This window comes from Benincasa hispida, chromosome 12 (genome assembly GCF_027475165.1).
Source record: "Benincasa hispida cultivar pf3 chromosome 12, pf3_genome.v1.1, whole genome shotgun sequence".
In the NCBI taxonomy this organism is placed as follows: Eukaryota; Viridiplantae; Streptophyta; class Magnoliopsida; order Cucurbitales; family Cucurbitaceae; genus Benincasa; species Benincasa hispida.
This window is the reverse complement of record NC_143489.1, coordinates 65,336,756-65,408,844: the sequence shown is the minus strand read 5'-3', so window position 1 is coordinate 65,408,844 and position 72,089 is coordinate 65,336,756. Positions and strand designations below refer to the sequence as shown.

The window sequence follows — 72,089 nt, the reverse complement described above, 5'->3', positions numbered from 1 at the left end:
GTTCAAAGATCGAGATGCCTGTTTCAATCCATAAATGGACCGATTCAGTTTGCAAACTTTTTGCTCTTGACCTTGGACTATGAATCCCCTCGGGCTGCACCATATAAATGGTCTCCTCAAGATTTCCATTCAGAAAGGCCATCTTGACGTCCATTTGTCAGATCTCATAACTATAATAAGTTGCAATGGACAGGAGAATGCGGATCAACTTTAACATGGCAACAGGTAAGAAAGTCACCTCATAGTCGACTCCCTCTACTTGGGTATAACCCTTTGCCACAAGTCGAGCCTTGAAGGTCTATACTTTCCAATCAGCACCCCGTTTATGCTTGTAGATCCATTTACAATCTATAGGGAAAACCCCATCAGGCTGATCTACAAGATCCCATACTAAGTTGAAGTACTTCGACTCCATCTCAAGATCCATGGCCTTGACCCATTCATCCCGTTTAACATCCTCCATTGCCTTCTTATAAGACAACGGATCCTCAACGTCGCCATTTGCTACCATAGCAAGAATTTCTGTGAAACTCAGATAGCGAAGGGTGGGTTCGCAACCCTCCCACTACGTCGAGGTTCCCTCAACTCTTGGGGTGGAATCGACCTATTGGATGAACTCCCATCAACAACTTTTGTTGATGTAGCAGGGTCTTCAACAACTCTTGTTGAAGTTTCAGTAGTTTCATTGGAAAGCTCACGTAACATGACTTTGCTTCGTGGACTGTGCTCCCTTATATGATCCTCTTCCAGGAAAGTAGCGTTTGTTGAAACAAACACCCTATTTTCAGTTGGATCATAAAAATAACCCCTCATATACCTTTAGGGTAGCCTACAAAAAGGCACAATCTCGACCGTGGTTTCAACTTCTTGGGATTAGCTTCAAGCACATGTGCAAGGCAACCCCAAATGCAGAAGTGATGTAAACCAACTTTACGCTCGTTCCACAACTCAAGAGGTTTTCTCACAACACTCTTGGAGGGAACACAGTTGAGTATGTACACTGCAGTCTGATAATAGGCAGAAATGCACGTTATCATAGTGCTAAGTTCTTAAACAATGTTAGATTGCGTTGATAAAATACGTTGATTTACGTCCATTAAGCATCAATTTCATAATATTGCAGTTGCATGTGTTCATCGCATAAGAACAGTTGAATTTTGAATTTTTGTGCAGAATATGCGTTGACGCAATGCAAGAATTGCAATCATCGGAAATCATCTGTCGAGTGCAACTTTACCGCAAGGCTTTACGATGATTGTGCTCACAAACATTCGCCCCAGAAGGATTGCCGCAACCTGGTCAGCGCAACTTGGTGGGCGCATTTAGGTGAAAGGCTAATTAATTGCAATGGGACAAAAAAGCTAATAACAGTCGAATCTGAATTAAGTGGACAGTCGATAATGATCACAAAGTACATTCAGCTTTTCGGTGACAAATATTCGGCGCATCAGTCAGGAATTAAAGTCGTCCCATCTGTACAGTCAAGAGAGAGAAGCCGTCGTTCACCTTGGATGCCTATAAATACCAGAGGCAGCCTTCAAATAAGGGGTTCACGAGTTGCGCAGTTAGAGATTTCATACTTCAATTCGCTTTTCTTTTTGCATAGTTTTGCTTTCGTTTTAAGGAGGAGCAAGAGAAGAGTGGTGACGCCGGAGATCACTCAGGGCAACTCGAGAGAGAACCTTGAGGCGAAGAAGAAGAGAACGAGCCAACTCTCGCGAGAGCGAGATTATCTTTTGACCACGAGTAGAAATCAATGTAAAAGCCTAGGCAGCAAGAGATTGCTTCCAGGCCCTTTATTCTATATTTGCATTGTTATTTTGTACTTCATCTTCATATTTATACAATGGAAGTTGTATTTTTACATCTGTTCACTCTCTTAGCACGCTTGAGTAGCTAAACTTGTCGATGGGTTGAGGAAAACTAAGCTAACATGACCTAGGCAGTTCATTGCTTGCGATTGTCTTGTTTTATGTTATGCCAAATACCCTTTAGAGCTACTCGAGAGAGAGTCTAAAGAAAAAACCTAATCACTCAAGAGAGCTAGGTTAGAATCTGGACTCGAGAAAGCTAGATTAGAACTGCATAAACAAGAGATAAGGACTTAGAGATAATCTATTTTTGTCAACCTGCATCACATGTATCTTAGAGATGGGAATGATATTATGTGGTTGCCTTATTTATGTGTGTGTCATTTCTTCATTGCATAAATAAGGATAGAGGCTTATGTGTAGGTCCTATAGACTTAGCGCATATATCGCATGCATTCTTGCCTTAGAAGCCGTGACATTCGCACTGAGAGGTGGTTTAATTTTGTATGCATGTTGCATGATCGCATCCTAGGAAGTGTTAGTCAAAACTTTTCTCAACCCGTTCACCGCATACTCATCGCATTTCCCATTTATCAACTCTTTTCGAAGTCCGCCGCATTTTCTTATTTTTCATCAACGGAAACAAAAATCCTAACACTTTATTTATTTATCCGGTTACTGCAAAGTCTTTATAAAAATTACCAACGCAACCTGTTTTCACAAGTCTCTGAGTTCAACCTTGGACTCACCAGGAAACTCAGTGGAATTTACACTTGGATTCCGCTGAGGAAACTTAAATGCACAACGCAATTTTATAAACGCATATCATCCACATTTCCACTTCAGTAAAAATAAGCATCAAGTTTTTGGCGCCGTTGCCGGGGAATTCGGCAAAATAGACTGCTAACGGTAATTTTTCTGATTTCTTTGGGAACTCTCAATTTCTGGTGAATTACAACCCGGAGATTGAGAGGATATTTAGAAGGAGACTGAGAGACCGCCAACAGCAACCACAATTAGATAAAGAGGAGATGGCGGAGTAGCCTGGAAACGGAGCAACAAATGATAACAACGTCATGGCGAATCTAGTTCTGTTGGCAAACGATCGCAATAGACCCATCAAGGACTATGCATCGCCAAACCTCTATGATTTCTCTCCAAGAATCACGAGGCTTGCCCTCGACGGAAGCAGATTCAGAATGAAGCTGGTGATGCTGCAGATGATCCAGACTGCAGGACAGTTTGGAAGAAAGCGTGGCGAGGACCTACACGCCCAGCTCCGAAGCTTTATTGAAATCTACAATACTTTTGTGTTCCCAAACATCTCTACCAAGGATTTTCGACTAACTCTATTTCCATTTTCTTTGTGTGACAAGGCAAGGAAATGGACATATTCTCTCGAACTGGGAGAGATAACTTCGTGGGAACAGATGGTGGAAAAGTTTATGAAGAAGTATTTCCCACCAACTGAGAACGCTAGGCAAAGGAAATTAATAAAAATTTTGAACAAGAAGATGACGAATCGCTCAACGATGCTTGGGCGAGGTTTAAGCGGCTGGTAAGAGACTATCCACACAATGGCTTACCAGACTGCCTGCAAATGAAGATTTTCTACCAAAGATTGAATCCCTCTTTGCAGACCGCTACCAATGAGGCAACCGCTGGTGGTCTGCTCGACAAAATATATGAGGAGGCAAAGAATATACTTGATCGCATTTCCAAAAATCATGAGGATTGGAGGGAAAGCGATTAGAGATTAAGAATCAAAGAAAATGATGTAAACAACGAGGCCATCGCATCCCTACAAAATCAAATGACTGCGATGATGAGTCTGATACAAGGCATTGCAATTAATAATACGGGAGTGAAGAAAGGGCAGGTCAACGCAATTAGTCCAACGACCGCAAGATGTGTCTTTTGTGGAGATGCTCACCCGATGAAGGAATGCCTAACAAACCCGCAGTCGGTATGCTTCATGAGAGATAATCTTTATTCCAATACATATAACCTCGGGTGGCGAAACCACCCAAATTTTGCGTAGAAAAATCAACAACAAAGCTTTCAACCTGTGGCACAAAAAAAAGGTCCACCTAGATTTTTCCCGCAAAACAACAATCCAGCAAATAGCCAAACTAACAGTTCACAATCACCGCAATCTTCATGCTTAGAGAGCTTGTTGAAGCAATACATTGAGAAAAACGAATCAGTGCTTCAGAATCAAGCTACATCCATTAGAAATCTCGAAATCCAAACAGGACAAATTGGGGGCGAGCTGAAAAACAGACAGCAATGAGCGTTTCCGAGCTCAACTGAGCTTCCTCACAATGCCAGGGGTAACGGGAAGAAACAATGCTTAGCAATCTCCTTGCTAAGCGACAACATGACTACTGAAGTAGGGGAGAAGCCCATCGCAACAAACTTAAATGTGGTGACAACCGAAGACCCGTTGACCTATAGTTTGGAGAAGCCCGAGAAAATAGACCCTGAAGTTGCGTCCAACTTTAAGCCTCTAGATTTTAAATTAAAAGAAGTCCAACCACCAGCAACTGTACAAAGACTGAAAGAAAAACAAAATGAGGAAGGAAAGATCGCAATAGTGGCTACAGAGCAAAATTCTATGATCCCACCTAAAATGGGCGACCAAGGAATCTTCACGATCACATGCTCTATCAGAGGGACCGACAATGGCCAAGCACTATGCGATCTTGGGGCAAGTATAAACATAATGGCACTATCAATCTTCAAACAATTGAATGCCGACACACTTACGCCCACAAAGGAAACTCTCTAGCTCGCTGACAGATCCCGAATACACCCTAAATGAGAGTTGAAAATGCCGTAATTTCAATCTATAAATTCATCTTGCCAGAAAACTTCCTCATTTTAGATTATAAAGCAGACGAAGATGCGCCCATCATATTGAAACGACCATTCCTTTCAACCGGTCACGCTCAAATCGATGTGCGCAAGGGGGAAATTGTAATGAGCATTCATGGGGAAAAACTCAAAATTAAGGCAGTAATGATCCCAGAGGACAAAGAAAAGAGAGAAAAGCCACCATGGACGTCAACAAACCAGCCTGGAATAAGTGGTCCCTGAGTATTATATGATTCAACCTCATCAGAGACACAATCCTTTTGAATATCCTTTTTTTCGCATCAAATACTTCATGAACTTTTATCTTACTCGTTATTATCTATTATCGCAATTACTTTGTTTTACTAACTATCTATCCACACTGTTCTTATTTTTTTATTATTAAAAAAAAAAATTAAAAAACCTTGTTGTTTTGTTTTAAATCATTTGACCCTCTCTTTGTTTGTTTACAACGATTAAGGCACGGGATTGTGGAGATGCTACATGAAGCAGCAAATTATCTCCCTCCATCGCCCAATCCAAAGAAGAGAGATCGCCGCAAAGATGGATGCGTCAATACACAATGCGGTCGACAGTGCAAATTTTGGGGTCCACTCTTCCTTATCATTATTTCGAATTTCGCGCAATCACATCACATGTTAGTTTTAAAAGTCTTATCACCGCATCCTCTCTAATTACCGCAATCATTTGACATTGATAAATTTAGTAGGTTACCGCATAATGTTTCTTTGCCAAGTATTATTTCAATGATGAAAAATATGCTTCTATTTCTTTCGTATATACTAGAGTCAATTTAAACTTAAGATAGTCATCTCATAAAATATTTCTAGAAGTTAGGGGTTTGCTAGCTTCTTTCAAACTCTCTTTACGAAGCTTTCTAAGAACATCGCATGACTTATCTCAATCTTTTGGCAATGAAGACATTGTCGCATTTTAAATTTGGGGTGAGATATTTATTTTCGATCTTGCTATTTTCATAAAAAAAAAAAAAAAAAATTGAGAATAACAACTCCACAGTCAACGCAATGGGAAACCCATTTTGATAAGAGTTAAGTTGTGAAAGGCACTTACCCGTAGTTGGATGTCCGCATGACACACGTGGGGGCAAGCCAAAACGAAAGTAAGTCACTAGGATCAATGCATAAATAAGTGACCGCAACTCCACTGCCAAATAGGTATGAGTTTAGTCTAAGAAAGAGTGCATTGCTCGTAGTTGGATGTCCCCATGACACCCGTGGGGGCATGCCAAAACGAAGGCAAAGCACTTGGATCAGCGCAAGGTCAGAAAAAATAATAATGTCGCGAAATATGCAAGGATAAAATCATTTGACACCTCGGTGGAAAATTTTTCTTTTTGAAATAAATCATGCGATGTTCTAGAAATTAGTAAAATAATTTTGAAGGTTAAGCTTGCAGTCTCTAGGTCTTAGAAATATTTTAAGAAGAGACTTGAATAAGACTTAAGGAAATTTTGGTATATAGGATTTGAACGAAGCATCCTTGAGAAATCTAGGAAAAGAACATTGCGGTTGATTTGCTAAAGGAATCTTTAGCTTATGCTTGAGTATAAGCATTGTTTAAATTTGGGGGTGTGATAACGGGCAAAAATGAACGTTATCAAAATGTTAAGTTCTTAAACAATGTTGGATTGCGTTGATGAAATATGTTAATTTGCGTCTATTAAGCATCAATTTCATAATATTGCGGTCGCATGCGTTCATCGCATTAAAACAGTTGAATTTTTTTTTTTTGTGCAAAAGATGCATTAACGCAATGAAGAATTGCGATCATAGAAAATCATCAGTCAAGCGCAACTTCACCGCAAGGCTTTGCAATGATATTGCTCGCAAACATTCGCCCGAGAAAGATCGCCGCAACCTGGTCAGCGCAACTTGGTGGGCACATCTGGGTGAAAGGCTAATTAATCGCGATGGGACAAAAAAGCTGATGACAGTCGAATCTGAATTAAGTTGACAGTCGATAACAATCACAAAGTACATTCAACTTTTTGGTGAAAAAAATTCGGTGCATCAGTCAGGAATTAAAGTCGTCCCATCTGTACAGTCAAGAGAGAGATGTCGCCGTTCATCTTGGTTGTCTATAAATATCAGAGGCAGCCTTCAGAGAAGGGGTTCACGAGTTCAGCGGTTAGAGATTTCATACTTCAGTTCGCCTGTCTTTGTGCATAGTTTTCCTTTCGTTTTAAGGCGGAGCAAGAAAAGAGTGGTGACACCGGAGATCGCTCAGGGCAACTCGAGAGAGAAACTTGAGGTAAAGAAGCAAAGAGCGGGTCGACTCTCGCGAGAGCGAGATTATCTTCTGAGCACGAGTAGAAATCAGTGTAAAAGCCTGGGTAGCAAAAGATTGCTTCGAGGCCCTTTCTTCTATACTTGCATTGTTATTTTGTACTTCATCTTCATATTTATACAATAAAAGTTCTATTTCTACATCTGTTCACTCTCTTAGCACGCATGAGTAGCTAAAATAGTCGAATGAGTTGAGGAAAACTAAGCTAACATGACCTAGGAAGTTCATTACTTGCGATTGTCTTGTTTTATGTTGTGCCAAATACCCGTTAGAGCTACTCGAGAGAGAGTCTAAAGAAAGAACCTAATGACTCGAGAAAGCTAGGTTAGAATCTGGACTCGAGAGAGAAGGATTAGAACTGCATAAACAAGAGATAGGGACATAGAGATAAGCTCTGTTTGTCAACCTGCATTGCATGCATCCTAGAGATGGGAATGATATTATGTGGTCACCTTATTTGTGTGTGTGTCATTTCGTCATCGTATAAATAAGAATAGAGGCTTATGTGTAGGTCCTATAGACTTAGCGCATATATCACATGTGTTCTAGCCTTAGAAGTCGAGGCATTCGCACCGAGAGGTGGTTTACTGTTGTATGCATGTTGCATGATCGCCTAGGAAGTGTTAGCCGAAACTTTTCTCAACCCGTTCACCGCATACTCATCACATTTCCCATTTATCAACTTTTTTCGAACTCCGCTGCATTTGTTTATTTTTCATTAACGCAAACAACAATCCCAACACTTTATTTATTTATCCGGTTATCACAAAGTCTTCATAAAAATTACCAACGCAACCTGTTTTCACTAGTCCTTGAGTTCGACCCTGGACTTACCAGGAAACTCAATGGAATTTACACTTGCACAACACAATTTCATCAATGTATATTATCCATATTTCTACTTCAACAAAAATAAGCATCACAGCCTCCACTAAAAAACCCCAGAACGAGTTCGGTAAGGAAGCGTAACTCATCACCGAACGAACCATGTCTAACAAGGTCCTATTTCTCCTCTCAGCTACACCATTCTACTGAGGTGTACCAGGCGCTGAGAGTTAGGAAACGATTCCATGTTCTATGAAATAGTCCTGGAATGCAGAGTTCAAAAACTCTCCACCTTGATTCGATCGTAGTTTTTAATCCATCTATCCAATGCATTTTCAACTTCAACCTTGAACTCTTTGAACTTTTCAATGGATTCAGACTTCCGTTGCAAAAGATAAAAATACCCGTACCTGGAGTAATCATCAGTAAAAATGATAAAATAATCATAGTCACCTCGGGCACGCACATTTATAGGACCACAATGGTCAGAATGTATTAACTCAAGAGACTCCTTGGCTCTAGAACCTTTTCCAGTAAAAGGTCGTTTAGTCATCCTACCCTCAAGGCAAGATTCGCACACTGGCAAAGAATTTTCTTCTAACTATTTTAGAAGTCTATTCTTCATCAATCTCTCAATCCTATTGAGATTGATGTACCCTAACGTAGATGCCAAAGTTGGCATTTTCTTTTGGAGAAATCTGTTGACGTTTCGATTGAGGGCAGTTCTGAACATTTCAGTATTATGGAGGGATTTAATGGCTAACAACCTTTGCACATATAAACTCGATTCCAGATTTGCTGTGCAGATAAAAACACCATCTTTATGAATAAACGCTTTATTCAAATTATAAGAAACTGTGTATTTACATTGCAATAAACACTTTACAGAAATTAGGTTCCTTTCAAGTTCAGGAACAATATATACATCACTTAAAATTAGAAACCTATTCTGTAAAGCTAACTGGAGTCCTCCCACTGTCACAACTGAGACGACGTGCCCGGGGCCTACTCACATCGTCATCTCACCAGCCTCCAACTGTCGCCAAGATCTAATCCCCTGAAAAGAAGACCAAACATGGTTAGTGGCGCTTGAATCAATTTCCAGGCAGAATCATCATTCTCCACTAAACAAGTTTCGAGCACAAGTAAATCACATTTACCTTTAGCTGCATTGGCTGCTTTCTTCTCCTTCAGATACCGAGGACAGTTCTTCTTCCTGTGTCCATCTTGGTTACAATGGAAACACTTTCCCTTTAGTAACTGGTGGACGCCTTTTCGGGGCGACAGGCGGTGGGTTAGTAGGTGCCTTCCCTTTTCCCTTTTCCCTTACCACCCTTCTTCTTCTTCCCTTTTGCAGAGTTAGAAGTATAAGGTACAGACTTCGTTCCTGAGGTCGAACCTCTATGGAACATCCTTGAGGATGAAGCAACATTTGCCTCACCCTTCTGCCTCTCCTTACTTTTCAGTAAAGATTGGTATGTCTGCAACTCGTTGTGGAGAGTTGTAAGGTTATACTTCACTTTGTTAAGAATTACATTGCTAACAAAGTGTAGGAAGCTCTCCGGCAAAGAATACAAGATTATGCTAACCTGGTTGCCCTCATCAATGGTAGACCTACTCAACTCCGCCACATTGAAGTGGACCATCATGTTTAGCACATGTTCACGAACAAAGGTGCCTTCTTGCATTTCAGAGTTGAATATATATTTAAGAGCCTCATGCATAAGCTGTTCAGACGGTTGTCTAAGCATCCCCCGCAGGAACTTCATGATCTCACGGGCTGAGACCATAGGCTCATGCTTCTTGGCCAAGATGCAAGAAAGACTTGAGAAGATATAGGCTCGAGCCTTATTATTCGCACTTGTCCATAGCTCGTATGCCTCCCGAACATTTCGAGCGACATTTGGAGCTGGAATAGGAGAACAAGTCTCTGTTAGAGCGAACATGAGATCCTCGATGATTAGGATCATCGTGATCATGTGTTTCCATGTTGAAAAATTATCGCCAGTTAATTTTTTGGTGCTTAACAACGATAAGGTGGTTGTAGCCATTTGAAAAGTTGCTGAAAAATATGAACAAAAATTTATTAGATTTTGCTAAACCACTTTTAAATCAATTTGTTTTTGCAAAACAGTTTCAAATACCCTAAGTTATAGACTTCTATTTTGCAATGATGCCCCAGTGAGTTAGGACAAACGCGACCGGTGGGGTGATCATTACCCCTTCACTGGGATGAGATATTCTCAACCATTAGGCAGAACCAACTCTTGGAACTGAACCTAACAGCCACCATTTTTCGGTCCAAAATCATTAACCTTTAACTATTTTGTGTAAGTGTAACCCCTCATTTTCGGTGCCAGAGTCCCGCCCTAATGCACTTATTATAAGGAAAAGACAAATTAGGATAAGAGACTAAGTTACCTTATCCTCTTATAAGAGATCAAATAAAGAAACACGCAAAACTGCCATCCTTTAACGGGACATTCCTAGGGTGTCTCGAGGCGATGTGCAATAACTTTATCCAACCTAACGAGAGAGACCGAGGGATATGTTGTTGCACTTCCTGCTCCCACTTACTATGAACATTCTCTCCATCCATCTTGATATTGACCTACCCAAACACCATTCGTTGGGAGGACATGCCAAAGCTGCCGCGAGGCCGAGGATAGATCTCACGATGTGGACTTTAGGAGAAAAGTGAAAGGTTTAAGTGAAGCATCTTATGCCCCAAGTACCTCCCATTGAATGTTCTACCTAGGGATTCATTAACCTAGACAATCTGACTACTGATTTTAGACTAAGTGGTCTTTTTAAAGTCTGCTCATCAACAACGTTTGTTTATGAAATATAAACAAGTTCAAGTAGTCATATTTAAACATTTTAATGGGTTGTCCTTAACTTGCATGCATGCATCAATTCTATCTAATTCACCTTTCCAGCTAAGATCCCAGGTAGGGGTGTTACGTTTTCGTCAACTTAAATACCCCAGCCTAGACAGAACCCGCCTTAGACAAAAGGTTCCTTATAGATAGATTTGCTACACTTTAACCTTTTATTAGCCAATTTAACCCTATTAAACTGATTAAAAGATTAAAGCCTTAGGGTTGCTAATCATATTAGAACCGTGATCTTAGGTATATGTGATCCAAGTTTTAAATATTTTAAAACCATGAATTAAACCTAAGTGAGCATGCATGTCTTTCTTATTTCTTTTAGTTCTAATTTCTCTTTAACTCTTAAAAAGAAACAACTAAAAAACATTGCGCATAACGAGGCATTTATAACATTTATAAAGTAACCTATGGGTCATGCTTCATGCAATGTCCGGTCATTACTATCTAACTTTTATATTACACGTAATAACCAAACAAACATGTTATCATTCACCCTTATACTATAATAATTATAATATAAAGATGATGCACGTCGAGGCTTTTTATGCATGCATAAATATAACTTTTATATTATATGATGCATAAGCATGCTCTTACATAATTAAAATCATGCTTCTCTAAATTATAACAATTACAATAAAGAGATTATGCATGATCATTGAATAACCTAAGGTGGGATTTACTATATGTGCATACCATATGACATATAAAACATACATCGCATGTATTAAACAAAGGATTAATGTACCGGGATGAGCCTTTTAACCAAAAAAACCGAAATGAAAAACTCTATCTATTACATTTTTCATCGAGCAAACCGGTTCAAAGGCGAACCAGATCTTGAACCGCTAGGAGGTCTTCATCGTGCAGCAAACTCCAGCAGGTAGACAATCCTTCAGCGCGCACTAGACGATAAGAGCATAAGTAAACGATCGCATAGACGATGACGAGGCTACGAAGCCTGATCGTCCATGTGATCGTGTAGTTCGACGATAGGTAAACGATTTACCTTGAGTTACTAAGCGATCATTTAGTCAGTTACTGAGCGATAAAGCCTGTTGACCTAAACGATCGTCTAGGGCGCTTTAAACGATACGTGAGCGTTTCATCGTCTAACCGATGCGTGCAACTTGGTAAACGATTTACCTTACGATGCTAAACGATCGTTTCGTCAGTTACTAAGCGTTGAAGCTTGCTGACCTAAACAATTGTCTCGTGCGCGCGCACATTAAACGATACTCAGCGATCGCGTGCCCGATCGTCAACCTGATAGGACCAACTCTTGATCACATACCCCATCGTTTAAGCGATGCGATCAACCACGATCGTATACTCCTTCATCTTCATAATGCGATGGACAACAATCGCGTAGAACTTCTTCTGCACGATGCGATCAACCCTAGATCACCTTCTTCTTCGAAGAGCCACAACCTTTGCCGAGAACTTCAACGAATGACTCAATACTTCAAACACTTTGAATACAGACTCGATTACGATTATTTATGCCCAAAAACGCAGGGGCCTTTACAAAACAACCGCAAATGTAAAAGGAATTAAACAAACCGAGGCCATTCATCCCAAAAATATCCATTAATCTGGCACACCCACATCAGATTTAACATTTAAAACAGCGTAGAAATTCACCCACCATGAATGTATATGTTATTTCGATGCAACAGATGAAATCGGAGTATCAGTAATCTGGCTTTAATACCAATTGAAGGATCTCATATCGAGAGTTCCATGAGCGTATTCAGATCGTTCCGATTTCACAGTGACCGAAACACAAACGACATACATTCAACACATACAGTTATGCATATAAACCTAATTATCAGCATGCTCAGAATACAATAATTAACAAGGAAAGGGTTCATACCTGATGAAGACACTTTTCGAATATCTGAACCCTAAGCAGCAGAAAACCTCCAACAGATCTACCAGCACCCGATGAGTATGTCGACTTCAACAGCACGATCAAAACGTACACGAACACTACAGCACGAATTAAGTGTTATTTAATTCTGGCATTTACTCATATCCAATAAACAAAGCTCCTTGGTTATCTTATATGAACTTAAGCTTGTATATGTGATATACAAGTGGATCATGCCTTAAGTGATAACCTAAATAGGTTTGTAGTATAAGGATTAAGGTGGAATACCTGATCCTGGTGACACTACGGATACGACCCGCTTTGTAGAGGTTTGCAAGTATTGTAAACTACTACAAATGGTAGATCTTGACCATCCGTGTGGAGACATGGAGCGGGGGTGTCCTATACAAAGAGTTTGTATAAGACCTGAACCACGAGATGACTAGACTCTGTATATAACGCTATTGATACTAGAGACTTGCATCTCACCTTAACGACCATAGGTGACACGACCTCAATCCTTAGTGTTTTGTGAACTCCTGCCTTTAAGGGCGGTCCTTTGATTAGTATGGGTGAGAGTGGCTAGATTGCCAACTCAACATGCCTACCTTTTTTAGGATTTGTCAGATCTGGGAGCTGGGAACTCAATCCACAATATGGAATTCACTTCTTTCCCGAAACAGGGATAAGTAGAGAGATTGCTCCCTTAAGGGCTAGTTCCGAAGCTTGAACATAGTGGTCACAGCTTCTCTTTGGAAGAGAAGACTTAGTCGTAGTAGGACTATAAATTATGTTCATTAGAGGGATCAATTGTACTTAAGGAGACAGATGTAACTATAGGGGCATAACGGTTATTGGCCCAGTTGTACTTACGAGCGATCTATGAAGGGTTGTCGCACTATTGATTGCTTAAGATGGACACATAATATATCTGTAGTGAGGAGAGTTCAGCTATCCGTCTTTAATGGAGTGTCTGGCAGTTAACGAATGGTCGATCCCATGACTAAAGAGTTTAGTCAGTTATCCACGTACTGTTGGAGCTTCGGATCTACAGGTCCATGAGGTCCCCTTGGTAGCTTGGATTCTGTTGAGGATTAGTTTTTAGTGTTGATTTGAAATGTTCAAATTGACAAAAGATATTTTGATTATATACGATATAATGGGTATAATGTATAAGATACATCTAGTGGAGGATTGATGTAAATAAGATTTACATTAAGTACCATGGAATAGAAAAAGAACTATGGTTTATATGTTTCATGAGATGAAATATTAAAACTATAGGTTATAAATATCATATGATAAGTTGGTTATCATTTATATTTATAATAATATTAATTATTGGATTATTAATACTTTTTCTTTTAAATAACCAAAGTAGTGGGGGGTTATTGGATCATGGTAACCGTGATTTTAAAAGGAAAGTACTTTCCTATTTTGAAAAGAGGTTTTTTACAAAAGTTTGAAAAGGAATTTGAGTTTTCTCTCAAACCAAAAGAAACTCACGGAAGTCGTCAAGTAAATACAGATTTAAAAAATGACGGCTGAGCGAGCTAAACGATCCCGCAGGTGCAAGCTAAACGATCGTGCAGTGTTTACTAAACTATCACATAGCTTTGTTAGACGATCGTTAACTCAAGGTAAAGGATCGTGTAGAGTCTGTAGACGACAGACCGAGCTAAACGCACATAGCTTTTGCTAGACGATCGCATAGTTTTATCTAAACGATTGGACATCGACCTATATGATAGGTCTTCGACTTCTCCCACTTGCCCAGTCGTGTACGCGATCGTTGTTTCCTCCGTTCGTCTGCCTCATACCAAGTCCGAACAGAGCCCACCCTCTAGATTCTCAAACCGAGAATACCAAGGTCTTCTTGTTGGTGGTGTCAGACTCAACTCGACACCGTCGACATTTTCTGGGGGCCGTTCATGGTGCTGTGAAGGTCGTTCATGTCGCGAAGGACGAGCGCAATGTTCGTTCGCTGTTAAGGAGTTCGTGACCGAGGAAATCATTGAAGACGAGTGCGAAGTGTTCATGCTGTGTTCATGCAGTATTGCAGTCGTGTAGACCGAGCGCTCGTGGTTACTGTTGTTCGATCAGAGTTGCGCATCAGAGCGTAGAGACGCTTCTGCCGATGTTCGTATAGAGTTTGATCTCTGTTCTTCTGTACTGTTCATGATGTAATTTCTCTGTATAATTGTATAACCATTTCTTTTTTATGACGACTGTAAATGTATTATTGATTCATGATTGTAATTTGGAATAGTCTTGCTTCCGCTGCTCACGAAAATCTCGTTTCTGATTTCCTTCACAATCATGTATGAACAAATCATTTACAGTCGACTTGAATACCAACGGTTATATAATTACAATACAGAAATTACAGCATGAACAACTCAAATGAACAATGAGAAAAACTATACAAGCATATGCAGCAGCATCTCGACGCTCCGTTGCGCGACCGCTCGAACAATAGCGACCACGAACACTCAATCTACACGATCGCAACACCGCACGAAACTTCGCGCTCGTCCTCAATGATCTCCTCGGTCACGAACTCCTCCACAACAGGAACGGCATCCACAGCACCACGAACAGCCTTCAGAGTACCTCAATGGTGTCGACTTGAGTCTGACACCACCAAAAAGGAGACCTTGCTATTCTCGATGTGAGAATCCAGAGGGTGGGCTCTATTCAGACTTGGTATGAGGCAGACAAAGGAGGAAAACACCGATCACGTACACGACTGGGCAAGTGGGAGAAGGCAGAGACCGATCGTATAGTTCAATGCCCATCGTTTAGATAAAGCTAAGCGATCATCTATCAAAAGCTATGTGATCGTTTAGTCTATCGTTTAGCTCGGTCTGTCGTGTACAGACTCTACACGATCGTTTACCTTGGGCCAATGATCATCTAGCAAAACTATGTGATCGTTTAGTAAATACCACACAATTCTTTAGCTCGCGCCTACACGATCGTTTAGCTCGCCCAGCCGTCATTTAGTAAATCTGTATTTACTTGACGACTTCCATGAGTTTCTTTTTCGCGAGAGAAAACTCAAAAACCTTTTATAATGTTTGTAAAAACTTCTTTTCAAAATAGGAAACCACTTTCCTTTTAAACTCACGGTTACCATGATTCAATAACCACCCACTACTTTAGTTATTTAAAAGAAAAAGAATTAATTATCCAATAATTAATATTATTATAATTATAAATGATAACCAACTTATCATACTATATTTATAACCTATAGTTTTAATATTTCATCTCATGAAATATATAAACCATAGTTCTTTTTCCATTCCATGGTACTTAATGTAAATCTCATTTACATCAATCCTCCACTAGATGTATCTTATACATCATACCGATTATATCATATATAATCAAAATACCTCTTATCAATTTGAACATTTCAAATCAACACCAAGAACTAATCCTCAACAGAATCCAAGCTACCAAAGGGACCTCATAGACTTGTAGCTCCAAAGCTCCAATGGTACGTGAATAACTGACTAAACTCTTTAGTCACGGGATCCACTATCCGTTAACACCAGGCACTCCACTAAAGACCGACAGCTGAACTCTCCTCACTACAGATATATTATATGTCCATCTTAACCAATCAGCAGTGCGACAACTCTTTACAGATTGCTCGTAAGTACAGTTGGGCCAATAACCGTTATGCCCTTGTAGTTACATCTGTCTCCTTAAGTACCATTGATCCCTCTAATGAACATAAATCATAGTCCTACTATGACTGAGTCTTCTCTTCCAAAGAGAAGTTGTGGCCACTACGTTTAAGCCCTGGAATCAGCCCTTAAGGGAGCAATCTCTCTACTTATCCCTGTTTCGGGAAAGGAGTGAATTCCATCTTGTGGATTGAGTTCCTAGCTCCCAGATCACAAATCCCCAAAAAGGAAGGCATGTTGAGTTAGCAATCTGGCCACTCTCACCCACACTAATCAAAGGACCGCCCTCAAAGGCAAGAGTTCTCAAAACACTCAGGATTGAGGTCGTGTCACCTATGGTCGTTTAAGTGAGATGCAAGTCTCTAGTATCAACGGCATTATATACGGAGTTTAGTCATCTCGTGGTCTAGGTCTTATACAAACTCTTTGTATAGGACACCCCTGCTCCACGTCTCCACATGAATGGTCAGGATCTACCATCTGTAGTAGTTTACAACACTTGCAAACCTCTACAAAGTGGGCCGTATCCGTAGTGTCACCAGGATCAGGTATCTCACCTTAATCCTTATACTACATACCTATTTAAGTTATCACTTAAGGCATGATCCACTTATATATCACATATACATGCTTAAGTTCACATAAGATAACCAAGGAGCTTTGTTTATTGGATATGAGTAAATGCCAGAATTAAATAATACTTATTTTATTCATTGAACAATGTGTATCTTTAAAAAACAACGAGACTCTAGGAGAATTAGGACACTAATCCCAACAGTGTCGACTTCGAGTTCAAAGGATTCTTAAAGATCTATCTTCAAAGGTAAGGTTTCTAAAACCTAATTTTAATAGCATGTTGTAATTTATGTAAATGTATATATTGTTCTTAATTTACTATAAAACTTACATTCAATGAAAAATGGAAATTTGGATGATCTTTCTTCCACTCAAGGTTCTCTTTTTTCAGAGATCCTTCAACCCCAATGGTGGAGAATGAGTGAATTTCTTTTTGTGTAGTTATGTTCCCAGCTTCCAATCAGACGAATCCCCAAAATGGTAGGCTTATTTAGTCGGCGATTTGGCCACTCTCACCCATACAAATCAATGGATAGCCTTCATTGGTAGGAGTTCACAACAAACTCAGATTTAGATCATGTCACCCATGGTCATCCTGGTAAAATGTAAGTCTCTATTATGAACAGCATTATATCATCAGACCAGTCATTTTGTGGTCTGGTCTTATGCAAACTCCTTTATATATAATACCCCTGCTCACATGCCACCACATGAATGATCAGTATCAGATCATTTGTAGCACTTTTCAACAATTGTAACATCTACAAAGTGGGTCGTACTCGTAGTTTCACTAGGATAAGGTGTCCAGTCTTATCCATCTACTACAGACCATTTAGGTTATCACTTAACATGATCCACTCGTATGTCTCTACATACATGTTTAAGCTACAACATAACATTAGATGTTAGTTTATCGGTTTGTGGATTAATGCAACTAAATGTCAAATAAAACATCACATATTTTATTAGATAAATAAGATGTTTGTACAATACAATTACAAACTATAGAACCCTACGAGATTTAGGGCATCAACCTCAACAATCTCCCACTTGACCTAAAGTTAAAGGAGTGTACAATATAAAAGTCAAACTAATAAATATAAAGTACACAAACAATAAACTAGGGCATAACAAGCCAAGTACAAATCTTCCACTTACTCTAGTCTAAACGTGGCCTTTCCCATAGACCCATACTCTATAGGTGACCCTCAAACACCTTAGCCATGAGGGCCTTTGTAAACAGATCAGCAACGTTGTGCTCCGAAGCTGTCTACGTGACAATCACGTCCCCTTGATGCACAATCTCTCGGATGAGATGATACTTTCGCTCTATGTGCTTCCCGCGCTTGTAACTCCTAAGCTCTCTAGAATTAACCACAACACCACTGTTATCACAATAAAGTGTGATGGGTTTTAACATGTTTGGAACGACTTCCAAATTTGTCAAGAATTTTCGGAGTCAAACATCTTCCTTAACAGCTTCACAAGCCGCTATGTACTCAGCCTCCATGGTGGAGTCAGTAATGCACCCCTATTTGGGGCTCCTCCAGACTACTGCCCCTCTGTTAAGAGTGAACACTGATCTTGATGTGGATTTCTTAGAGTCTTTATCAGTCTTGAAATCAGAGTTTGTGTATCCTGTAAGGATCAAATCCTTAGAACCATACACAAGCATGTAGTGCCTCGTTCTCCATAGATACTTGAGGATCTTCTAAACGGTAGTCCAATGATCATATCCTAGATTAGACTGATATCTACAAACTATCCACACCGCATAGCTGATATCAAGTCTAGTACATAACATCGCATACATTAAGCTGCCAACCCAATGCATAGGGGATCCATCTCATTTCCTCAACCTCTTGAGGTGTCTTAGGACACTATTCCTAGGACAATATAACTTCTTGCCTGAAAGGTAGTAAATCTCTCTTAAAATTCTGCATCGAATACCTGACAAGCATTTTCTTTATGTACGATGCTTGAAACGGAGCTAGCATTTTGTTCTCTCGATCTCTAAAGATCTGAATTACTAGAACAAACTTAGCCTCTCTCAAATCTTTCATTTGGAATTGGTTCGCTAGCCAGTTCTTAACTTCAGTCAGTAGACCTACATCATTCCAATAAGTAGTATATCATCTACATACAACAATAGAAAAGCTACTGAACTGTTGATAATCCTCTTGTATACAGAAGGTGAAGGAACTCGTATTGAGGAGATCCTTGAGTTGAACCAGATCATCCAAATTCCATTAATTATCAAATACATAATTTACAGTAAACATACAAAATATGCATTCAAAATAAATTACAGCATGTTTTTACAAGAAAAAAGGTTCAAGATACATTACCTTTGAAGACCCTTCTTTTTCACGTATCCCTTGAACAATCACAAATTCAGCTACTTCTTGAAGACCTTCTTCAAGATTTTCTTCGAACAAAAAACCAGACACTACCGCAAAGAGTCCTTAGTATTCTCGGGATGAAAACCCAGGAGTGGTGGGCTCTGACTATTTTGGTTAGGAGGGATAAGTTTAAGTGGAGAAGGTAGATTGAGGATCTTCTCACAAGAAAACACAGAACTTTTCTATAAATCTCTCGATCGTTCAACAAATCATCAATTGTAGAGGAAGAAGAAGAAAACCACTTTTCTTTTATTCCTCTTGCCATAAAATTAATAACCACCCACTAGGGTAGTTAGAGAGAGAAGGTGGGAAAGTTACTATACAAATAATAATAAAATATAAATAAATTGAATAACTAACTTATTATATTATATTTATATTAAATTATATGTTATACCAAATATAACATATAACCTATAGTTTTAATATTGTATCACATACAATATAAACTATAGTTTCTTTTCTCTATTTTTTGGAATTTAATATAAATTATATTTATTGTTTGGTTGTATATCCTAAAACTTGCAGTTTGTAAAGTTAAACATATTCTATTATCAATAAAGATGTTATTCAACATTTCTTCAATAAAGTTGTTATTGAATCTACAAATTGCATTCTTAAAATCTAAATCCAATAAACTAAGATCCATCACTATTACATGAATACTTAAACTTTATGTGGAGACATAAAGATTGATCAAGTTCGAGTAAATAGCCAAAGCGGTCTAAAGTATATGAATAAGGTTGGGTTTCTTATTCTGGTAACACTATTGGATACGGCCTACTCTATAGTTATTACAAGTTGTTGTAAAGGTGCTACAAATGAAGTGATCCTAATTCGTTCATGTATTGACATGAGGAGTGGGGGCGTCCTTAATCCTAAGCAATTTACTATTTAAGACTAACTATTTCGCTTAGATGACCTAGGTAACTCGATCTTAATATTGAGCTAACTATGAACTCCTGTTTATTTGGGATTATTCTTAGATTTGCATAGGTGAGGGTTGGCTCAACAGCACCGACTCAATAAGCCTCCCATTTTAGGAGTAAGACCGAGTAGATAGCTAGAGATATAGGGTGCAAGATGGAATTCACACCTACCCGATTTAGGGATAGGAGAAAAGTCGTTCTCTTAATTATTGAATCCAGGTCTTGAACAAAGGGCCCCACCTTCTCATTGGCCTGAGAGAGATCTAGTTTAGTGATTGGATCATAAACCAATTGTTCATTAGATGAACAGTAAGCACTTAAGGAGTAGGATGTAATATCAGGGGTAAAATGGCATATTGACCCAACTGTTATTACGGACAACATGTGAAGAGTCGACTTACTGGTAATGGTTAAATCATGTAGACACAAATATATCTACAATTAGGAGAGTGCAACTATCGAGTTATAGTGGTGTAACTTGATAGTTAACGAATATTGATCAATTTGGTCTAAAAAGTGTTAGTCAATTAACTTTAAATCGTTGGAGCTCATAATCTGTAGGTCCATAAGGTCCCTCGATTAACTCGTAAAATATGAACATCTTGAATTAATAAATTGAGTGAATTTGGAATAATATCAATTTGAATTGTTTAAATTGAATTTCTATTTGAAAATGTTCAAATTGACATTGGGGTTTGAATTTGAATAAGTTCTAGTTCAAATTAGGGTTTGTAGAATTATATTTTATATAATTAACGTTTCATTTGTTAAAATTAAACGAAATTGGAGAGTTTATAATATTTAAATATTGATTTAAATATTGATTACATGGATATGATTCATGTTTAAAATTAGATGTGTGATTAATTTAATATTTGATATTAAATTATTTAACTAATTAAATGTGCTTAATTAATCAAGAATCAAATTAATTTCCAATTTGAATTCAATTTGAGAAATTGGATTTTGAATTTTTGAATTTGATTAATTGTGAATTAATCAAATTGGTTTTAATTAATTTGGAATTGATTAAAACTGGAAATTAAGTTTTTGAAAATATGAAGTTTTGAATTTTGAATTTTCAAAGTGGAAACACCTCACTTCTTTGAAGTAGGAGGTGTTTCCACATTAAACACACACAATTCCCACTCGGAATAGCAACTTAGAGCTGGCATGAAGATGTTTGTTCAGTGCTTGCATGATAGAGGTGGATAAAAACTCCTCCAATTTGTTGAGATTATGAGAGATTAAAGACTGCTGAAAAAGTTTCTGGATGTTCTTCTTCTTCCATTAAAAATTCAAAAGATTCATGTTGAGAATCAATTTTTGGGTTAGTTTGAAATGTTCAAATTAACAAGAAGGAATTTGATTGTATATGATATAATTAAATTAGTTCAATTAATATGATATAATTGATTTAATGTATTTGATACATTATTATTTGATTGGAAGAATTCATATAAATATGATTTATATTAAATGCCATAAAAAGAGAAAAAGAACTATGGTTTATATGTTGCATATGATGCAATATTAAAGTTATAGCTTATAAATATAATATGATAAGTCAGTTATTGTACTTATTTATAAATTATTGATTATGAGATAATTAATATTCTTTTTCACCAATAACTTACCTTAGTGGGTGGTTTTAGATGGTTTATGCCAACTGAGGGATAAAGAAGAAAAATAGTTTTTCATTATTGATTCCAAGCTACACGCATCAAGTAATCGGATTGCTTGTCAAGAGGCTTAACGATAGAGATCGAGTTCACTATACGATAGTGTAGTTTTACTACACGATCGAGGATCGAGTCTATGCGATAGACTGATATCTTCTACACAATCGTTCTGTCCTTTACTCGATCGCTTACTTCATCTACTTCCTACATCCCTCTACCCAAATTCATAAAGAGCCCACAACTCCTAGATTCTCAAACTGTGAATACCAAGGTAACCTTGTGATGGTGTCAAATTCTGTTTGAAGATCGAGAATCGAGTTATACTTGCTGGTGATCGAGAATTTTTCAGTTCGTGCTGTTTGCTGAGTTCCTAAACGATCGAGGGAAATATGTGAAGAAAGAGTTCTTCAAAGGTATTATCACTTGATCCCTTGTATTTACTTTGAAGAATGTTGTAATTTATTCTTTGATGCATAACTGTTTCTATTTGATTGTAAATGTTTATGTTTTTTCACAATTTAGTTTGGATCGATCCGCTTTCATTCACTGGTTCTCTAGATTTAGAGTTTCTTCAATATGTTGTCACATATCCCACTCCCAGTTACTATAAACATTCTCTCCATTCACCTTCATATTGATCTATACAAACATCATCTGTAGGGGGACACTTAAGGTGCCTCGAGACCGCGTATAGATCTCACGGTATGAACTTTTAGGGAGAAACGTGAAGAGGATACCCCATTTTCCTACCACTAAGCTTTTTACCTAGGGTTAATTAACTTAGGAAAATCCAGCTACTGATTTTAACTAAGTAATTGTTTAATTTGCCCAAAACCAACATTTTCTTTGGATAGTTAAACAATTTTTTATTAAGGTTCATTAAACACTTTAATAAACGTTAACCAACAATTGCATACTTGTAACAAATCTATCTAATTCACCTTTACAGGTAAGTTCCCAGGTAGGGGTATTATATTTCTATCAACTTAAATACCCCAGTCTAGACAAAACTAGCCTTAGACAAAAGGTCTCTTATACATACATTTATTATAATGTTAATCTTTTAATTAAAACCAATTTAATCCTATTAAATCGATTAAAAGATTAAACTAAATTTCTAATCTCATTAGAAATGTGATCTTAGGTCTATATGAATCATATTTTTAAACAATTTTAAAAGATGATTTTAACCTAAAGTTTACATGCACTTCTGATTTATTGATTTTATTTCTAGTTTCATTTTATTATAACAATTATAAGTAAATGAAATAAATTAAAACCATACGTTGCATTCATTTACATACTTAGTAAATTATAACAATTCTAAATTACCTAAGGTAATGTCATGCATCATGCAAATTCATTTCATTACTAACATACATAACAATTATATATTAAAGTAATGAAATTATTAATAACATACTTTAAACATAAATTCATACTATATATTATAACTCTTATAATATAAATATTGCATGTATATGTTATTAATGCATGCATACATATATTATAACATTTATACTATATGATGCATGAGCATGCTACAAAATTAAATCATGCAAATATATATATTATAACAATTATAATATAAATGATGCATGAAATTAAATGCATAACCTATGGTGGGATTTAATATTATATGACATACAATATGACATATATATTTTGAATTAAAATCATACATCAAATGCATAATTAATAAAAAAAAAATTATTGGACCGATATTGGACACTTAAACAACTAATTAAACTAATAATCAACCGGTTCAAAATAAGCGAATCAAGCCTTGAACCACTCAAAACCGAACCATTCAGCCTTCGAACCGGACCTGAACCGCTCGAACTGACTGAACTGCAAGCGAACCAAATGAGCCACAAACCAAATCAGACAAGAATCGATTTGACAGCGTTGCAACGCTATGGAAAGAACACAACGTTGTTCTTCATTGCAGCATTGCAACGCTAGGGCACAACGTTGAAACGTTGCAATACAGTCTCCACTATACAGCTGCGTTCTCCATTGTTTCTCTGTCGAATTTGGTCTCGTTTTCTACAGATCGACATCGAAAAATCCACAAACAACTTAAGGACTTAAAATACAGACTCGATCGCAATCAAAAATGCCCAAAATATGGAGCCTCACAAACCAAAAAGTAAATTGAAAGTGATAAACAAAAGTGTCAATCCCAAAAACATCCAATAATTTTAAACAAACACAATCTTAAACATTCATCACATGAAAATTACAAAATCCTTAAGTCCCACAGTACACTGTAAAATTAATTCCAAAATTTTGGAAAATTTTGGGCCAAAAACTCCACTCTTATACCAATTGAAGGAATCATTGAATGTCCTTAAGCGAAAACAAGATCAAACCCAAATCCCAAAATTTATAGAATATGAATTTTACAGCAAAGAAATAGAAAATTATGCATCTAATTGATAATTACAACATGCTTAAAGAAAATACAAAAGAAATAATGAGTTAAGAAAATCCTTACCTTTGAAAACCGATCTTCAAATGAAAACCCTCGAACCGATAGGAACACCACCATGATGTTACCACTATATTCTCCGGATGACAATCCAGAAGGTTTGGGCTCTAGTTATTTTGGATGGAGGAGATTGAGAAAGTAGAGAGGAGGAGAAGATGGAAAGAAAAATCACATAACCTTTTTGTGATTTTTTTTTCTGGATGGGGGAGATTGAGAAAGTAGAGAGGAGGAGAAGATGGGAAGAAAAATCACATAACCTTTTTGTGATTTTTTTTCTGTGTTATGTAACAATCTCTGTGAAAACCAGAATAGGAAGAAGAAGCAGCCAACCCTCCACTATCACATTTCAGAGAGAAAAAGGGGAAGGAGTTACAATTACCTCCCCAAAAAATGATTTCAAAAAATAAAATTAATTTATTTTTAATACAACAATTAATATATATATATATATAAATATATATATGATAGTTACCTTGTCATATAATATATATAGTAAACTATATGTTATATCAAATATAACATATAACCTATAGTTTCTATATTATGTCAAATACAATGTAACCCATACTTTCAATTCTCTCTCACCAATAGCTTTTAATATTAATCACATTTACATTAAATTTAATTATATGAATCCAATTCACGTAATTAATATTTGAATTATATCAAAATATTTATTTCCTCTCAAATAAACTATATATTATAATGTATTAAATACATAATAGTAATTATATCATATATAATCAGATTAAATTAATTATATCACATATAATTAATTCCCTCAATCAATTTAAATTATTCAAATTAATCCAAAAAATGATTCTCATTAATTTCCCGTTGAGCTACAGAGAGGACCTCATGGACCTATAGTTTGAAGCTCCAACGGTACGTGAATAATTAATTAAACTCTTTTGATTAAATTATTCACCATCTGTTAATTGTCGGACACTCCACGAAAGACCGACAATTGCACTCTTTGCACTACATATATATTTTTTGTCCATTGGATATAATCAATCACTAGTACAATGACCCTTCACAAATTGCTCGTAAGTACAGGTGGGCCAAAATTACCGTTTTGCCCTATAGTTACATCCAACTCCTTAAGTACCATCGATCCCTCTAATGTAAAATAAATCATAGTCCAATTATGACCAAACCCCTCTCAAACCAAGAGAGAGTGTGACACCACATTGTTCAAGCCCCGGAATCAATCTTTAAGTAAGCATTTATCTACTTACCCAGACGTTAGGGAAGGAGTGAACTTCTTCTTATATAGCTGTGTTTCCAGCTCCCCAATCAGACGAATCCCCAAAATGGTAGGTTTATAGAGTTGGCGATTTGGCCACTCTCACCCATACAAATCAAAGGACCGCCTTTATAGGTAAAAGTTCACAACTCACTCAGGATTTAGGTCATGTTACCTATGGCCATCTAGTAAAATATAAGTCTCTATTATGAATAGCATTATATAATGAGACTACTCATTTCGTGGTTTGATCTTATACAAACTCCTTTGTATAGAATACCACGCTCACATGTTTCCACATGAATGATCAGTATCAAATTATTTGTGGCACTTTACAACAATTGTAACATCTACAAAGCAGGTCGATCGTAGTGTCACCAGGATAAGGTATCTAGCCTTATTCATCTACTACAGACCATTTCGGTTATCACTTTAACATGATCCACCCGTATGTCTCTACATACATGTTTAAGCTACAAAATAACATTGGATGTTAGTTTATTGGTTTGTGGACTAATGCAACGAAATGTCAAATAAAACATCACATATTTTATTAGATAAATAAGATGTTTGTACAATACAATTACAAACTATAGGACCCTATGAGATTCAGGGCATCAATATCAACAATCTCCCACTTGACCTAAAGCTAGTGGGGTGTATAATATAAAAGTCAAACTAATATATATAAAGTACACAAATAATAAACTAGGGCATAACACGCCCAGTACAAATCTTCCACTTACTCTAATCTAAATGTGGTTTGTCCAATAGACCCATATTCTATAGGTGATCCTCAAACACCTTAGTCATGAAAGCCTTTGTAAACGGATCGGAAATGTTGTGCTCTGAAGCTATTTGCGTGACGATCACATTCCCTCGATGCACAATCTCTCGGATGAGATGATACTTTCGCTCTATGTGCTTCCCGCGCTTGTGACTCCTAGGCTCTCTAGAATTAGCCATAGAACTTATCATAATAAAGTATGATGGGCTTTGATATGTCTGGAACGACTTCCAGATTTGTCAATAATTTCCTGAGCCAAACAACTTCTTTAGTAGCTTCTCAAGCCGCTACATACTCAGCCTCCATGGTGGAGTCAGCAATGCACCCCTGCTTGGTGCTCCTCCATACTAATGCCCCTCCATTAAGAGTGAACACTGATCCTGATGTGGATTTCCTACAATCCTTATTAGTTTGGAAATCATAGTCTGTGTATCCTGTAAGGATCAGATCCTTAGAACCATACACGAACATGTAGTCTCTCGTTTTCTGTAGATACTTGAGGATATTCTTAACGGCAGTCCAATGATCATATCCTGTATTAGACCGTTATCCCCACCGCATAGCAGATGTCAGGTTTAGTATAGAACATCGCATACATTAGACTGCCAACAGTCTATGCATAGGGGATCCGTCTCATTTCCTCAACCTCTTGAAGTGTCTTAGGACACTGTTCCTTAAACAATAACTCCATGCCTAAGGTAATAAACCTCTCATGAATTTCTGCATCGAATACTTGACAAGCATTTTTTCAATGTACGATGCTTAAGATAGAGCTAGCGTTTTGTTCTTTTGATCTCTAAATATCTGAATTCCCATAACAAACTGAGCCTCTCCCAAATCTTTCATTTGAAATTGGGCTGCTAGCCAATTCTTAACTTCAGTCAGTAGACCTACATCATTCCCAATGAGTAGGATATCGTCTACATACAATAGTAGAAAAGCTATTGAACTAAATGTCAAATAAAACATCATATATTTTATTAGATAAATAAGATTTTTGTACAATACAATTACAAACTATAGGACCCTACGAGATTTAGGACATCAACCCCAACCGTGTGGTACTCCTTCACTCTGTGAAATTTGAAGTTAGAAATAAAAGGACCTCACTATACTTTTCACCAAATTTACTCAAAGACACTTGCGTTTATCACTCAAGGGTAGGTTTTTGGTACCAGGTCAAAGATGTAAATGTTGGCTTAAATTTGGGTGCAATTCTACTAAAGTTTGATGTAACTAATTCAAATGATCAACTCTTATAAACTATGACTAAAGCAAATAAACCTTAGGATCAACAACTCGAAAAGTTGAATAAAGTAAAAAAAAACTAATGACAAGAACTTTTCATGTGCCTTGGAACTTTGAATTTTTTTCCTTTTGCTAATATCTTTTTTTCTTTTGTTGCTGTTTTTTTTTTTTTCCCTACTAACTTTTCCTTTTTTTTGTTTTTGATATTTTTCTTTTGTTGCTTTTGTTTTAACTAGTTTTTTTTTTTTTTTATGATCCAAGAACAAATTTGAAGAAGATTTTAGGACAAGTTGTAATATGTTTTGTATAAAAAAATGATAAACGAAAAAAATAAATTGAAACAAAGTAAAGAAATTTCACCTCTAAAGTCGGCCAAAGATGACCAGACCAAGCTTATCCAATGACTTGATTTAGACATTAAATATAAAGTAAGATTTGGGGGGGGGAGGGGGGGGGGATGTTGGGAAAGACAGTACCAAAGGAGTATTTTGAAGAGAATTACAAGCCATTTTATAGGCCAAAAGGTCATGTATATGACCAAGAACTCAGAAGTTATTCAAACACAATTAATTGCAAATTGTAGAAAATAAGACCTAAAATTGCATACTAATTAATAAATTAAAATGCAAAACTAAAAATATAGAAAATCTCTAAATTTTCTTAAATAACTCCTCTAGAAGGTGGCAAACTTCACTTTCACATTTGATAATGTTTGACATCACGTTTTCTCATGCAATGCACATTTGACGACATTTTTCTTCACAAAATCTGCACACTTTTTTTTTTACCTCTATGTCATTTTCCAAACTATAGGACTTTTCCCGTGTCATCTTATGTCATTCTATTTTTGACTCGTTGAACTAACATTTTGGGCTCAAAATTATTTGTTGGTTCTTGTGAATTTGTTAGCTTTTGAAGATATAGTGTGAAAGCCTCTTGAAACTTCTTTGCCTTACTTCTTTGCCTTACTTCTTGTAATTGCTCCTCTAAGGTTGAATTCACATCTTTTTTAATATCAAATGAATAAACTTATATCCAAAAATATCGTCTCATTTTTTAATCTTAAAATAGAATGCAATCTTTTTTCAATTTAATGGCCTTAAAAATGGGAAAAAAACTGAATGTGCCAAAAAGGAAGAATAAAAAGAGGAAAAAAGAAAACGAAGAACATTGACCTTCGTATGCATCTCCAACAAAATGCGAGCAATTCATGTCAATGCGCGTGCGTTATAAAATCGGCCATGAGGAAAGAAATTCACGTTTGTTAGCGGAGAAGTACGTCAAATACAAGGGAAAAGGAATTCGCCACGACAGAGATCATGTTTAGTTGGGAAAATGTTATAGCTCAACCCATTTCAACCCAAATTTTAAGAGTTATAATTCGACAACTCAACCCAATTCAATTCAAATTTTAAAAATTGGGTTCGGTATTTTGGGGGTTTTGTTTTGCCAACCCAATCAACCTCAATTTTAGGATTCGTTCAAAAAATATCCTCAACCCAACCCAATTTAATCTATGTACACCCTTATTGTACCTATGTTATCAATTTTAAAAATACAATTTCTTTATAAATTTTGTTGAATATGTTTGCAAATATGTCACACATATAAATAATTTTCAAATATGACAACTTAAATTGTTGTCTATCACCAAATACACCATTTAATAGTATATTAATGATAGACTTCTGTCATTGATAGTAAGAGTGTTCAAAACAAATCGATGACCCGAAAAATTGATCAACCTTTAGGTTGGATTATCAACTCTTTTGGGTTGGGTTGGATTCAAATGAATGAAAATTTAATGGACCGAGTTGGTTCATGGGTTCACATAGAAGCAAACCAACCTAAACCAATCTGAACTTATTATAAACTTTAAAATTTATATTTTTTTAATTATGATATAATTAGATATACATATATTTATTTTAGTTTTATTTAATTTCATTAGTTTTTGTTGGATAATTTATTCTCCAACAACTCCTAAAATAGTTTTTTTAGCACTTTGAAAAAAAATTTTACATTATATAAATTAGAATTGAGTTGTTAATCTTAATTCAATATACAAAAATAATTAAATCAAACTTTTACATATTAACATTTTATTTTCTTTTAGAACAAAAAATTAAATAAATGACCCGAGTATCCCGAGCCAACCCAACCCAAACATTTCATGGTTGGGTTGGATTGGGTTTATTTTTTAATAAGAGTTATTTGGATTGAAGAAATTTACAACCGAACAATTGGGTTGGATTTTAAAAGTCCTTCCATCTAACTCAACCCAACCCACGAACACCCTTAATTAATATATCATTTTAATAAGACAAATCATTTTATATCTACCACTAATAGAATATTTCTACATTTTATCACTTTTAGATGTCTACACATTCTATCACTTTTAGATGTCTACAATTTATCAAACAATTTTATGTTTATTGTTAATTAAAAAAAATTATGTAAGTCCATTAGTAATTACTAATTTTTATTAGCAATAGACTACTTTTATGTCTATTAACAACAAAAGCACTAATTCTAAAAAAATTAGAGGGCTAAACATATATTCTAAAGACCTAGAGATCATATGCATCTCTTCTTTAAAAATCAAACTAAAACGATACTTCTTCCTAAAAGGTTTTGAAAAAACTAACATTAAAAAGTTTTTGGAAAAACTTAGTGGTGTAATTGGACAGGTTGAAAACCGACCCGACCTGACCCGAAACAAGTTGGTTCTGTATGAAAGAAAACCAACCTGACCTGACCCGGTCTGGTCGGATATGAAAACATAAGAATAAAAAAAAAACTTGCAGAAGAGGGAATAATGACGGAGAGCAAATGGAAAATTGTTTGAACTAGATTATAGGCAAAAGGGGAAGGAGAAGAGAATCTGAATGAGATAGAAGAAGGATTAACAAATTGGAATGACCTTCCATGTTCCTTCCCCTCCTCTTGCTTTTTTGCTCAATAATTCCCGCCATGAAAAAAACGCAGTAACCCAATTAACGAATCAAAACCCCCCAACAAAACATGGGGTCGATTCAGAAATCAAGATCATGACAAAAAAAAAACAGTAAATCCAAAGAATTTTTAGAAGAAGTCCACCATAAACCTAGAAGAAATTTCATATCAAAAAAATAAACAAAACCCGGATTAAATTTCAGATCAAACAAACCTAATCGACGCTGACAACAAAGCTGAGCGACGCTAACGGACAGATAAGGAGAGAGGGGAGTGGCAGACGAAGAGAACTTGATGAAGACGGAGAGACGACACTTGATGTGTAACGGAGGATGAGTTTTTGGGATGGGAGTGGCAAAGGAGATAGTGAAAACTAAAGGGTTGTTTGGGGCGCTAAGATGATATAGGATGTAGGAAGTTTCGATGTCTAGAGGGTTTGGATGTCTAGGGAGTTCTGATCGAGTATGTTCAAGCACTGAGATGATATACAATACACAGAAAGAAAATGACAGTAAAATACAAAACGCGTTCCAAAAATGGAACCACAAACAATTAAAATCAATGAGATAGGATAATAGGCTTCCAAACACTGAGATGATATAGGATGTAAAGATATGCCATCTCACGTTGGACCCCCAAACAGTCCCTAAAATTGAAGAAGATGGAGAGCGGATTGAGGATGACTGGGTGAGATCAGTGAAAATTGAAATCGAAGAAGAATAACCCTACTTGAGCGGGTCAGGCGAACCGGAGAATCGAACCAAACCTTAAGCGGGTCAGGCGAACCGAAGAACCGAACCAAACCTTAACTGTTCGGTCTAAATTTCAAATATAACCCGACTTGACTAGTTCGGTTCGACTTCTTACACCCCTAAAAAAAACTAACAATAAACTAGCATTAAGAACCAATTATAAGATTTATTGAAATTACATGGACTAAAATTGGATATTTGAAAATACATAAACTAAAATTTAACAAATTTTAAAGTATAAGGACAAAAATTATGTTTTCGACTTTTCAAATTTTTTTTAGTACCACAAAATCACTTGTAAATCATTGACTACCAAAAAAACACATCTTGATGACTACCCTAATCATTGGGTCAGTCAAGCCCCAACCCGAAAAAGTAAAGACCCAATCTTAAATTGTCAAGTTCATGGCCCAACTCTTAGGCTTTGCTCATTGGATCAAAATTTAGGTTGAGTTTTGGGTTAGGTTTGAAGTGACCGATTGTATTAGGCGATTGAAAATTAATTATTTTTTAATATATATTTTTTTTTCTTTTTAAAAAATATTATTAATTCTTTATATATATATATAATATAACATATGAAAAAACTATATATGTACACACATTTGGGTTAGTCTTACATCCCGATTTGCAAAATGGTTGTAAGAAAAATTATGAGAAATAGGAATAATCAAATAGGTATATAGTAGTAATTACATTATCATTTGAAAAAATATCCTTTTGAATTATAGCAAAATACATAAATGTCACGTGAGTCCAATTTTCTGAAATCCTAGCATGCCCTTATAGTCCCTTTTAACTGCAGTGAAATTAATTCGACATATTTATTAATGAGACTGTAATTGATTGCTCAACTATATATCCAGCGGACTTTCAACGTCAACTAAGATCATCATTTCAAGTGGATAATTTGTCATAAATCTCGCGATTTAATAGTTGTTTTGAATTTTCAAATCAATAGTTGTTTTGAATTTTCAAATCAATAGTTGTTTTTAATTTTCAAATCAATAGTTGTTTTTAATTTTCGAATCGTGTACATCAACTAATTTTCAAATCTTGTTTTGAAATTTAAGATACCATATTATATTAATTATCATAATTGAGATTTGTTACTTTTATTACACTTTCTATTAACCTTAATCAAGATTCACGGGTTTTATCGATCAAATCCATTAGTGCATAGATGAAAGGCTCGACAGTTGACTATCGACCAAGAGTTCAAGTCGCAACGTCTCTTCTTTTCAAAGTGGTCTCCATTGAGCCATTTTGAGAATGTAGGCTAAGCATATGGACGGTGTTGGTATTAACTAATTTACTTGGGGGTCTTAAACCCACCTAGACAGATCCGATCAAGGAATGATGTATCATCGTCGAATATTAGTTGTTTCTCTTATGTTCTCGAGATCCCACGATTGGCATCAACACCCCCATCATAATTGGTTGGTAATTCCAATTGACGATTTTTAATTGGTATTTTCATACTATAATCTAAATAGGTTTCTATCTTCATAAATGCAATTATTTAGATAAAGTTTGTTATCGGTCCAACTCTCACTTTCTAACTGATATTTTGGGTTAGAACAAGAAAGTATTGTTACAGAATTTTAGATAAGTTCAAAATAGTTTTGGTTAATTGATTTTCAATTGTAGTGTATTTGTTTTTAAATTTATGTATTTGTTGGGTGTAGTTTGGAGACTAATTTGTGGGTCACGTAAATATCTCATCTGAAGTATCATAAAAAACTTTCAAAAGACAAATTAAGTGTAACTAATTTTTTCCTTTGCATGTTTCTTTTATCATAATCTTTATTTTCTCCTAAAATATCTCCCCAGTTTAAATCATCAAACCATATTGTTATTTCTTTTCAAATATCAACACTAAACCAATTCTTTTTTCAAATATCATTTTATTTATTTGTTTTGATCTATTTAAATCTTTTTTCAACTTATTTTATGTTTTTGTATTTTGATTTTTTGAAAATTTTATACAATCAAATATCATTTTTTTAATTAGTTTGAAAATTTTAGAGTGAAAAAAGACAGAGTCGAATTTAAAGTAGTGGGTGGAGGAAATATGGCTGTGATGATAGATTCAGAAACAATAATTCTATTCATGATAGCACCATTGTTAGGAGTTGTCGATGACGGAGTTTGTGTCGGAGGAGTTAAGATAGAAGAAGATGGAACTGATCACCATCGACTCCAAATAAGCAATAAATGAAGTTGGTGGAAAGGGAGCGGAAGTCGAAGCTGGTCGAAGCTGATGGTGAAGTATTGGTGGAAGGGAATAGTCTTATTCTCCCAAATAGTTTCGAAATTGCCCACCATTTTATCAAATTTTTAACACGAATCTCGTTGAGTACTTAATTCATAAAGTTTGATTTCCCAACCACGGTGATCATATCAGAGTATTTGATGTTCAAAGAAATTGGGAGAAATCGAGGGCTCTTGATGTAATCATCTGAAAGGGATGGAGAATATTCTCGAAAATTAAAGAAAAAGAATATAAGTTTCTTTCTCAATTGAGTAGTGAAATTGACAAGGAAAAAGCTTTTGGCAGCAGACCAGCAATTTGAGAATCTTCCATTGACTCAGAATCAGAAGCAAATCATTTTCTCTCTCTCTTATTTTAGGAAAGCGAGAGAAGAAGAAGATAACAACGAAAAAACTGCAAAAGTTACCTCTCTGCTCGATCAAATCACAAAATAAAAGATCAAATTGACTTTAAACAATACAACATCAGATCAGTGAAGAACGAACCTGCGAGTGATTTTCTTCGCAACCAAGCAGCAAAGTAGGCGGAAACGGTACAAGGGCCGCTCCAACTCGAAATCACAAGCGCGAATTCTTCGAAACAGAGCTCTAATTCAACACAACTCGATCAAATTCGAACAATAATCGATAAATACTTCCTCCTCAACTCGAAATCTTCCGAATAGAGCACTAATTCAACTCGATCGAGATCGATTCCACCGATCATCAACTACCATAAACAATCCGCCAAAACAGAATAAGATCAAATCCACTAAACGAGCAGTTCCAGTAAATCACAGATCGGGAATTTAAAATTTAGGAAATGCTGTGAGAACGCAATACCTAAAATTACGAATCGGCGACTGGAGTAGCTTTGTGGATGCTTTTTCCGGCGGCCGGCATCCTTTCCGAAGGAAGAAGATGGTGATTGTTGGATTGGCGATATCATATACATAAATGGCTGAAACGGCGGCAACTGAAAACGAGAGAGAGGGAGAAAGGGGGATAGGTTTTGTAAGAAACTTTTGACATTTGCGCCATGAATTACGTGTCCGATTTTCAGGCGTTGCTTCCTTTTTGATTGAAAGAATCTTTGTCTATGTTAGCCGCTACTACGGCCTTCCACGAATAGGGGCATTGTTTTAATAAATTCGTTAATTATTTTATTTTCTTTACACATAAAACAAGTAATTTTTTCCTCGAATAAAAATATCTATTTATACTCCAAACTCTGTGAATTATGAGTTAGAATCTATTAATATTAATTATTATGAATGATTTTGGATCAAATGATTTAACTAACATTTAGTGCGAAAAGACAGAGTCAATATCAAGACAACATGATAACAATCGAAAGTGACAATTCAGGACCAAAACATGTCTAGGAAAAAGACCTAGTTTAAGCCTTGGTCCAAATCAGTGTTTTTAGCCTTGTCCTTGCCTAATGCCTAATAGGACGTGAGTAAAAATCATTTTAGATATGAAATATGGACTAAAGGAGATGACCAAGACCGACCTAGTCAAACATGAAACTAGACACGCCCCTCGACCCAGTTGTCTTATTTTTCTAAGATGACTTTAAAACCATAAGGAATAATCTATGACAACTTTCTTTATAAATACATCATTATATCTTCATATTAGGTAACTTAAACTTCTAAATTATTATTCATTCCAGAGTTATCATTTTGACTTTGGCATCATAGTTTTTTTTTCCTTTTTGTTTTGTTGGTCCTCTCTTTCCAAAATTATAGGTTTACCATTGTTGTAACGTAAAAACACGGATGCATTTCCTCTTAAAAAATTTGGCATCAACAATAATTATATTAATTTAAATCTTAAACTTTTGTAAACTTATCAATTTACCATTCATTTAAATTTTGTTTTAAAAAAATTGTATAAGACTTCCATTGTTTTAATTAAGCTTCTAAATTTTTATAATTCAATCAATTTAGACCATTTTAGTAATATTATTTTTAAAAATAGTCAACGCATCAATTGTTACATGTGTGTGGACTTTTTCAAATGTTGAATTAATACAATAGACTATCAGACTTAATGTATGAACGATTTTCCAAAAGGAATCTTATTTAAGAGTTCATTTTGACAATAATTTAGAAGTTTAATTAATAAAAATATGAGTCTCACACAATGTTTACCCAAATTGAAAGTAATTGAGATTATAGACTGATACACTCACGAAAGTTCATAATTTAAATTGACATAATTATTAAGGGCAAATTGCAAAAACCACTCCTGAAATATGATGGTAATTGTGATGACACATTCAAACGTTCAGTTGTAAAAATTAGATCCTCATCGTGTTAGAGTTAAACCTTAAAATCTACAATAATTATAGAAACTAGACTCCAAATGAGAAAAATTGAACTCTCAAATTTATATACAATTGTTATAATTTCTATAATTATGTAAGTTTAAGTGTCCAATTTTAATATTTGTGTAAGTTTGAAAAACCAAATTTTATCATAAAAAGTTTGAAGATATAATTATAATTACAACCATACTTTAGGAGTGGTTTTCTAAATTTACCTAATTTTTAATTCAATATTGATATTTTATTTCTCAATTAAAAATAATAATAAAATGTTGTTTAGAATAAACATGGTAGAATATATACCATTCGGTTGGGAAAATTTAATAACAGAAGCTACAGAAAATGATAATGAAAAAAAAATAGGGACTTAATTAGTTCCAACTATTTAAAAAAGAGATATAATTAATTGACACAATTATCGAGATTGGGAACTAAATTTAAAATTCAACTAAACTAGAAAATAATTAAGAACCAAAATTGGAATCTTAAAAAGTGTTATTTTTGACAACGTGTCGATTACAGGGAACTCTAGTACGCCTATAAAAGCCCTACCACCTATGATCCTGCCTTCTTGAGACGGCAACGAACAAACAACCCCTCATAATAACAATGAGGTCTAAAATCACTTTTACTCAAGGCAAGATAAATTAAACAAATTTACGCGAATTTAGTTTTTCTACTTCTAAATTGTTTATTTAGAATTGATATCGTTGTTTAAGTAATTCCTCAAACTTTTTAATGTGGTTTAGATATAATGGCTAAAATAAGGATTATTCTTAAATATAAAAAATGAGTTAATTTATTTATAAATAAAGTAAAATGTTATTATGTATCAATGTCTATCAACATTCGTAATATTTTTGTTATATTTGAAAATATTTTTAATAGTTTTGGTTTTTAAAATAAAATTACTATTACAATTTGTACTTTTTTTATGAATTAGAGTGATTTGTGACTTTAGATTAATTGTTTAGCATTACGGGAAATAATTTTATTTTTAAAATATCAATATGGTATGATTTTTTAAAAAAAAAAGAAAAATTGATCGCATTTAAAATGAAAATTTAGGAGACAGAATTTGGTTAGGCGAGAACCGGTACATGTAATAAATTATAAATTTTGAAGGATGAAATTGAAAATTATTATGTTTTAGATATAATATATAAAATAAAAGTAGTATATGTGATGCATTCTACTAATATGTAGTTTTTTTTTTTTTTTAGTAATTTGCATTAAATTTATCGTCGATAAAGTGGACCGTGTTAGAAAAAATTTCTAGTGCTACGACAGTATATACTACCTTTACTGATTATTTGACACATCATTAAATAATTTATTAATTTATTAAATATTTATTACATGGATCCCACATAATTCTTAAAAGTTTTTTATGTGGCAAGCAATAAATAGAGGTAATATAGAAATTTTTTTATACTACCGTAATACTAGAAGCTTCCTCACCGTGTCAACCATTACATTGAATTTAAAGACAAACGACATTATTCTTGACTCACGATACTAATGGATCGGGCTTTTGTCCATTGTCCAAGATTCCACACGATTGAGTAGTCGTATGAATCGCATGAAAGCTCTTACAAAGGTGAGTTCAAACGGACATTTAATAATAGTGTTGTTTTCAAAACTTATTAGAGAAATATTGTTGTTTTGAAACTTATTAGAGAAATATTGTTGTTTTGGGAGTTTGAGGCTAGAAGTCGAGGGTTGAGGATTCGACTAATGTAGAGGTCGAACGTTGAGAACTCGACAAACAAAGAAAAACTTGGAAACAAGAGTTGTCAAGGGTTGAAGTTTCGACACACATAAGTCGAAATTTCAACCCTCGACAAGGAAGATAAGTGGGTGAAGTAGATTGTAAGAGAGAGCGAGATTGTGAGATTGAAAGCGAGATTGTAGGAGAGAGCGAGATTGCAAGCGAGATTGTAGGATGGGACAATCTTCAATGTCTATGGAATGTATGCGTCTTGCTCTCTCTCATAATCTCACTCTCTCCTACAATCTCGCTCTCAATCTCGCTCTCTCTTATAATTCAAAATTCTGTTATTGTTGTTATTTTTTCATTAATGATTACTAGCTTTTTTTCTCATTGGTCATGTATATATATAAATATTTCTATGGAAAGTAAATAAATTTATTGTATATTCAATTTTTTTTATTATAAAGTTGTATATTATTCTTTTAATTAAATTGTACATTATTCTTTTAATTAAGTTGTACATTATTCTTCTAATTAACTTGTATATTATTCTTTTAATTAAGTTGTACATTATTCTTCTAATTAAGTTGTACATTATTCTTCTAATTAAGTCGTACATTATTCTTCTAATTGAGAAACAAATATTTTTTTAATTGAGAAATAAATATTTTTTTTTTCAGATCATGGTTTTAAACCCAGAACTTGTTGATCCCGATGTTTTGTACGACCAGTCCATTCATCGATCAACTGTTGGATGGCGAGATTGTACTATTGGAGAAATATCTTGTAGGCGTCGAGAGGCAGTTCTCCAGCGCACTATCCCACTCCATCCACGAATACTACCGCTACTACGCACATCTGGATTCTATGGGGTTGCCATATTAGAATTTATTCAGTTGGACTGGCATCTGATCACAGCCATGGTCGAGAGATGGAGGCCTGAGATGCATACATTCCATATGTCTGTTGGAGAGTGCACTATCACTCTATAAGATATAGAAATGTTGTTGGGGTTACCTGTTGATGGTGAACCGGTCACCAGAGTGATTTATGATGACTGGTTAGAAGTTTGTCAACTGTACCTCGGTGCGACCCCACCTGCCGATAAGATTAAAGGATCGAGTTTAAGTTTAATATGGTTAGGAACACAATTTCGTGAGCTTACAGATGGTGGAAGTCTGTTTTCAGATAAATCAAGTCATTTTGTTCACTTGATGTTCCTGCCACTATTAGCTAACCTCCATAATGTGGGGCGGTATTCGTGGGGTGGAGCATACTTGGCATGGTTGTATAAACAACTATGCAAAGCAACAAGACCTGAGGTTCGAGAGATAGTTAGGCCTCTCATACTTTTGCAACTATTGGCTTGGGAGCGATTTCCAACAATGGCTCCACAGCCACAACATGCTAATGACGCTCAGTTGGTTGGACGAGCCTACGGTTCTCGGTATATTGTTTTAATTCAATTTAATTTTTATATCATGATCTAGTTAATTTAAATTATAAATTATCGATTTAAAAATTTAGGTGGAGAGACAAATTTTATGTGACTAGGACAACCACACATGTAGTCAGCCAGTGTAGATACATGTTTGATCTGTTTCAACCGGAACATGTACATTACACTAAACCTAATTGATTATTTTATACACATTTTTATTGTATTTGTCTTTAATATTCTCTAATATAATATTTTTTGTTTTAGGTTATTTGGGAGTCGTATGAAATTATTATGCATACTTAATTTTTGTACGAATGATCAAAACATATGGCAGACGATGAGTCCTCTCATATGTTTTCACATTGGTGAGTGACATCTTCCTGACAGGGTGATGGGACAATTCGGTTTTCAGCAGAATGTCCCATTGCCTTGTAATATTGAACCCGTACTGCATGATATTGACCTAAAGACTGGAGATTGGTCTGAAAAGTTGCACATTTGGTAGTGCGATGGCACTGTCGTGCAAGATTTATTGCAGTGGGGGTTTTTCTTGAACAGTTTGGCACATATGTCACTCCAGAATATATTCATTGGTATAATAATATCACAAGGCGCTACGTCACTCATCCGGGAGCAGTTGTGGTTCATCTGGTAAATGAATATTATCTAATTATTTTTAATTTTAATTTATTTTAAATATTGTCTAATTGTTTTATAATTCCCGGAGATCGAACAACCGTAGACTTCGTGAGGTTGTGAATGATTCGAACTAGGTTCTTGCTATATATAGTGACAACCAAAGCTATATGGAGGAAATTCATTATATTTACAATATACCTATCGTTCCTCTACCAGTTCCTAGACATAGAGGACCTGTTCGGGAAGATGATGAGTTTGATAAGGTTGCACATAATGCAGAAGAGTTGCCCCCTATGATGTAGACGTAGAGTCAAACTGATTAGTCCGATGATGATGATGCCAGCATTTGGTTCAAGACATTATGACTTAGAGACTGGTCCTTCGTCTTCATACGTGCATGGACTTAGTCGGGGTCATGGAGAGCATAATGAATATTTATATTATGAAGCGCCTGCAGAGGTACCAGAGCAACATCAAGAAGAACCCGAGTAACCTCAAGTTCGAAGTCGACGACGACAACCAACTCGAAATCGACAACGTCCGCCTTATGGGACACATTGATTTTTGTAATTATTTTTATATAAATGAGATATTTAATTTACATTTTTTATTTTTATGAGATATTATTTTTTTTAATTCATTATTTTTATATATTATGAATAGTAATTATTTTGATATAGAAGCTTTTAAATGTCACTTACATAAATAATAACATCAGATTATCTAAATCTAAAAAGTTAGGTAAAAAACACTTCAATATTCAAATTTACATATTTTAGATAATAATTTGGGGACATAATAAATCAAATCAACACTCAAAACCTTCACATGCAAGTCTATAAATAAGACTGTATTATTGATATAAAGAACATAAATTTTAATTACAAGTAGTGAGGTCAATAATTTAAAAGATTTTACAATAATGATCTTGGATTCCTTTTGTACATTTGGTACCAAGATTTTGATGGAGTTTTTTTTTTTTTTTTTTTTTTTTTTTTTTTTTTTTTTTTTTAAATTATAAATAATAAAAAAATATTTTTAGAAATTGTTTTTATAAAATGGAAAATTTAAAAAGAAAAGAAAAGAAAGGAAAGAAAAGGAAGAAAGAAGAAGGTGAAATGTGTAATAATTAAAAAAAGAAAAAAAAAAGGGAAATCTGTACGGATATCTCGCTCTCGCTCTCGCTCAAAATCTCGATCTCGCTCTCTCAAACTCTCGCTCTCTCAAAATCTCGCTGTCTCTCATAATCTCGCTGTCTCTCTTACTCTTCCCTCTTTCGTTCTCTCCCAATACAAAATTATTTTGAACACATCAAATAATTATGAGTGTTATGAGGAAGGTCTCCAGAATGATAATTAAACAAACTCAATAATAATGTTAGGGCAAGGTCGAGGGTTCAAAGTTCGATGTGCAAATGTAAAGAGAAAGGAGAAGATCGAGGGTTCAAAATTCGACCCATCTAGGTCGAATTTTCAACTTTCGACTTATTTAAGGGAAAAAAAAACAACAATATTTTTATAAATAGTTTGAAAACAAAATATTTTTCTAAATAGTTTCTAAAAGGACAATATCCTTTTAATTTTTTCGAGTTCAAACCTCTTATTCTTTTATTGATTGTATTAAGAGCCAATTCAATTATGATGTAAAAAATTTCATTAAATCTAAAAACTGTTTTTTACAATATAGATTAAATTGTTACAAATTGACTAAACTAATATTCATGTAAGTCAAGAGACTAAATTATCACAAATTTAAAAATATATAGAATAAAAATTTTTACAAACTAAAACTGATAACTAAGATCGCGTTTGGTAACCATTTCGTTTTTTGTTTTTGTTTTTGTTTTTGAAAATTAAGTCTATTTCATCAACATTTGTTACAATAATTTGCATATTTCTTAAGTACAAGGTTCAATTCTTAGCCAAATTTCGAAAACAAAAACAAAATTTTGAAAGCTGTTTTTTTTTTCCCTCAAAATTTGGCTTGATTTTTTAAATCATTGGTGAAAAGTAGATAAAAAAATGAAGAAATTTGGAGGTGGAAGTAGTGTCCATTGGTTTAATTTTCAAAAATAAAAATAGAAAATAAAATGATTACCAAATGTAACCTAAATTTTTAGATTCAATTGGGTTTTAATGGCTTAAAAATAATAAAAAAAAATTACCTCTAAATTTTATCCTAATTGAATTTATTTTTTTAAAAAAATAAATTTATTAAACGGTAAGAATAACCCAACAACCAAACATCAATTTATCTTAGAATGAGGATAATACAAAGGAAGGAAAGAACTCTCCAAAAAGATGATATCGTAAAAGAAGAAGTCAAAGTTGCTAGATTGTGGTCAACTTTGTTCTCCTCTCTAAAAATTTTACAAAAATTAGAAATATTTATAGGAGAAGAAAGAAAGAGAGCCTCATCAACAAAATAAATAAATAAACACTTGATAAGTCTAAAATCTCATGATTCAAAAATTCGATGACTACGATTGAATTTGATTTTCCACCTCCATTGGAGGGTATTATCCATCCCGAGAAACCATGATATGTGTAAACCATCTACATGGTTTTTCGAAAACTTTGATAGACCAACTATTAGATATTAGATGCACCCATCCCCAATAGGGTGGTCATTCCAATTACGAATGTTTCAACTAGTCCCGCGGCTCTGAGCATTATCTGACCGAATGACATCGACATTCTTGGTGACTTCCAACAATTAACAAGCGAATTGATACTCAAACTGATATTACGAAGCACGACTTCCTTATTTAAAAAAAGAATCTCTAAAGTTTTTTCCACAACAAGACTAATAATGATATGATACGTTGTTAAAACAGATAATGTTACGGTAGTTCTAAGTACCCCATTATTGACACGATTTTCCCCAACTCATGATCCTAATGGAATGTTTGAATCTATACCCCACATTTGAATCAAACCTCTTGGACTTGCCACGTCACTCCCACCTGCTCCGAAAACACAATGAATTAAATTTTATCGTGTGTCCTCCACCTCATGATTATATCCCATCACAACCGTCAATTTTTGTTGGCTAGCTCATGGGACCTACTCTTCCTCCTCATCTAAAGATTTTTTTTAGTTATTTTTTATTTTGCAAACAATGTAATTAGTGATTTGTTTTAGTAGAAGAATATGCAAAGTTTACCAATGTTTAAGTTGATGATTTTTTTTTTATTTATAATCTAATGATTAGTAGAGATACAAGTAGGTAACAAAAATTGAGTTTACGTTAAAATATTAGGGTTTTTTTTTTTTTTTTTTTTTTTGTGATTGGCTTTTCAAATGGTAAAATTAACCACATAAATTAATAAATTTCTAAATTAATGCCTTTCTAAACACAAAATTAAATTTTAAGAAATTTCGTTATATTAGAGCTCATTTTGTAACATTTTTCATTTTGATTTCATCTTTTTAATAAAGAAAAATATAACTGTATTTTAGAATTCTTTAATGCAAAAGAATCCATTTTAATGTTTCTTTTTTCTTTTTTCTTTTTTTTTTGAGAAATGAAAAAATAATCTATTTTTTAGATATTTAATTCCGTCGTTTATAAATAAAATAATAATAATAATATAATGCTTGCATTTATTTGTTCAAAAAAACTAAAACAAGAAAAAAATTTTGATTTTAACTTTTTTTAAAAAAATCTTTTTTGTGGGGGGAGGAGGGGGAAGGAATAGTTACGAAATGTATTTTTAACTAAAAATTAGGAGGAAAAAAATAGTAACGTTATAAACTTAGCCTCTTAATAAACATGGTATAGTTTTTACTTGCTTGGAAACCCTTTTTAATTGTGGACCAAATTGTGTCCGCCACTCCTAATCCCCTCGTATACAACTCGAGTTGTGAAGCAGTGTATTACACGCTCCCTACTCTCTCAAGGTTAGGTTTCACGAATTCAATTTATATATAAATATAAATTATTTTTCTAAACACAATCCCTAAAATACCCCTCCCCTCCATCCCACCCAATCTATCTTCGCGCAACTATCCACTACGAACCACTCGTACCATATTCCCAATAAGAGGAAGCTTTTAACGTACAACCAACGGCGATGAAGAATTTATATAGGATCTTCCAGTGGAATCGACCGCAGAGGATTCCCCTCTTTTAAAAAAATAAATAATTTAATATATGTATGTTGTATGTGTATATATATTTTAGAATAATAAGTTTGTGTTTATGGTGACGTGTAATAGCAGCAGCTTTCTTCGTTTGTCTTCCAAGAAAATCAAACTACCCCTATGTAAATAGAAGGAAAACGGAGGGGTAAAATCGTCAAATGGAAATTAATAGATCAATACATATGAAGGGGCCGAGAAAGCAACAGAAAGTTAAACCCTGACTATCGAGTTGTGTGTGAGATCTGCAAGAAAACAAGAGAGAGAAAGAAGAGAGAGATTTGTCTCTCTTCAAGTTTTTTTTTTTCTCGCCCGAGAAAATGAGAGAAAATCACTGAGAAAAATTTTCAGGCGGAAGAGCTGAAAAGCCTGATTGTGTATAATCTTTGTGGCGGTTTTTGGTTTTGTCTGAAATCTGCTTTTTAGTTTTTGTTGTGTTTTTCGTTTTTGCTCCGCCATGAGGATCCGGAAGAACGCGAAGTTATCGCCACTGTTGTTTTCGGCGGTTGAGTCTGTTCCTGAGGTTCTTCAGACGCACATTTGTCAGTTGAATCAGTCGCCATGGGATGTGATTCCTCTCCATCAACACGACACGAACCAGGTTTAAATTTAATGGAGAGAGAGATGAAGAAATGGAGAAATTTCTTATTTTTTAATCTTCTAAATTTTCAATCTCTTTTTCTTCTTCTATCTAGATCTGCAATATCAATTAAACTATTCTGTTTTCTCTTCCTCCTTCTTGTATTTCCCTCTCTTTTTAGGGTTCTTTGTTTCCCTTTCCACTTTAGGGTTCATCCAAAAACCCTAAAAATTATCCTCATTCTTCTAGCGATTAGGTTAATGAATCTTACTCACTTTCATCTCTATTTCTCTATGTTTCGTTCTCGCAGGTCGAGGAGGCTGAAGATAGCTTCAATGAAAATGCTAGTTTAGACGATTCTATCGGAGCTGTCGAGAGGTGAGTTTCTTTGTTTTTTTTTTTCTTTCGTTGCTTTTATTGATTTGCATTGTTTGTGCCTTCTTTTGTGATTCTTTCCCTCTCGTAAATAGTTTTGGTTGAGTGAACAAGTATATGCCTCATACGATAATCTGAAATAATTTCTGAGGAGAGAAATGGTCTGGTAGTGTGATTATTATTGTCTGTCTGTGGATTTTGGTGGATTTGAAGATTGTGTTTGAAATTTATTTATATATACGAATCACAGCGTCGCGTCGATGATGGAGGAGTCAGCGAAATTATCGAATAATAATATTGCTATTACCAACGGGAATGAAGTAATGGCGGATAAGGATGGGGATTATCGTGAAGATTTGAATGAAAATGGAGACGGATTCGAGAAATTGGTCGATAGCAGTTTGAAATGTAAGAAACAATTTAAAGAGGAAGATTATTCTTCGTTTAGCTCCGACCACCACGACCGCCGTTCATTTCTTAGGTCTAGCGAGAATAATTATTATTCTACTCTCAATAATTGCTCGATTGCGAAGAAATCCGCCGCCGGAGGTACGGTCTCGCGGCGGATGCGGCCAGCGAGGTCTTCGAAGAAGACGGTTAGTGTAGCGGCCGGTGGATCGAATCCGTACGAGTTTTATTATTATTCTGGATTCGGCCCGCTGTGGGGGAAGAAACGACGGGAGAGAGGAGGAGAGGAAGACAGTGGGAAATCGAGCGAAAATACGACGGGAATTCGGAGCAATGCGACGACGCCGTCACCGTCCGACGTCGAGGAGTTGGATTATATGGAAGACGACGACGATGAGGAGGAAGAGAACGGTGACGGCGACGGTGGGAAAAAACGGATGAGGAAGCCGGTGAAAGCGCGGTCATTAAAATCGCTGATGTAAAAGGAATGGGATTTAAATTTGGAATTAGGATTTTGGGTTTTGGTTTTTAGTGGTGGGAAATTTTTCGCGGAGGGTTTCTTTTCTTCTTCGTCTTTGCAACGATTGTTTGTTAGGGTTGTGAAGGATTTTCCCTTTTCCCTTTTTATTTTTGTGTGTGTAATATATTAATATTAATATTAATAATATTACTATTATTAGAATTATTTTTAAAATCTTTTTAATTTGGATATTGTTATTCGCTGCGTAATGCACGAAGATGCTGTCTGTGTTGTGGCATTGCGTGGGGGGGGTGGGTGAGTTTAGCGTAGCTCATGAACGTGGACAGCAGGAGATTTCATAGGGTGTGTTTTAGGGAGACCGAGACATTGTGTTTAGTCAAATAAATGGGTAGTTCGGTAATTTTCTATAGACTTTTTTTTTTCTTGCTCTCTTATATTTTCTGTTTATTTAAATGGAGTTTGGGTTGCTTTTTTTGGGCTTGTGGTAATAGATGACGTGGCAAGTTATGTTTTTTCCCATATATGAATATTAATAAAAGAATGGGCCTACAATTACCTTGTTGGGTCCACATCAACAGCAAATTCCACCTTGATGATATATATATATACGTATTGAAGTCAATCCTAGAGATCTAGGATTTCATTTCATTAATATTTACTATTTAGGTTAGATTACAATTTTCCTATCTAAACTTTTTTATTTTCTTGTCTAATAAGTTCTTAATTTGAGTAAGTACTTAATAGGCTTCTAAAATTTCAATTCGTGTCTAAATATTGTATTCGACTTTAGAGGTCTCGTATAATCTCTTAATTTTTGTTTAGTTATTTTTTAGTTCAATAATACGTGAGACTGGAAATTTGAATTTTTGACCTTCTAATGAAAGATTGTACTGTTATCTGTTAAACTATTACGCTTGGGTTGGTTTAAATCTCTTAATTTAAATTTTTTGTCCAATAAATTTGTGATTAATGAGACATTTTTAAGAGTCAGTTACCAATAATATAAAAAATTAATATTTAATGAGTTATTAGATTATCTTAAAAGTTTAAAGAACTATAGACAATTTTGTGAACTTTACGAACCTCATAGGCATAATTTAAAAGAATTCAAATAGGTAATTATCTTAGTAATATTTTAAAATTGGGAAAAAATATATATATTTTGTATCTTCAGATTTTGGGTCTAGTTTTTTATTTGGTCCCTAGACTTTAAAATGTTACACATTTAGTATTCAAATTTTGAGTATGGTTTCGGTTTAGTTTGTAATTTTCAAAATGTTACAATTTTACAATTAAAGTTTGAGCTTTGTTTCAATTTGCTCTTAGATTTCAAGTTTACACTTTTAACCTAAATTTTTTACTAAATATTCATTTTTCATTTTCAGTGTTAATATCTATGAATTAATTTAAAAGAATTAAAATTAGAATTAATTAAGTTTTATTATTTTTCATCACTATATAAATTAAAATTAAATTTAAAATATTAGTTCATAGTTATTTTAAATTAATTAATAGACAGTCATGTCAATAATTAAAAGTGATTATTTAATGAAAATTAAAGCTAAAAGTATAAATTTTGAAATCTTAGAGCGGAATTGAAATGAAACTCGATTTCAAAGATAAAATTGTAATATTTTGAAATTTAAGGACTAAATTGAAACCAAATGTAAAATTACTATGGAAACTTGACGCAAATCTGACCACCTAAAAATTTTTTTTCTTTTAAAAAGTAAGGTAGTTTTGAAGTAATTTGAAGAAATGCTGTAGTAGTAATTTGGGATAATATTATTATTAAAATTATTATTATTATTTTTGCCGATCTCTGAGCTCAAGACATGGTTTCAGAAGATATAACTCGTGATTTTAAAATCATTGGAAGGAAATTATAATTTTCTTTTGAAGATATGGTTTTCCTACGAAATTATCAATTTAATTAGATGATTTATAAAGTTACCATAGGCCTTGTAATATTTTCAATACTATATTTTCAGTTCTTTGTGATAACTATTATACATACACAATATCCTATATATTATAAGATCTATAATGTAAATAAATATTTTAATTTTAGGGTAATTGCAATGGGTAGTTGTTGAATGAAAGATTTTGGACCGATCACAAATTTTCATGTCATTTACTAAATTAATGATGAAATTCCAAATAATTGAATTTGAGACTAATTAGAAGTTGACATTTGTCCCAAATTGAAGTTGAAGACATAAATTGGCGAAATCCGATGATGCTACATGTTTCCTTCGTAACCATTGGATTGAATAAAATTACTTCGGTCTAATTTGATATTATTTTTTGGACTAAAAGTCTAATTTAGCCCATAAATAGGCTTAATTTGACCAAAATGTCAAATAAGGCCCAAATCCAATTAGTCGGGCCCATGGATTGACCAAGCCGAAGCCCATGAAGTCCAACAGAGAACTCTATAAATAGAGGAGATCTCCTCATTTGTGAGGGTCAATAATTCTATACTCCAGAGAGCTTATAGAGAATTCTTTACAATCAGAAGATTCATTGACTCCTGAAGCTGACCATACCTGAAGACTGAACTTCTTGGAAGATGCAAGCATCAGTCCTTTGAAGACTGAAGTCTTTTGAAGATACAAGCAATTCTACATTTAGAGAGTCTAAAGAGAATTCATCAACAAGCAGAAGACTCCCAAGACTCTTAAAGCTGCACTCTTAGAAGATAGAAGACCCTTAAAGACTGAAGTCCTTTGGAGATACAAGTATTCTTCCAAGAGTTCAACTCCACGATCATCATGCGCTTCACTTCCTCAAATCAAGCGTACGCATTCAACTAAGAGAGAATCGGAGGATCAAGTACTAGAGATCAAACCACATCGCATCAAATCAACTTCAACATCAACACCAACTTAAGTTCAACTCCACAAAACAAATTTCTCCGGAAGCCTCGTGCGAGCACTAATCCTCCAAGAAGATCAATAAGCCCAAAGGTCGATCTTCCAAGAAAATCAACAAGTTTAAAGACCGATCATCCAAGAAGATCAACAAGCCCAAAGGCCGATCATCCAAGAAAATCAACAAGTCTAAAGACCGATCCTCCAAGATCAACAAGCCTAAAGGTTGATCATCCAAGAAGATCACCAAGCCCAAAGGCCGATTATCCAAGAAGATCAACAAGCCTAAAAGCCGATCACCCAAGAAGATTAACAAGCCCAAAGGCCGATCACCCAAGAAGATCAACGAGCCCAAAGGCTGATCACCTAAGAAGATCAACAAGCCCAAAGGCCGATCGTTCAAGAAAATCAATTAGCTTAAAGTTTATAGTTTATTTTGAAAGCATCAAAATACTGTGTATTAGAGATTGTACTCACTTTCCACAAAATTAATACAAATACAAAGTTCAAGTTCCACGAAATAAATTTCTCTTGAAATCTCGTGTGAACAAATTGGCATGGCCAGTGGGACATCTCTACTTCTTATCTCTCTCTCGTCATCCAAGTCTAACAAATCTACAAATGGCACCAAAGAAACTTGTTTCGTGGAGTTGAACTTGAGTTGGTGTTGATGTTGAGGTTGATTTGATGCGATGTGGTTCGATCTCTAGTACTTGATCCTCTTATTCTCTCTCGGTTGGATGGATGCGCTTGACTTAAAGAAGGAAAGCAACGAACGTTCTTGTAGAAGTCTTAGAAGAGTGTTTGTGTCTTCAAGAGTCTTCTGTCTTCTAGGAGTGCAGCTTTAGGAGTTTTGAGAGTCTTCTGCTTGTTGTTGAATTCTCTCTGTGCTCTCTGAATGTAGAATTATTTGTATCTTTAAAAGGACTTCAGTCTTCAAGCATGGTCAGAATGCTTCAAAGAACTTCAGTCTTCAGGATGCTTGCATCTTCAAAGGACTTCAGTCTTCATAATGCTTGTATCTTTGAAGGACTTCAATCTTCAGACGTGGTCAGCTTCAGGAGTGAAGGAGTCTTCTGACTGTAGAGAATTCCCTATAAGCTCTCTGGAGTATAGAATTGCTGACCACGTCTGAAGACTGAAGTCTTTCGAAGATACAAACATTCTGAAGACTAAAGTCCTTTGAAGATGCAAGCATTCTGAAGACTGAAGTTCTTTGAAGATACAAGCATTCTGACCATGCTTGAAGACTGAAGTCCTTTTAAAGATACAAGTAATTCTACATTCAGAGAGCCTAGAAAGAATTCATCAACAAGCAGAAGACTCTCAAAACTCCTGAAGCTACACTCTTAGAAGACAGAAGACCCTTGAAGACACAAACACTCTTCCAAGACTTCTACAAGAACGTTCGGTGCTTTCCTTCTTCAAGTCAAGTGCATCCACCCAACCGAGAGAGAATCAGAGGATCAAGTACTAGAGATCGAACCACATCGCATCAAATCAACACCAACTCAAGTTCAACTCCACGAAACAAGTTTCTCCGGAAACCTCATGCGAACACTAATCCTCCAAGAAGATCAACAAGGCCGAAGGCTAATCATCCAAGAAGATCAACAAGGCCGAAGGCTAATCATCCAAGAAGATCAACAAGTCCAAAGACCGATCCTTCAAGAAGATCAATAAGCCTAAAGGTCGATCATCCAAGAAGATAATCAAGCCCAAAGGCCGATCATCCAAGAAGATCAACAAGCCCAAAGGCCGATCACCCAAGAAGATCAACAAGCCCAAAGGTCGATCACCCAAGAAGATCAACAAGTCCAAAGGTCGATCACCCAAGAAGATCAACGAGCTCAAAAGCCGATCACCCAAGAAGATTAACAAGCCCAAAGGCCAATCGTTCAAGAAGATCAACTAGCTTAAAGTTTATAGTTTATTTTGAAAGCATCAAAATACTGTGTATTAGAGATTGTACTCACTTTCCACAAAATTAATACAAATACAAAGTTTAAGTTCCACGAAATAAATTTCTCTTGAAATTTCGTGTGAACAAATTGGCACATCAAGTGGGACATCTCTACCTCTCATCTCTCTCTCGTCATCCAAGTCTAACAAATCTACAAATGGCACCAAAGAAAGTTGCATCCAAAGCTACCATCGCAAGCAACACTTACATAAGCTTTGTCATCATGGAGGAAATCTGGGACCAGCTTATGGAATCTTCTAAAGGCGGGATCGTCATCAGAAAAAAATTCCTTGTTCGACAACTATGCTTCTGCTACAGATCTATCAGAGAAAGAATCACATCTTGATGTAGTGTCTATCATGATGACTGACATAACGATTGAGTCGACCATGGCAGAGATGGAGCTAAAGATAAACCTTCTAATGAAGGTTGTAGAGGAGCGGGATCATGAAATTGCTGCTTTAAGGGATCAGATACAGGCTCGAAATACTGCTGGATCAAGTCAATCCCCAGCTACAAAAGCCAATGACAAAGGAAAGACTATCTTGCAAGAAAGTCAGCCACCACAATCCACCTCTGTTGCCTCCCTGTCAGTTCAACAGCTCTAGGATATGTTCACAAACTCCATAAGAGCTCAGTACGAAGGACCATTGCAAACCTCTTTTATGTACTCCAAGCCATACACCAAGAGAATCGACAACCTGAGAATGTCAGCTGGGTATCAACATCCAAAGTTTCAGTAGTTTGATGGAAAAGGCAATCCAAAACAATATGTTGCACGTTTCATTGAAACCAGTGAAAATGCAGGAACCAAAGGAGACCAGCTAGTGAACCAGTTCGTCCGTACCTTGAAAGGAAATGCTTTCGATTGGTATACTGATTTGGAGCCAGAAGTGATTGACAGTTGGGAATAACTAGAAAGGGAGTTCTTGAACCGCTTCTACAGTACAAGGCGTATTTTAGCATGATGGAGTTGACGAACACCAAACAGTGGAAGGGAGAGACAGTCATCGATTACATCAACCGATGGAGAGCTTTAAGTCTGAATTGCAAAGATAGACTTACTAAATTATCTGCAGTGGAGTTGTGCACTCAAGGCATACACTGGGAGCTTCTCTACATCCTACAAGGGATAAAACCTCGTACGTTTGAGGAGCTGGCAACACGCGCTCATGATATGGAGCTGAGCATTGCCAACAGGGGAACTAAAGATTTCCTAGCCTCTGAAGGGAGAAAATACAAAAATGATGCCAAGGGCACTGAAAAGATCGTGGGTAGTGCCACAAAAGAATCTATGGTCGTTCATGTGACCCCACTGAAATTTTCCTCCAAAGGAAAACAAACAAAATTTGAAAGAATGCACAATGAGGGTGAGAAGCGTCGTCCAACTCTTAAAGAACGACAAGAGAAGGTTTATCCATTCCCTAACTCTGATGTGGCAGATATGTTGGAGCAACTACTAGAGAAGCAACTTATTTAGCTACCGGAATGCAAGCGGCTGGAACAAGAAGGAAGAATAAATGATCCTAACTACTGCAAGTATCATCGAGTCATTAGTCACCCAGTTGAAAGGTGTTTCGTGCTGAAGGAATGAATTATGAAGTTACCTCGTGAAAAGAAGATTGAGCTAGATTTGGATGAAGTAGCTCAGACAAATCACGCTACAGTAACGGCAACTTCAAATGTTCCAATACTGTCTGTGTCTCATGCTCAAAGAGAAAGTCCGATCCAGTTTGGAGAATTCGAGCCTATAGTTGTTCGGTTCCAATAAGAGATTTAAACAGAAAATTTCGAAAAGAAAGATGAGCTTGTTGAAGATGCCAAGAATGGTGGATAGTAGTGATTCATCGAAAGAGAAGACAACCAAACTCCACCCAAAACGAGTCGCGTTCCTATCGAAGCTATAGAAGAAGAAACAAGACTCATAAAAAGAAAGGCAAAAAGATGACACAAAAGCCTAAGCCTGCTAAGAAAGAAGATAAGGACTTCCCTCAATTCCGACGGCTGGCAACTTCGGCAGAATTTCTCCCAATAAGCTTTCTCAATAATCATCCAGAGAAAGTATCAGAAGTTATTGCATGTCACACTGTTGGCATAGTGGAAGTCAACAACAATCATGTGACTGTTGAAGAAGTCAACAACTCAGAAGAAATGAAGCAAAAAACTTCTGTCTTCGATCCTATTAAGCCTTCAAGTGCTCGATCTTTAGTCTTTCAAAGATTGAGTATGGCCACGGTGGGAGAAGAAGACCAATGTCCAATGACTACTTCTGCTCGAACTTCAGCCTTCAAAAGGCTAAGTATATCCACATCAAAGAAAGATCAACCTTCAGCATCTGCTTTTGATCATCTCAAGACAACAAGCGATCAACATAAAGGAAGGATGAAAATCTTGAAGCCAACGTCATTCCATGAAGAAAACAATGATGAAAAGATTCACAGTCGTATCCCTTCACGCATGAAGAGGAAATTTTCTGTTGACATAAGTACAGAAGGTTCCTTGATAGTGAAGCCAAAACTCATCATATTGACGAATCCTACAAATGAAGAGGATAATCAAAACCATGATGAAATAAGAGCTTCTGAAGTTTAAATGAAGAAGCTCCTCATAGCAAGAGCCTAAACTGCATGATGTTCCTGGGCCGCATGAACTTAAAATGTGAACGGCCAAAAAAAAAACAAACTTTGTACGAACTACGTTACGACTTGATTCCTTTCATTATAAAGGGTATGTAGGCAACTTAAAAAAATTTAAGTTCAGTCGCGCATAAAAAAAATTCTTTTCGAGCTACATTATGACTTGATCCCTATCATTAAGAAGGGTATGTAGACAGAAACTTCAAGTTTAGTCCAGTTTAAAAAATTAAATTAAATTAATTTTTTTTTAAAAAAAAACTTGAACTACGTCATGATTTGATCCATTTCTTTAAATAAGAAAACTTAAAGAAATTTAAGTTCAGTCTATCAGAAAAGGTACCACAACCACCTAAGTATAACTTCATTTAAGAAAATGCAAATACAGACAAGTTTATTCGCGATAGACTTCTATCAGTCTATCAGCGATAAATTTCTTTCGTCTCTTACTAGTGACATGATCTATCACTGATAGACTCCTACCAATAATATGATCTATCACTGATAGACTATTTAAATTTGGCCATATTTGCAATTTTTTTTTATATTATGTTATATTTGCTAATAATTTGAGTGTAATGTTTATATTTACAACTGTCACTTAATTTTAATATAGCTTTTTCTTGGGGAAAATTTAATGGTCTTTGCACAATAATAATAATAATAAATAAATAAGGGTACATGTACTAAAGGACATATTTTCATGAACCTGTATGCGTCAAGTGAAAAAGATTGGTGAACTCAAATAATAATAATAATAATTAATAATAAGTGGAAGAGATAGGTGGTTTGAGTAGTAATATCGTTGGCAACTCAAACCCTTGATTGAAAAATGATACACTATTTTTGTTTTGTTATTAATAACTACTTTTGTAAATGAAACTGGTTTTTCACATATTTTCTTTGTCTAAGAAGAAATGACCATTTCTATTCTTATGCTTTTCAAAATAAATAGTTGTAATAGATAATTCCTTTTCACTTCTTGTCTCTATAAATGGATTGAAAATGTTTCGTAAATCAAATCAAATAATATAGAAATAAAGATATTAGTTAAAGTATAAATTTGGTCAGTGTAGTTTAAACAAAAAGTATTATTAAAAATGCAATTTCAATTTTCAAACTCATAATTTCGGGATAGTTTCCATTGATCTTTATGATTTCATTAAATTAATTTCACAAGTCGCGCCTAAATTATGTTCAACACACTAGAAATACTCACCTTATATATTATGAATCCATGAAAAATATCATAGAAAAAAGGTGAGCATTTTAATTTAGTAGAATATAATTTATAATTTAACTCATATTTTAAAGGAAACTATTTGATAACCTTGAATGTGGGCGACAAGAAACCTTCTAAAATATATAAATGGAATAGGAGCATTGGAATAGTTGTGGAAATTGTTCCTCCCCCCTCACTTTATACTTTTATTTTAATACATTTACAATTTTTCCAAAAAAAAAAAATCAATCTTAATTAATGAAATAATGTTTTTTTTTTCATTGTTTTGTTAATTATTTGAAGAGAAAACAAAATAGGTATTTATGAATTTTTATAGGACAAATGAAGTGATTGTTCGTTCAAACATATCACTATTGTTAAATCATGATCTTTTGTATCTATAGCCTATCACACTCATACACGAAGAAATGCATTACTTCATCAAGTAACCACTTCGAGCCAAATAGTTACAATAGAGTGAATGATGTGACCATTCATTTAAACATGTATCCATCATTAAATTGTAGTGTTTTATATCTATGTTCTAGATTGCATTCATACACAAAAATATTATTAACTCTGGCTTGAATAGTTATAACAAAGAACAGAGTTAGAATTATTATTATTGATTCATAAGTTACAAAAATAACACAAGGTTTCAAATTTTTCTCTTAAATTTTAAATTTCAATAGAGAAATTTATTTGATAAACAAAAACATGTATTTTTCTAGGGAAACAAAAAGGGAAAATATTTTTCTAGGGAAACAAAAAGGGAAAAGGGAGAATGAGAACTCAGAAATGATCCCCATATAGTTATAAAAACAAATCTTTCGAATAAATTATTTTAATTAATAAATAAAAATTTTAGACTTTTAAAGAAGTTAAAAATATTTATTATTGATATTATATTCGTATTAGTGATATATTTTATGGCTTATTTTTTACATTTCATGATTTTTTACAATACAATTGAATGTCAACTTACCCCTTATATCGATGTTAAAATCAATGAAAATATAAAAATATCGATAAAAATATGGACATGTGAATTAAAATTTAACACCATTAGTTTACTCATTTTCACTAATTCCCTACAATTTAAATTCTTAATAGCAGCAAAATAATTTCTTTTAATATTGTATTTTCACAAATGTCTAAATTTTATGAAAATTTTCAGTTTTGGATTTGGTTTTTAATTTAAATTAGAGTTATTATATATTCTTTGTTTTTTTCTTTTTCTTTTTCGCAAACGATCCCTGCAATTTGAAAATTGTCCCGCAATTTATATTTTATATTCCCAAGATTTTAGCACAACTTTTTCTTCATACGATTTTAACATTTTGTTCCATTAATTGAGCTTTGTTTTCTTTTGAATTCTTATACTTCTAAAGTAAAAGCAGAAAAATAGCATTTTAAATATTATTTTTCTCTCTTTTTCTTCTTTCTCTTTCTTTATTTCTTAATTTATTATTAAGATTATTAAGGTAAATATTGAATTCATAAAAAAACAACCGTGTTGTAATAACTTAGTCTAATAAGATTTGTTGCCTTACATCCTTATAATACTATTGATATGATAGCCTTTGTAACAATTACAAATAATTGGATCCAACGTTCATTTGGAGGCATGTTAACGAAAATATCATATACAATGAATTTGTACACGACTTAAATATTTAATAGAAATTTTTTATGCTACTTCTAATCTTTCGATAAAACATTTTTCAAATTTCCTTTTGGATGATTTATGATGAATTAAATTAGGATGGACAGTTTAATGAGCATGTTTGAGTTATTGATATAAAGATACAAGTGTAAAACTATTTTTTGTTTTTCATTTCATTCCTTCTATTTAAAAAGAGAGAGAAAAAATTATAAATTCGATGAATACACAACAAATGATCTAATTCTTTCCCACTTAGGCTTTCTGATTTTGGGCCTATTCTGACAATTTATTTGTTTGGCTTTGCATTTGTGTGCTTCTAAAAGAATGATTAAAAATTAAAATAATGTTTATATGGAATATGAACATAATTTAGTTCTAATTTTTTTTAATCTTTTAAAAAGAAAAAAATGAAAATATTTAGATTATTTCTTAAATCAACCTGGGACAAAATATTTATAATTGGCACTTTTAATTGTATACTGTACTTTAAAATCAAATTTCTCACACAGTATTGTATAACTCCAAATATTTTATCTTTACCAACTTCTAAAACTTGATAGTCATACAAATAAAGTTCAGATAATATTTATTTATAACATAAAAGAAAAAAACTACAAATAGTAACAATAGTATTTGTTGTGGGTAATTTCAGACGAAAGAGCAAAATTGTCTCGAGAGACTATGTGAGCACAAAATAAATCCGAAAAGGATAGCTAAGGCAAAAACATGATAGATAGGGTACAAGGAGTGGTCCAAGAAAAGAGGGAGAAATGGGTTGAAGCCCATTCCAAACTTGGCAAAACCTCCGAGAATTATCCCATACAAGTCGTCCGGTCCGGTGAAGCCTATAGGAATGGGCCAAAGCCCATTTCGTGCTCCTTGGGCCGAGCCTGGCAAAACCTCCAAGAATTATCCCAATTTAGTTGTTCGGGGTCGAGAGAAGCACGAAAAATATCCTATCCTAACTAGAGGGATTAGGGTAATAAACCTTATAAATACACCATTCAACACTCTTTGAGAGCTAAGTGAATTCTGAATGGAAGTTTATATTCTTTTCTTTAATTCATGGACTAATTTATAAATTGGAGTGGACGTGACACCCGCCAATTGGTGTGCAAACTTTTTTTTTTTTTTTAATCTTTTAATTTCACCAAATTATAATCCAAATCTAGATAAATATATTACGATATAATATTAACTTAGATAATGCCTAATAAGTTCTCATTTGAATTTTTTTATTTTTTATTTTTTAAAAAAAGTATTCTTCAATAATCTACAAACACACGCATTTTACAAAGTTGTTGAATTTTAGAGAAAATCAATATTATAATTAAAATCTGTGAGTTTTGGTATTATTCAATAAAATTTGATATGTTTGAAATCAATGAGTTTATTAATTTTTTATGTTTTGTTTAAATTAAATTAGTTGGTAAGTTATCGGAAACCACGAATATGGTTAGCGAACATTTAACCAAGATTTAAAATGTCTACAAAATAATCAAAGTCTTAGTTTCATGAATCAATAAAATATTGATAAAATGTTGATGTTGATAAATATTTTTTTTTTAAAAAAAATCAAATATAATAATCTAAAAATAAATTTAAATTAGTAAATAAATATTTTATGACTTAAAAAGAAATCAGCATATCTAATTATCTATTATTTATATTATATTTATGTTATTAATATTTTGTTGTTTATTCTTTACTTTTCATGTATTTTTCTACAATATAATAAAATATCAATATCGAACTGGTACAAATATGGAATATCGATTTGATACAATGTAGTTAACTAACCTAAGTTAAATTTGATAAAATTAAAAGGGGTGAAATTCAGAGAAAAATTAAACTAACATGGTTGTTTTCAAAAGTATTTATAAAAATATTATTGTTTGAAAACTATTTATAAAAAAAAATATTGTAGTTTTTTTTAAAATTGTGGAGTCTTCGAAATTCGACCGACCGAAGTTGAATTCCATTCTTTCTATTTTTTTAATTTTTCATTAATTCGACCTCCATTTTTTTTTTTAATTTTCCATTATGTTATTATTTAGTATATTCCACTTTACATTTTTTTTTATTATTTTTTAAACCATCTTAACTTAACTCTAAAAAGAACAAATTAAAAAAATAATATCTCATAAAAATAATAAAGTGTAAATTAAAATATCTCATTTATATAAAAATAATTACAAAAAACAATGTGTCCCACAAAGCGAACGTCGTCAATTTCGAGCTGGTTGTCATTACCGACTTCGAACTCAAGGTTGCTCTGGTTCTTCTTGATGTTGCTCTGATAACTCTACAAGCGTTTCATAATATAAATATTCATTATGCTCTCCACGACTCCGACCATGTTCAAGCACGTATGAAGACGATGGACCAACCTCTAAGTCATAATATCTTGAACCAAATGTTGGCATCATCATCATCGGACTAACATAATTAGTTTGGCTCTGTGTCTACATCATAGGGGTAACTCTTCCACATTGTGGGCAACCTCATCGAACTCATCCTCTTCTCGAACAGATCTTCTACGTCTAGGAGCTAGTGGAGGAAAATTAGGTATATCATACATATAATGTATCTCTTCCATATGGCTTTAGTTGTCACTGCATATAGGTTCGAATCATTCGCAATATCATGGAGTCTATTGTTGTTCGGTTTATGTGAATTATAAAAAAATTAGATAATATTTAAAATAAATTTAATTTCAAAATAATTAGATAATATTCATTCATTTACCAGATGACCCACAACTACTCCCACGAGTGACGTAGCACCCTGTGATATTATTATACCAATGAATGTAGTATTGGTGACATTCCTGTTAAACTGTTCAATAGAAACCCTCACCGCAATAAACCTTGCACGATAGTGCCATTCACTACCAAATGTGCAACTTTTTCGGACCAATCTCCAGTTCTAAGTCAATATCACGTTGAAAACCAAATTGTCTTATCACCTGTCAAGAAGATGTCATTCACCAATGTGAAAACATATGAGAGGACTTATCGTTCGCCGTATGTTTTGACCATTCATACAGAAATTGGGCAAAGTGTTGTCTAATAAGTTTGTAAGGCTCCCAAATAACTTGAAACACAAAATATTATATTGGAAAACATTAAAGACAAATACAATAAAAATTTGTACAAAATAATCAATTTGGTTTAGTGTTAATATACCCGATCGGGTTGAAGTAGATCAAAAATGCATATGTACTGGCTGACTACATATGTGGCTGTCCTAGTCACACAAGATTTGTCACTTCACCTAAATTTTTAAATTGATAATTTAGATTCTTAATTAATTAGATCAGTCATATAAAAATTAAATTGAATTAAAATAACATACCGAGATGCCATTTATGAATTAACTAGATCAGTCATATAAAAATTAAATTAATAATTTAGATTCTGAATTTTTACTCCACTTAGTATTATAAAATATGTTTGAAACAAATTGTTAATAACATATATATATTACCGAGTGTATTTATCTTGACGCTCCAAAGCAACCCTTATTTCTTCTATCTTTTCTCGAAATAATTTACGCAATTAAAAGAATGTTATTTGAGCAAGAGCATTTATCAGCAACATTTGAGCTCCTTTGAGGACGCCATTTATGTACTTATAGATTTTTCGTCATCCATTCATATCTGAACCCTCTATCATGTGCTTGAGTCTATTGCTCTATACTAATGTTGTAAAAAAAAAAAAAAACACTCAAACAACTCCGATTTATTCTTTTGATGTCTTCAATTGCTTTATTAAACTTCCAAATTCGAAACTGATACTCGACACGTAAACATAATTTTTCGATGTATTAAATTTGTATTTTTTTTTTTTTATTAAAGTTGCTGACAATATGTCATAAGCAGATAGTGACATTTTGGTCCCGTCCAATCATTTGCTGGATTGTTCACTGCTGTGACTATGCCAGCATGTCGATCTGAAATTAAACACACCCCTTCATTGCTGAAATTAAACACACCTCTTCGTATGTTACAATTTTTCTCTAGTGTTTTAGGAACCATCCCCATGAATCTGCAGACTCTTCATCTGCAACGGCAAATGCAAGTGGAAGAAGATGCCCATTCGAATCAACTGCTATAGCAATCGACAATTTTCCTCGATATTTGTCATACAAGTGGGTACCCATCTATCTGAATTATCGGTCGAAATTTATTAAAAGCTTTTATACAAGGACCAAATGCCCAAAATACAGAAGTTAGGATAACATGGCCTTCAATAAGCATTTCTTTCACTCTGCACTCTACACGTGTTCCGGGATTGATTTGCCACCTGGATAACAATTTGTAAAACTCATCCCAATCATCGAACATTTTAGCCAACGCTTTTCTTTTGCCCTCTCACATCCTATGGTAAGGAACATAATATCCAAACTTTGATTTGATGTCGGACTACAATTGTGTCACGCTGATAGATGTTTTTCTCTTACGGCATCACAGAACTCTAGTGCAATAATTGATGAATCCAATTGCACATGACTTTGACTCAATTTTGAATAAAAATATGTATGTTGCTCATCATACTTGGTGATCTTGAACAAGCCATGCGATTTTTTCTTTATTGCACGAAGTCTCCATTTGTACCTTCTTCCCACTTCTTACATTGTATTGCCAGCAAAACATTTGACTGCGTATTGTAGCATTTCTTTGTCTTGACAAATCATTCTTTTATGCAACTAAGCATTGTTAACGTCCACAGGGGCTACAATTGGGTCATGTTCTTGAATGCTATCTTGTACATTCATATCCAAATTGTTGAATGTATTTGAAGGCAACTCATGTTAACGATCATCGAAATCCAACTCTTCAAATTCATCGTCCGTTTTTATTTTGAAATCTCTATATGATTGTTAGCTGCCATATCTTTATTATCACATAGCGATGCAACTGAGCCCATATCAGGATCACTACATTGAGTTGGATCTTCAAACTGACTAAATGGTGCATTCAAATTTATATCCAACCCTGTCATATTTACATTTACATATAAATGCACTAAATTCGGGAGTGACATTACGATTGAGAACATCAAGTTCATAACTTGTGCATTCGGAATAGGGAATGACATAAACCTTACTGATATTGATGGTTCTAGATTAGGATGTCTATATATTATTTTAAACTAATTTGTTCCCATTGACATCAAAACCATTTCAATGAATTGTTCAAATACAATTCCACTGTTCACATTTATGCTAAAACTCTCATTTGGTGGTTGGTCATAATAAGTCCATCAATAGCATCAATCATATTACCATTTGTAAACAACAAAAATCCCAAATATTTGTCCGCCATTTCTTAAAAAAAGACAAAAACAAAAAGTACATTACTAATTGTTCTACTAATTATCAAATTTAAACAAAAACAAATCACAATAAGAAATATAAGAAATATATTTAAAAAAACACAATAAAAATCATAATAAGGTAAACTTTTTAAAACTATTTTTAAACATAGCAATAAATTAAACTTTTTTAACTATTTTTAAACATAACAATAAATTAAACCTTTTAAAAATATAGTCAAAATATTTTTTCAAGGTTAATACTAAAAAAATCAAATATCATAAGAAATATATACAAAAAAATCACAATAATTTTATATTAAACTAAAAATATTAAAATTTTAAAACTATAGACATCAACTTTTTAATCATAACAATAAGGCAAACTTTTTAAAACTATTTTTTCAAATTAAAAAAAATAAAATATTATAAGAAATATATTTAAAAAATCACAATAATTTTATATTAAACTAAAAGTATTAAAGTTTTTAAATTATAAACATCAACTTTTTAAACATAACAATAAGGTAAACTTTTTAAAACTCTTTTTTCAAATTTAATGCTAAAAAAATAAAATATCATGAGAAATATATTTTAAAAAATCACAATGATTTTGTATTAAACTAAAAATATTAAGGTTTATGAACATCAACTTTTTAAACATAACAATAAATTAAACATTTTAAAACTATTTTAAACTATATTTTTAAAGTTACTAAAAAAATTCAAATATCATAAGAAATATATTTTTTAAAAAATCACAATAATTTTGTATTAAACTAAAAATATTAAAGCATAAACATCAACTTTTTAACATAACAATAAACTATACTTAAATACAAACAAAATATAAATAAGATTAATATGTTAGTATAACATAATATAAATAAGATTAACACTAATAACAACTACTAAGATTGATAATAATAGAGAAAGAACTACTAACATTAATATGTAAATATTATTGAATTCAACAACTACTAAAAAATTAACATGATAGATCTATTAAATATAAAAAAACTAGTAATAAATAAACAGTAAACTCACAAATTTAATAATGATTTTACTTTTTCCCTAAAGTGACAATAGTCTCTCTTTTCTTTGCTATTTGTTATCCGACAACAAAAACTATGAAAAAAAACAAAATATTATGAGAATATAAGAATTTTGTTAACGTTTCCTCTTTTTTGTTCTTTGTTTTCTAAACAACAACAAAAACTATAAAAAAAAATATATAATAGTACGAGAATGGAACAAAATTTACAATTATATTTAAAAAAATGAAATTTTGTATAGTAAACGTACAAACTTCACAATTTAGTGAACGAACATGAGAGAAGAAGAAGATTTAGAACAAAAAATGGAGTGATGAAGAAGACAGAGAACGATGAAGAAATGAAGAAGGTAGAAGCAAACTTGTTGGAGCTTTAATTAGGTTCGAAGAAGAAGGCAGAAATGAAGAAAATGCAGAAGGCGGAAGCAAACTTCGAAGAAGAAAGAAGGCAGAGAGTTTCTGCAATGTGAGAAATGAGAAATGAGAACGAGGGAGGGGATTAAAAACTTGTAGGTCAGAGTTTTCAAAACTCGACCCACGGGAATTAAATTGACTGACAGATAGCATTGGAAATTAAAGACAGATGGGACGAATCGCTGCCATGTGCAGCAGCTTTAATTATGTCAAGGGTTGAACCCTCGACATGCGTAGGTTGAGTGTTAAAATCTCGACATATCTGAAAGTAGATCTGAACTTCTTCTTTCGTTTTTAGGTTCAAAACAACTATATCATCCAATGAACCTAGAAGCAAATCACAGAACATAATACTTGAATCAGGCAGCAGCTTCATAACAAGTTCATTGACGCATGGCAAAATTGAGCTCCATAATCTAAAGAACACTTTTTTTTTTGTGAGAAAACAAATTTTAATTTAAATTACAACCTAAAAAGTTTAGTTGGGTAAATTTTTGCAATCAAGCCCGGTAAACAAAATCAGTAGGGCCCACCGCCAGATCTTAAACCTAGTCAATGAAGTGAGCATTAGAAGGATTTGGATACTGATTATGTGCATAAATAATAATAATAATAATAAATATTAGAGAAAAATATTTTTTAGTCACTAGATTTTAAATCTAATTTCTACTTTTACTCTTTTAAATTTTAAAATATTATACATATAATCTTTAAATTTTAATTTAGTTTCTAGATTTCAAAATTGTACTATTTTACATTTGATATAAAAGTTTTACTTTTGACCTCGATTTTTCATTAAATATTCATTTTTCGTCTTTAAAAACTATAGTTAATTTATGTTAAAAAATTAAAAATCGTTAAATGAATTATAATCAATCAAGTTTCATTAATTTTAAAATTTCACTTCATAACTATTTTTAATTAATAATAGAAATTGACATAAATGATTGAAAGTTAATGGAAATTTGAGGTTAAAAATATAAAATCTTAAAATTCAGATACCAAATTTAAATAAAACTCATATTTCAAAGGTGAAATTGTAATATTTTGAAACTTATGTACTAAATTAAAATAAAACTCAAAACTTAAGGATTAAAATGTGTAATATTTTAAAATCTAGGGACAAAAAAATATTATTCATAACTATTATATATAAGCAATACGTCTACCTTATAAAAAGATGACGTAAAATAGTGGTAAATTTCAATTTTAAATTAGAAAAGGTTAGTCGTGATGTTCGATAAACCAACGTTAAATTATTATAATTGAGTTATAATTACTAAAATATCATTTATATATTTAATTTTCAATTTATTATAAAAATTGTGGATACAAGATAGAGTAGATATGAAAAGAAATGTTTGTATATACGAATGGATAAAATTTAGATTCACAAACCGTTAGAAAAGATAATAACGTGTGAATTAAAAAAATTGGTATTTAACAAACTTGCAACTTGAAAGTGTTTTAATAAATTAATAGGGCACTTTCCGAATAATCATTTCATTTTTTGTTTTTCGTTTTTAAAAATCAAATCTATAAATATATCTTTCATCTCCAAATTTTCTTATTTGTTATCTACTTTTTATCAATGATTTAAAAAATCAAGTCAAAATTTAAAAACTACAAAAGTAGTTTTAAAAAATTGTTTTATTTTGAAATTTGACTAAGAATTCAACCATTATACTTAAAAGAAATATGCATAAGAAATAGGCTTGAGATTCTTCCATAGCTTAGTATATTATTATTACAATAGCAATTTCAAACGAAGCATAGATTAATTTGAAATTGTTGTAGTTTTTAAAATAATTGATAATTATGTTTTTTTTAAATTAACTATAATACAAGCTGATTATAGTGTTTGATAAATATTAATTTATTTTGTTTTAAATATAGTAACTAAAATAAATAGATATAAAGAAGTTCGTATTTTTTTTTATAATTTATAATTTATAATTTTTTAAATAATTGGTTAAAAAGTTTATATTTTGTTACTTTATATTAATGATTAAGGATTAAGAAAAATAGATTTAATTCATATGATATCATTTTAAAAAAAGATAATTGCATTCAAATTATGAAAAAACAGAAGATAGTTTTTAGTTATTTGAGAAATATGCTAGATATATAAAACAAATCTTTATATTACGTGATAAAATTAAAAAAAAATAAATTTAATTAAAAAGTTTATGATTTTACAATAATCTAAATAAATGTTTTTTTTTTAAATTTTAATATATTTAATTGTTTTACAAATGCAACTATTAAAATTAGGTCAAAAGGAATAAAAAATGATTAGGTGCTGTCTAGACTATAACAATTCCTCATGTTTTCCTTTTTTTTATAAGAAAAAATATGTTTGAAACAGGACTATTTTTAATAAATAGTCGTCACAGCGGCACGAAAATAGGGGCAGTCCAAACAACGTCTAAGTTATTGTTAATGAATTCACTTTTAACCCACTCAAAATTATTCGGAGATCCATACGGTCTAACTCCACCTCAATGGTCAAAATGTGTGGGATAAAGTTTTAAAAAGAAAAAACAGTCTAAATATTCAACTCTAGAAATTGTTCAATTAATATTAACAGCGACTTAAAATTAAAATAGACTCTTCGATGTGAAAGACTAGTTAATTAATTTATTTTTCTTTATCAAATCATTCCTTTTCAAAATGACTTTATTTTCTCTTAATAGCTTTCTCAAAAACTATTTTGATTATTTTTATTTTCTACTAAAATATCTTTGACCTTTTCATTTATTTTTCTTTTTATCACCATATGTCCTTTGATTTCTGGTTGTGAGTAAAAATATTATAAATTATATTCGTATTTATTTATGAAATTAATTAGGGTAACCTCATATAATTTTTAATGGATTAATTAATTAATAATGAAAGATTCATTTTAATTAGATAAGTAAAATAATATTTTCTGTTTGAAACTAATAATAAAATTAATTAATACGTGTTTTAAATAAATATCCTTAATTATATTAAATTGATAAATTTTTATCAATAGAAATTTTAGTTTAGTGGAATCTATTTATTATAAATTTTATTTGCATCAATTAATTTTAATTGAATAACATAAATAAATATATTTTTATAACAAGAATAAGAGAACAACATATGATATGTCAATAATGAAAGTTAATAAAAAAAATATTAGAAAAATGTTTTAAAGTAATGAATTTTTGTACTAACTAGATTAATTAATCATAATTTAATAATTAAATCTATTTAAGATATTGTTAACTAATTAATTAATAATTTATGTAAATAAGTAGTTATATTCATTAATAAATTTTTATTGTAAAAATAAATTATGTAAATATTTTATTATATTATTATTGATTTTTTAAAACAAATAATTGTATTAATCTTGTTAAATTAATATTAATTAATTAATTAACTATATTGAAAATGAAACTCTAAGAAGTATAGACATAGATATGAATGGGATACGGATACGATACGATATGGTGATACGTAAATTTCTAAAAAACTAAGATACGGATACGTTGAAGATATGTTATTTTCCAATTAATTGTTATAATACATATTTTAAGTTAGATTAAAATGAACTCAAGAAGAGTGTGAAACTTGAAAAAAACATCCAATGACGTTGAGGAGTGGTTGAGTGACTGGAGCAAACGGTAGGAAAGAAGTAGATGATGAAGATTAAAAAATGAAACTAATGATGAATGGGTGTGAATCATGATTTAGATAGTGAGAGAGAATAGAAGAATGGAGATTTAATTATGTTTCGGGTTTTTTCTTTTAACATTTTATATTTTTATCATTTTAAATTTATTTTGTTTTGGATTGCTCGATTTAAGTGGACTTTTATATTTGGGAGTGATTTTAAAATGGTAAATCACTTTTGTAATTTTTAAAATTACTCTAAAACTAATTTTGATGGTATGAAAATTACATTTAAAAGTGTAAACTCAAAAACTAAATTTACTTTTAGTAATTAAAACTTAAAAGTGTGTTTTTTAGTGATTTTGAAAATGAAAAAAAAAATGATTTTGATGATTTAAAATCATTTCGAGACACACACTTAAATAAAATGGGCGTGGGTTGACTTTTTAAGTGGTTGGGCTTAAATTTAAAAAAAATGACAAAGCGTATCCCTTCACGTATCTAGAAGTAGATAAGCGTATTTGAAAAAAAGAAAAAATCAAATACTTCCCATCACGTATTTGACATGTATTTAAACATATTCGTACCTGATACTGATTCTCTGCACAATTAGAAGTATATGTGCTTCCTAAATGAAACTACATATAAAATGAACAAGATAAGAGGGGGAAAGAGAACCCACCGTTTTGAAAGATAAAAGAAAAATCATTGTTTGTGGTAAAAGAGGATGCTTAAGAATAATTTCCAAGTGTTGAAAACTATGTAACAAACATAGGTTTTGCATATTTGTGTCAATTTCCATCCAAAAAAATCTTCCAACTAAACGATTCTTTAAGAGTGTGTGACCCATCAACTTTATTGTGTTGAGTAAGTTAAAATGATCAATTGGCCTACTTATTCTATAACCCGTTAAATGACTCCACCCCATGATCTCGATCTTCAGGAGTGTTCACTATTAAAACAATAAAGTTTGACTCGGCATACAATCTACAAATGGATCAAATTTAGATTAAAAATAAGTTTGATAAATTTTGAATTTGATTTAATATGAATCAATTTGGACACAGTTAAATGTTTATCTCAAATCAAAACTAAATTTGGATATAACCTATAATTTATCTTGAGTTAAACTTGAACATATTCTAAATGTTTTTCCAAATATTAAAAAAAATGTAAATTCAAAATTTAAGAACAAAGCCATATTCTTTTTCACCAAGTAGAAATATTAGTTGGCTATGAATTGATTTATATAATAATTTATTATTATTATTTTCACATTTTTTTTACTACTTTGTATTAACCATGGTTAGGATCCCATGGTTGGGATTTTATTTTCCTTAAAAAAAAAAACAATGAATTATTTATTTTGTTAAACTCTTGCGAACGCAGATTGAAATTAATGTATCATTGTTTGAAATAACTATATATTTAAATGCATTATTTGATATTAATTAAATCTAATAGATTTATATAAGCATTTAATTCGTCAAACTCTTGCGAACGCACCCGGTGAAGTGAAACCAATATTTATTTAAAAATATTATTAAAAAGTATTTGTTTCTTTTTAAAAAACAATTAATCTAGTCTACAAATAATATAATATTTCGAATAATATTTTGACCATCATATACGTAAGATCAAATCATTCTAGAATATGTTAAAAAAAATAAAATTAATTTAGTCTATTTTTTTTTGTTGACCATGTAGTTTCGTTCAATTAGATGATTAGAATCTTGCATTACAAATGAAATACTCTCATACGTCATACCTTAGGAGTATTATTATAATTTAAATAGAGAATAACAATTCAAATATATAATAAAATAAAATCATGGTCAAAGTAAGCTAAGCTAAATTGGTATAATCTCAATTATTAAAGGCCGGAGGTTGGAATCTCCATCCTTTCAATTGAGTTGTCATAAAAGGAAACTTAGAGTAATTTTATCTTCACAAATAGTTGTGCTATAGAAAAAAGTTATGAACTCGATCGAATGGTATACTTGTCACCTATGGAATCTATTATGAAACTTAAAGAATAATTTAGTACTTTAGAAAAATTAAAAAAACTCGTCAACTAAGTATTTAGTTGAATCTCAATTGTGTTAGTAGTACATTTATACACAATAAAATTTAGTTATGAACAAAATTGTATATAATGTTAGTTTTTTTTTTTTTTTTTTTCATCCATCACTACCCAAATATAAGTAGATACATAAATCGTAGGGTTTTCTTGTCTCGTGCTAGGATTATTCCATGATTAAACTTGACCAAACTCAACTTTGTGCAAAGTTAGTTTTAGCGAAATTGGTAAGTTTACAAGATTTTTACATTTTTTTTTGTTAAAATTTGTGGATAAATTAATAGAAATACTATTTAGGTAAAGATGGTAACATTTATTTAAGTTTAGAGTTAAATACGATGAATTGAAATTTTATTTTGAGATAGAAAATGTTATTTCATAATTTAACTATTTTATTCATAAAGCAAAATCTAATTATATGAGTTTAGGATTAAATTTTAGTTTAGTCTTATATTGATCTTCAAACTTTTAATTCAACTAAATTAAAATTTAATATTTAAATTTTTTTACTTTAATTACTGAATGTTTATAATGTCTATTTTAATTTATAAACTTTTTAAAAAATATAATTGTTTTGATCCTTCACCTAATTTACTTGCCACAATAGTCTCTAAATTTTATATATACGTATATATGTATGTATAACTTTAAGACTAAAAGAATTTCAAGTTTAGGAGGCTAAATGAAATCAATAAAATCCAAGGACTAAAATAGATATTTTGAAAGTTTATAAACAAAAATTTTATGAAAAGAAAAAGAGATCAAAATAGATTTAAATTTTAGTTTTTTTTTTTTTAAAAAAAATTATTTTCACAAACAAAGCTAGGATACGAAGCATGTAAGCAATCTAAAATTTTAAATTTTAGTCTTATTTTAGTTCACGAAACTTTCAAACGTGGTTTTATTTAAGTCTTTTTTTTTTATGAAAATAAGAGGATTCGAAACACAATCTTAATCATTAATAATTTCACCATGCCATTTTATTCGTCTTTTTACATTTATTTTGATTTTAAAATTAACGACACAATTTTGGGTATATGTATCATCGTGTTAATATAAACATGGTTTAAGGCTACATATGTTAGAAACAATCATTTTGGACAAAAAGGATCCATTTTTTTTTTCTTTAAGAAAAATTTAAAGACTAAAATAAACATTTGAAAAATTGAAATACCGAAGAATCAAAATAGAAAAAAATGTTCATCAACTAATATAAGATTTTTCTTTTTTTAAAAAATCAATCTTTTATACCCTTTTGTATTATTTAAAAATTTAAACAATTGTATCAATTAAAATCTCGAATTGGTTTAAGGAATTTAGAACTATTTAATGTTGAAAAAAAAAACAAAATTTGACATTTTTTTTTAATTTTTAACACAAAGCTTTCTAACTTTTAGCTAGTTTCTTCAGATCTTTTTTTAGCTAGTGTGATCAAGTATTTTTTCTGATTATTTATTTTTTTCTTTCTTCGAATTCATTCTAGTTCTAGCTTCTTTTCTTTTGCTCATTTTCTCACTCTTAACTTTGGTTCTTGCTCACATTCTCGTTGTTGCCTTGTGCACTTGTTCAATTGATATCTAGCAAAACTCTATTTGTTGTCAATGTCGTGTGTTGTCAGAGGAAGAAGAAAATAACTTCGTTTATTGTTACCAGACATGAAATGCATCGAAGAAAACTTAACAAAGAAGATAGAAAGAAGACTAAGGGAGAGAAATATTACGAGAGAGTTGAAAAAGAAAGGAAGACAATAAATTATTAGAAAAGAAAAGAAACCTTATTTTAAAAATACATCAAATAATATTCGCTCAATTCTCTAGTATTAATTAATCCTAAAGTTATTCTAAATTATATTTTCATAAAAATATAAATGAAAATTTAAATACACACACAGCGCGTGCGAATCACGCTTCGAGAGCGCGTGGACTTCAACAACTTTGGTCTGTGATCCCAGTCTACTTTAAACTTACAAGTCTAAAACGCCCAAAAAAAAAAAAAAAGAAAAACAAGAAAAAAACCCACCGGAGCTCTCTCGTTCCAAAACAAAGCCCCCATTGAGAAGAAGAATTTGCAAAAAAGCAAATAAAAGGAGAGAAACCCATTTATCTTTCTGTTCTCTACGATGCGAATAACCCAATTTTTTCATTATTATTTCATCTTTTAAGAATCCTGCTTCTCCCCTTTTCCCCTTCAATCGTATGATCCTCCAGGAGCCGAATTATTCAAAGAGAAATTTTAATTTTAATCAAAAGGGTATAGTTCAACTTGATTATGGCTCCGAATTTGATTCTTTCCACTCTTGTCAGTTCGATTCTATGTCTTTTCCTGTTGTTCTCGAGTTTCATTGGCCCCTGTCATTCGTTCGTCGATTTTGCTCCTCACAATACCTTCACAGTTTCTAGCCTTACATACCCTGATACCCATTTGCAGCCATTTCAGCTCCGCTATTTTAGAGGTGCGTGTTTTGATTCTTTTTAAATCCTGTTCTGGGTTCTTTTTTCTTTTTCTTTTTTTTTTTTGTCCCATGTGGATTTTTTATTGAGTGATTGATTGCTTCATTACGTCAACAACTTGAACAATTTGTAGAGTTTCGTAGTGCTTTGTTTACTTGTTCTATGCTAGTGAAGTAGCGCCCCCGATTTTATTTATTTATTTAATTTTTAGTTTTGTGTATTTCAGCTGATCACTTGATAGATGATGATTAGTGGGTCGGCGTTAGAATTTTAAAATTGAGTTATTTTTGGAATTTTGTGGGATTCGTTATCTTGTTTGCTCGTGTTTTCTGGGTCAGTTTCCATTTCAAGATTGCGTGTTGAAGAATTCAGGTGGGGTTTTAGTTTAAGATCAGGTTCTGTTTGATGAATAGATCGCTGTTGGGTTTAATGTAATCCTGAATTTGGAGCTACATGCTTGTGTTGCTTATTTTTGTTTGAACATTATGTGATTTTTAATTATCAATCTTCAACTGTATTTAATGATAGAGTTACAAATTTTGAGTTGATTAAACAATGGAGGTTATGTACTATATACAAAGTCAGCTCTGTTTCTGCGGTTAACAGTGGAGACAATGATGAAATGGTCTCAGGAAAGGATTTTCAAGCTTATTTAACCATGGTCTCCTGACTAGAAATTAGGGTTTTTTTAATGGAAAGGTTTTATTTATTCTTTTACAATTTTTGTTTTAGTGTTTTACTTTTAGATCTTAAATGTTAAGGAGTTTAAGGAATTTAGTTTGTTGTTTGAGATGAGTATGCAAAGATTTCTTCTCTTCAACCTTTTTTAAGTTTGTAATTTTGTTGTTTTGTTTTCCCTGTTCCAGTTGAGTTGCCGCCATGGTTCTCATCATTGTCTATTTCATTGAACTCAGATGTAGATCTCGTAAGTACCGAACCAAGTTTGAAAGTAGAACTACTTAAACTCTGATATCTGATGATTGTCCTGTGACTTCAAGTGGCCTGTGTTGATTTTTATTTTCTCGCTCTGATATATTT

The 72,089-nt window shown here is 33.0% G+C and overlaps 2 protein-coding genes and 1 long non-coding RNA gene across 7 annotated transcripts in view; 2 read left to right on the top strand and 1 right to left on the bottom strand.

Annotated features, from left to right (window-relative positions):
- Window positions 1-33,855: 33,855 nt before the first annotated feature.
- On the bottom strand, window positions 33,856-34,791 carry LOC120067810 (uncharacterized). Its single transcript, XR_005479022.2, has 2 exons — window positions 34,462-34,791; window positions 33,856-34,348 (listed from the first exon to the last, which is right to left on the bottom strand). It is a non-coding gene; the product is annotated as an uncharacterized LOC120067810 (long non-coding RNA).
- A 9,305-nt stretch (window positions 34,792-44,096) lies between these two features.
- EDA8 (Putative membrane lipoprotein) lies at window positions 44,097-45,937 on the top strand. Its single transcript, XM_039019489.2, has 3 exons — window positions 44,097-44,490; window positions 44,780-44,847; window positions 45,095-45,937. The coding sequence occupies exons 1-3, from the start codon at window positions 44,347-44,349 to the stop codon at window positions 45,732-45,734; spliced, it is 852 nt and encodes a 283-aa protein (XP_038875417.1). The 5' UTR covers window positions 44,097-44,346; the 3' UTR covers window positions 45,735-45,937.
- A 24,658-nt stretch (window positions 45,938-70,595) lies between these two features.
- Window positions 70,596-72,089, top strand: part of LOC120067116 (transmembrane protein-like protein) — a 9,276-nt gene continuing 7,782 nt past the window's right edge. For 2 of the 5 annotated variants that reach the window (XR_016525555.1, XM_090308719.1), the window contains exon 1: window positions 70,596-71,053. Coding sequence is in view for 1 of the 5 variants with exons in the window: in XM_039018537.2 (XP_038874465.1) it covers window positions 70,870-71,053; window positions 71,918-71,976 (243 nt within the window). In the remaining 4 variants the exon portion in view is untranslated. Of the gene's footprint in view, window positions 71,054-71,190; window positions 71,424-71,917; window positions 71,977-72,089 lie in introns of those variants that run through there. The other 3 variants (XM_039018537.2, XR_016525554.1, XM_090308718.1) reach the window with 3 other exon arrangements.

Coding starts and splice junctions, on each gene's coding strand:
- EDA8 (XM_039019489.2), top strand. CDS start 44,347: ATGAGGATCCGGAAGAACGCGAAGTTATCGCCACTGTTGTTTTCGGCG. Junction 44,491..44,779: donor ATCAACACGACACGAACCAG/GTTTAAATTTAA, acceptor TCGTTCTCGCAG/GTCGAGGAGGCTGAAGATAG. Junction 44,848..45,094: donor TCTATCGGAGCTGTCGAGAG/GTGAGTTTCTTT, acceptor TACGAATCACAG/CGTCGCGTCGATGATGGAGG.